The sequence below is a fragment of the Girardinichthys multiradiatus genome, chromosome Y (assembly GCF_021462225.1).
Source record: "Girardinichthys multiradiatus isolate DD_20200921_A chromosome Y, DD_fGirMul_XY1, whole genome shotgun sequence".
In the NCBI taxonomy this organism is placed as follows: Eukaryota; Metazoa; Chordata; class Actinopteri; order Cyprinodontiformes; family Goodeidae; genus Girardinichthys; species Girardinichthys multiradiatus.
Window position 1 is genome coordinate 12,389,180 of NC_061818.1, and position 72,089 is coordinate 12,461,268.

At 41.1% G+C, this 72,089-nt stretch overlaps 3 protein-coding genes and 2 pseudogenes across 4 annotated transcripts in view; 3 read left to right on the forward strand and 2 right to left on the reverse strand.

The window, feature by feature from the left end:
- Positions 1-20,450: 20,450 nt before the first annotated feature.
- LOC124864304 lies at positions 20,451-23,520 on the forward strand. 2 transcript variants are annotated; one of them, XM_047359036.1, is made up of 2 exons: positions 20,451-20,749; positions 22,460-23,520. In XM_047359036.1, exons 1-2 carry the CDS (start codon positions 20,644-20,646, stop codon positions 23,104-23,106), a joined length of 753 nt encoding a protein of 250 aa, XP_047214992.1. In that variant the 5' UTR covers positions 20,451-20,643; the 3' UTR covers positions 23,107-23,520. The 2 variants fall into 2 exon arrangements, with proteins under 2 accessions (XP_047214992.1, XP_047214993.1); XM_047359037.1 differs by having other exon boundaries at positions 20,454-20,722.
- A 3,653-nt stretch (positions 23,521-27,173) lies between these two features.
- LOC124864882 lies at positions 27,174-32,022 on the reverse strand (annotated as a pseudogene).
- Positions 32,023-32,287: 265 nt separating this feature from the next.
- On the forward strand, positions 32,288-36,149 carry LOC124864883 (annotated as a pseudogene).
- Positions 36,150-41,412: 5,263 nt separating this feature from the next.
- LOC124863858 (CCN family member 1-like) lies at positions 41,413-52,600 on the reverse strand. The gene is made up of 5 exons (XM_047358385.1): positions 52,384-52,600; positions 49,905-50,118; positions 46,715-47,155; positions 46,082-46,260; positions 41,413-43,276 (listed from the first exon to the last, which is right to left on the reverse strand). The coding sequence occupies exons 1-5, from the start codon at positions 52,432-52,434 to the stop codon at positions 42,971-42,973; spliced, it is 1,191 nt and encodes a 396-aa protein (XP_047214341.1). The 5' UTR covers positions 52,435-52,600; the 3' UTR covers positions 41,413-42,970.
- Positions 52,601-67,124: 14,524 nt separating this feature from the next.
- LOC124865066 (thioredoxin, mitochondrial-like) overlaps positions 67,125-72,089 on the forward strand; it is a 16,092-nt gene continuing 11,127 nt past the window's right edge. Inside the window, 2 exon segments of the mRNA XM_047360075.1 lie at positions 67,125-67,263; positions 69,680-69,951. Coding sequence (XP_047216031.1) covers positions 69,680-69,951 — 272 coding nt within the window. The 5' untranslated portion in view covers positions 67,125-67,263.

Consider the following 72,089-nt stretch of genomic DNA (forward strand, 5'->3'; position numbering starts at 1 on the left):
TTTATGTTGTTCTATTGTATACATTGGATGGTTGCGATGTGACAAATTTTGAGCAAGTTAAAGGGTTGTTAATATTTTCCTTAGAAATCTAGGCATATTCCCAGTAAATGGTTGATCTTTCTTAAAAGTTTGTTTAGATTTTAGCCGCCTCAGGAGTCCCACAAGCCAACCACAGCCGATAGGACTCCTTCTACAGCTAGACAGCGTCCCTTACTGCCGGTGTCCACCACCGGGTTCTGGGATTGCCGCCACGACAGGCACCGCAGACCTTACGGCCACAGCTATGGGCAGCAGCATCGACAATAGATGCAGAGAACATGGTCCACTCGGACTCTATGTCTCCAACATCCCCCGGGATCTGGTCGAAGCTCTCCCGGAGGTGGGAGTTGAATACATCCCTGGCCGAGGGCTCCGCCAGGCGTTCCCAGCAGACCCTCACTATGCGCTTGGGCCTGCCGAGTCTGTCCGGCTTTCTCCTCCTCCAGCGGATCCAACTCACCACCAGGTGATGATCAGTGGACAGCTCAGCCCCTCTCTTCACCCGAGTGTCCAAAACATGCGGCCGAAGGTCTGATGATACGACAACAAAGTCGATCATCGACCTCCTGCCTAGGGTGTCCTGGTGCCAAGTGCACTGATGGACACCCTTATGTTTGAACATGGTGTTCGTTATGGACAATCCGTGACTAGCACAGAAGTCCAATAACAAAACACCACTCGGATTCAGATCGGGGAGGCCATTCCTCCCGATCACGCCTCTCCAGGTGTCACTGTCGTTCCCCACGTGGGCGTTGAAGTCCCCCAGCAGAATAATGGAGTCCCCGGGAGGGGCACTCTCCAGCACCCCCGACAGGGACGCCAAGAAGGCAGGGTACTCTGCACTACCACTCGGCCCGTAGGCTGAAATGATAGTCAGAGACCTCTCCCCAACCCGAAGGCGCAGGGATACGACCCTCTCATCCACTGGGGTAAACCCCAACACAAGACGGCTGAGCTGGGGGGCAACAAGCAAACCCACACCAGCCCGCCGCCTCTCCCTGTGGGCCACTCCAGAGTAGAACAGAGTCCAAGCCCTCTCAAGGAGATGTGTTCCAGAGCCCACGATGTGCGTGGAGGCGAGCCCGACTATTTCTAGTCGATATCTCTCGACCTCCCGCACAAGCTCAGGCACCTTCCCCCCCAGCGAGGTGACATTCCACGTCCCTAGAGCCAGCCTAAGCATCCGGGGATCGGGCCGTTGAGGTCTCCATCTTCGTGTGAACTACAGGGGGATCACACTCCTCAGCCTCCCTGGTAAGGCCTACGCCAGGGTATTGGAGAGGAGAGTCCGACCGATAGTCGAACCCCGGCTTCAGGAGGAACAGTGTGGTTTTCGTCCCAGCCGTGGAACACTGGACCAGCTCTATACCCTCTACAGGGTGCTCGAGGGTTCATGGGAGTTTGCCCAACCGGTTCACATGTGTTTTGTGGACCTGGAGAAGGCATTCGACTGTGTCCCTCGTGATGCCCTGTGGGGGGTGCTCCAGGAGTATGGAATCGGGGGCCCTTTATTAGGGGCCATCCGGTCCCTGTACGAGCGGAGCAGGAGTTTGGTCCGCATTGCCGGCACTAAGTCGGACCTGTTCCCAGTGCATGTTGGACTCCGGCAGGGCTGCCCTTTGTCGCCGGTCCTGTTCATAACTTTTATGGACAGGATTTCTAGACGCAGCCAAGGGCCGGAGGGGGTCTGGTTTGGGGACCAGTGGATTTCGTCTCTTCTTTTTTCAGATGACGTGGTCCTGCTGGCCCCCTCTAGCCAAGACCTACAGCGGTGTGTGATATCATCCAACTGGCTGCTGTCTGCGGGGAGAGGGTCTTCAATAAATACACTTTGCCTCTCCGTGTCCCGACCCAGAGTGCCACCGCTGTCACAGGCTTCACAGTGACTCCTGACGGCCTGTTTCTTCATGGAGATCCAGTGAAAACCATCCCTCTTGACGAGCTTCTCACCTCCTTCATCACCTTTCTGCGCACCTTCTGATGCCCCATAGTGCTGGCTGCCCATAATGCAAGGCGTTTCGACAAACCTGTGCTCTCCAGAGTGCTGCGGCAATGTTCCCTGCAGCAGGAGTTCCAGCAGGTGGTGTCGGGCTTCCTGGTTACTTTCTTGCTGAGCAAGAATCTATACCAGGGCCTGGCCAGATATTCTCAGGAGTCTTTAGTCTGGCACTTTCTGGGAAGGTCCTACAATGCTCATAATGCAGTGGAGGATGCCAGGATGCTGCAAGAGCTGTACCAGGCGTGGTCCCCTAATAGAAGCTCTGTCTTGACATTTACTTATAGAGCAAACTAGCAGAATTTTTAATAAGAGAAAATTATAATAATTTAGCCTGACAAATAATTAATCTGTCAACAAAAACAAACATTTCCATGTGAGGATAATTGTTTTTTAGGTGATTTTTGTCATCATGTTCATCCTAATGAATAGAAATATTAAATCACAAAGTAAGAAGATGATGGTTAAATTGCATTTCTTTTGATCAGAGAATGATAAAGCATGTTATACCCATTCCTTAATTCATTTAGTGTTGTAGCTCTGGGCTTTGTTGAAAGCGTCAGTTTCTGTGATCAGTGGTTTAGTTTCTTTGTATGACACTAAAATGTATTTTACTGTACATTGCAAATGTGTCTTGCCCTAAATAATAGAAACCACACAGGTAAACCTTCATACTTGCTGTTATTTGCCTTACCTTGTAAAAGAAAATAACATAAAATGTTTCAAACATAAATATTGAATCTATCTGTATGTGTTTATATATGCATCATGATAAAAAAATAGCTCTTTAAACTCTGGGCTTTTACATACTTTGTAAGTATCTTGGGTCTTTTTGGGCTGTACACATTTGGCTTGACTCGCTTTAATGAAAAACCGACATGGTGGAATCTGTGGTGTTTTGATTTGAAGTTAGATTTAAATCATTTATGATGTAGATGTCATCAGCTTGGCTTTTGGGCTGATTTCCTTTCATTTTGTTTAATTTCCTTCCCTCCTCCTTTTCTCAAGATGCGTGTATTTTGTAAAACTCAGGACATATGTGGCAAGCGTTTACGATTATTCATTTGTATGCAAACAGTGCACTCCAGTGGTAATATTGGGACACTGCAAGGCATTTAAAAACGTCCAGTTAACAAATAGAATTTTAAAAAAAGTCCCACCATCATGCATAATTCAAACACGAGTGACTCTACATTTTTTGAAAATATTTGACGTAACTCGGTGCCGACGTCACATAGGCTTATCTGCCTTTGATTTTGTGACGAAAGAAGGGGCCATATAACTGTGTAGAAGGGAAGGACTTTGTCTTTCAACGTGAAACTGGTCGGATCCTCATATCTCCTCGTCTATCCAGGTAAAGAATCTCTCATTGAGATTGAACATATTTTAATATTTTGAAATCTTCTGTTGTCATCCAGTGTCCTGAGGAGGTCCAATATTTATATAATATATAAACGATCACTTGGGATTTAACTGTTAAAAGTTACAACGTGGAACCCTTGTATCTACGTCAGTGCGAGTAACCCTGAAAATACTCAATTTTATGTTAAACCAACTCAAGAAGTTGTGGAACAATTATATTGGTGCCAAAAAGAAGAAAAAAAGAAAATAGGGAGTAGAATAAGTAGTTTCTTTGGGAACACAATGCCCAAATTGTTCTGTATGGTGATACCATCATCTACGGAAGTTGAAGAAATTGTGGGACGACCCACATATAGTTCTTTTGAGTTGTTTTCAGAGAGTGATATTCCAAATAAGGAGCAGATGGATTTACCTGAGGCATTGCAGCAAGTTTTCCAGTTACCAAATGCGGTCGAGGTAGACCTTTCAGATGACCCTACTGAAGATGTTTCAAATGAGAGCAAGGTAGAAATATTTTCACCGAATCCGGGTAAAGCAGGTGACATGATTGATTTTTCTGAAGGAATAAATGTATTTGTGGATAGCATAGACTTCCAGCAGGATCATGAGTCTGAGGAATGTCCTTCAGGTTTGAGGCCGGAGGACATGCCAGAAACAGACACAGAGTCACTGGGATCATTGTTTGATACAGATTATGCAGTATTAGGAAGAGATAAAGAGGCTGTACTTCGAATGACTGAAGGTGTAATTAAGTTGGCTTTCAAAAAATCTGTGATAAAATGTCATCTGAAGACACTTGAAACCATGAAACTTTACTATTTTAAGAAACTCTGGAAGGCACTTCAGACGCAGAGTTTTTCCATCACCCCACAGAAGGAAAAGAATGTCAAGAGGATTTTTAAAAGATTAACTAAAAAAATAGGTTGCGAGCTTCCAGATTTGTTCTTTCTTTTGGCTACATGTGACCAATTTACACAGGACACCCTTGTCGAGTGTTTTCAAAACCACTTACGTCCGCATACAGAAAAACCTACCTTCTGGAAAAGATGTTGCTCGTGGTTTAAGGAAAAGTTCACCAGGTCTAAGACAGAGTCTTCAAGCAGCAGCGTGGAAGCAGGAGATTCATTATCCAAAAAAGAGACCAATGCTGCTGTGAGATTGCTTATCAGGCAAATGTTGGATGAGACCATGGAGAATTCAAAGAGCTTGCCTGAGGAGCGCATTAGGGAAAGTGTTGTCCGTCTGTTCAATAAAGTCTGGGCTGAACTCGAAGGTAAAGCTCTGGATATCACCCCAAATAAGATACCAGAGCAGTGCACTGCTATTTTAGAGGATCTTTACAAAAACATTTCCAAAAGGCAGTTGTTATCTCTGATTGATCTAGACATACCACAAGTGGACAAGGTGGTGGTATCCTGTGTGATAAAACATCTCACAAATCTAAATGGTAAATGGACTAAACTTATATAGCGCTTTTCCAGTCATACAGACCGCTCAAAGCACTTTACACTAGAGCCACATTCACCCAATCGCACTCACTAACGCTCACACATTCATACACTGATACGCAGATCGGTAGGCAACTTGAGGTTAAGTGCCTTGCCCAGGGGCACATTGACATATGGCAGGAGGAAGCTGGAATTGAACCCACAACCTTCTGATTGCAAGACGACGAGTGGCTGTAGAAAAGAAAAGAAAAGACTTAAAAATGAAGAAAATGTGTTAAATGAGATAAAACTAAAATTAGAACTTAATAAATAATTGGGAAAACAATTCCAACTACAGAGATTCCGGTTGAAAACTTTGATCATAGTAATAAATCTAGAACAAATGCATATATAACAACAACAACAATACTGTAAAGTACATGGTACTCATTACCATATGATGTATTTAGTGGCAACCAATATAGAGTAAATCTGTATATCTGTGTATCAGTCAACACCTGAATCCAAACACCTGTGAGTGTATGTGTGAGCGACCTTGTGTTTTTAAGGTTTCTCCATAGAAATATTTAATAGCGGGCATGAGGAGCCACAGACCTTCCCCCCCAGGACCCGAGGCAGACACGGAGATCTGAGCCACAGTCATCCAAAAGGCACACCCGAGCCCAGAAGCCATGGGAGGACCTCGGCCGGGATTACTGCACCTTATTTTTCTTATTTCCAAATGAAATAAGAAAACTTTAATTGAAACGTAATAAAATAATAGAGAATACAATTCCAAATACAGAGATTGCAGTTGGAGAACTTTGATCATTGTAGTAAATCTCACAAAGTTCTTCCAAGCCAATTGAAAAAGAATAAAGAAAAAAGTAATAATTTCAGCAATAACTAAATAATGATCCTAAAGAAATGAATACAATTTTTAGAAATTTTAACAAATTCTATGCTCAAATACTATCAAATAAAATTTGTTGCATAAAAATCGGTATGCAACAAATAACACGAGAAGACTCATCAACCTAATAAACTATTATAACATCCTAAATTAAAGTGATTTCATTAGATCCAGAGAAGCTTTTTGGCTAGGTTAATTGGAAATGTATTTTTGCTACCTTACATAAATTTGGATTTGGAAATACTTTTTTGTAATGGATCAAACTACTATATAGCTCACCTACTGCAATGTAAAAACAAGTGACTGGATTTCTCACAGCTTCAGTCTTGACATTTTAACAGGTCCTTCATCTCTAATATTCACCTCTCTCCACTCATTCCTTTACAGATTGGACACATCAAGTACCTGGGCATCAATATTTCTAAAAGACTGAATGAGGTGACAAAATTTTATTATAACCAATTACTCAAACTAATAAAAGGTACCCCTCCTTGAACCACCACCTTAACGTGGTGGAGGGGTTTGAGTGCTCAAATGATCCTAGAGGCTATGTTGTCTGGGGCCTAAATGCCCCTGGTAGGGTCTCCCATGGCAAACAGACTCTAGGTGATGGGTCAGACAAAGAGTGGTTCAAGAATCCCTCATGAAGAACAAAATATCGAGGCACGTGACGTCGCCCGGTACGGCGGAGCCGGGGTCCCACCCTGGAGCCAGGCCTGGGGTCGGGACTCGTCGGAGAGCGCCTGGTGGTCGGGTGGGCGCTGTGCCGGTCCGTTGTGGTGAAGAGAGAGCTGAGCCGAAAAGCAAAGCTCTCAATTTACTGGTCGGTCTACGTTCCTACCCTCACCTATGGCCATGAACTTTGGGTCATGACCGAAAGAACGAGATCCCGGATACAAGCGACTGAAATGAGCTTCCTCCGTAGGGTGGCCAGGCACTCCCTTAGAGATAGGGCGAGGAGCTCGGCCATCCGGGAGGGGCTCGGAGTAGAGCCGCTGCTCCTCCACATCGAGAGGAGCCAGTTGAGGTGGCTCGGGCATCTATACCGGATGCCTCCTGGACGCCTTCCTCGGGAGGTGTTCCAGGCACGTCCCACCGGGAGGAGGCCCAGGGGACGGCCCAGGACACGCTGGAGGGACTATGTCTCTCGGCTGGCCTGGGAACGCCTTGGGCTCCCCCTGGAGGAGCTGGAGGAGGTGTCTGGAGAGAGGGACGTCTGGGCGTCTCTGTTGAGTCTGCTGCCCCCGCGACCCGGTCCCGGAAAAGCGGAAGACGACGAGTACGAGTAATAAAAGGTAATCTCACACGGTGGAGAACTCTCCCTTTGTCACTCACGGGAAAAGTCGGTGCAATTGATGACCCTCCCTAAAATTAAACTACATATTTTCTAATGTCACAGTTAAACCACCCCAGACTTGGTTCAAAAGCTTAGATTCTATCATACCAATTTTTAATTTGTATCTAAACCTCCACACATACAGGGGTTGGACAATTAAACTGAAACACCTGTCATTTTAGTGTGGGAGGTTTCATGGCTAAATTGGACCAGCCTGGTAGCCAGTCTTCATTGATTGCACATTGCACCAGTAAGAGCAGAGTGTGAAGGTTCAATTAGCAGGGTAAGAGCACAGTTTTGCTCAAAATATTGAAATGCACACAACATTATGGGTGACATACCAGAGTTTAAAAGAGGACAAATTGTTGGTGCACGTCTTGCTGGCGCATCTGTGACCAAGACAGCAAGTCTTTGTGATGTATCAAGAGCCACGGTATCCAGGGTAATGTCAGCATACCACCAAGAAGGACGAACCACATCCAACAGGATTAACTGTGGACGCAAGAGGAAGCTGTCTGAAAGGGATGTTTTTGTATCCAAAAAACATAAAACCACGGCTGCCCAAATCACAGCAGAATTAAATGTGCACCTCAACTCTCCTGTTTCCACCAGAACTGTCCGTCAGGAGCTCCACAGAGTCAATATACACGGCCGGGCTGCTATAACCAAACCTTTGGTCACTCATGCCAATGCCAAACGTCGGTTTCAATGGTGCAAGGAGCACAAATCTTGGGCCGTGGACAATGTGAAACATGTATTGTTCTCTGATGAGTCCACCTTTACTGTTTTCCCCACATCCAGGAGAGTTACGGTGTGGAGAAGCCCCAAAGAAGCATACCACCCAGACTGTTGCATGCCCAGAGTGAAGCATGGGGGTGGATCAGTGATGGTTTGGGCTGCCATATCATGGCATTCCCTTGGTCCAATACCTGTGCTAGATGGACGTGTCACTGCCAAGGACTACCGAACCATTCTTGAGGACCATGTGCATCCAATGGTTCAAACATTGTATCCTGAAGGCGGTGCTGTGTATCAGGATGACAATGCACCAATACACACAGCAAGACTGGTGAAAGATTGGTTTGATGAACATGAAAGTGAAGTTGAACATCTTCCATGGCCTGCACAGTCACCAGATCTAAATATTATTGAGTCACTTTGGGGTGTTTTGGAGGAGCGAGTCAGGAAACGTTTTCCTCCACCAGTATCACGTAGTGACCTGGCCACTATCCTGCAAGAAGAATGGCTTAAAATCCCTCTGACCACTGTGCAGGACTTGTATATGTCATTCCCAAGACGAATTGACGCTGTATTGGCCGCAAAAGGAGGCCCTACACCATACTAATAAATTATTGTGGTCTAAAACCAGATGTTTCAGTGTCATTGTCCAACCCCTGTACGTTTAAAGACTTTTCATAAAAGTTCCTCCTAAAAGTTCAGGACGACTGGAACTCCCAAATTTGTATAAATACCTGGCACATATATTACAATATATCTTTGGAAAAATCAATCAGATTGTATGTCAGATATTCCATTTATTAGTCCTTTAATTAAGCAGTACATCTGTTTTAAAAGCATTAATATCAGTCCATATCTGACTGAATAGGTCTTCAATTCTTTCGTGCAGACGAGCAGCCATTTGGAACATCCCAAGCCTCCTGCAAAATAAAAAGGTTCTTAACTTTTCAACTTGCAATTGTAAAGGAATAAATAATTTTGAAGACATATTTGATGGATTGATGAAAGATTTAATACCCTTTACAAGAGCCGTATGGCATTGATAAAAATAAATTGTTTTATTATCACCAACTAAGATCTAATATCCAGTCCAAATTTAAGATTAAACAAATAAACATAGAACCTCTTCTTGTAATAACTTCTTTAAACTTCAACCCCCACTCTCTAAAACCTACTGAAAACTTTCAGAAGTAGATTTAACAATCTCACTTCCTTTCAGTAAATGGGGTGCTAATTTATCTACCGGTAGAGATTGAACTGTTGGAGTAAAATTTGCATAAACACTTTTAGAATGACTGAAACTGACAATATTTAGTTGAAATGATACAAAATCCTTTATAGAACGCACTACAAAGGAACAAGGATTTTTCAAATGTGTTTCTCACTTACTAACAAATGTTCAAACCGCATGGGAGATTTACCTGATGACTATCCACATGATCTCTGAAACTGTCCACCTCTCATGGCTTCTGGCTAAAAGTATGTGAAAACTTATTAACAGAGTATAAAGTTTCAATCTGTCCCTCACTTTGCCTTCTTGGTTACATCAAAACAGTAGATTTGGAAACAAATGGATGCCACATCTATCTTGCAGTTTGAAGTATTGTAAAACAACAAGAACTAGAAGAATAAAATGGGTTTCAATATAATGCTCTTTAAAAATATGTTATCATACTTTGCTTCTATGGAGAGAATGTGTGCTTGTAAGAAAAAAAGCAGAATAACTTCGAATTGGTTTGGTTCCAGTAATTGAATACATCACCTAGTAGGGTAGTGGGTATGTGCATTGTGGGGAATATGGGGAAGCTGGTGACAGGGTGGAGATGTCCCTAGGCGGACTGGGCATTTGAGTGGTCCAGCCAGGACCGCAGGCACCAAGTACGACCCAAATATAGCCTTTGGTCCCAGTTGAACCGGGAAATGTGTCGGAGCTCCTGATGACCAGTCCACCCTGGTGACAGCAGTCACATGAACCCTTTTTTAATACATCAATTTAAAAATTCAGCATCAAGGCCAGAAAGTAAGAACTGTGATACAATAATCACAATCATGCAGCTTAAGCTCTTAAAAATATTTTGTCAGCATGGCGATATGTGTAGCACAGTAGGGATAATAGTAGTAGTAGTAGTTTATTTTATTTTGTGCCATACACCATAAAGGGGCCCAGCCCTTATGGGCTTATAAGACACACAATCATATTCACAGATGCAGACAGAGGCCAACATCAACATCCTTCATCAAACAAATTGTCGTGGAATATCCCAGGCTTTTAAAACATACTGAGCTAACTGAAACACATGATACTTAAACAAATACTGTAGTTTATCTTCATCACACTTATAAAACAAATCTGGACAATTATCAAGGACTGTACCAAGTAGTTCATCCTTGAAATTGTATACAGGGGACAATAAAACAGAAAGTACATTTCATTCTCATCTTATTTAAGTCACACAGAGAACATTTCTGGTCCTCCTCTGAAACGGAGTGAAATCGTCCAACTTCTAATGCTAGAGTTAGAGTAATGAATCTGAGCTGTGCACATACTGACCTTTGGGCTTTGGTTAAGTTACATGTCACATAAGGTTCTGAGCCATAAACACTGTAAAACATTTTAATCAAAATATAAGCTCATAATTTTGGTTTACACAAACTGTCACTAGCCCATTCACACGTATAAGTTTCAAATAAAATATTTTAATGTGATAAAGTTTACACCTCAGCTTATTTCTCTAAATGTAATGAAAACCAGCCCCCTCAAATATCCTCTCCACCTGTCTAGCCCAGGTGTATCTGTTTGACAAGTCCCAGTTAAAATATACAGGTCCTTCTCAAAATATTAGCATATTGTGATAAAGTTCATTATTTTCCATAATGTCATGATGAAAATTTAACATTCATATATTTTAGATTCATTGCACACTAACTGAAATATTTCAGGTCTTTTATTGTCTTAATACGGATGATTTTGGCATACAGCTCATGAAAACCCAAAATTCCTATCTCACAAAATTAGCATATTTCATCCGACCAATAAAAGAAAAGTGTTTTTAATACAAAAAACGTCAACCTTCAAATAATCATGTACAGTTATGCACTCAATACTTGGTCGGGAATCCTTTTACAGAAATGACTGCTTCAATGCGGCGTGGCATGGAGGCAATCAGTCTGTGGCACTGCTGAGGTCTTATGGAGGCCCAGGATGCTTCGATAGCGGCCTTTAGCTCATCCAGAGTGTTGGGTCTTGAGTCTCTCAACGTTCTCTTCACAATATCCCACAGATTCTCTATGGGGTTCAGGTCAGGAGAGTTGGTAGGCCAATTGAGCACAGTGATACCATGGTCAGTAAACCATTTACCAGTGGTTTTGGTACTGTGAGCAGGTGCCAGGTCGTGCTGAAAAATGAAATCTTCATCTCCATAAAGCTTTTCAGCAGATGGAAGCATGAAGTGCTCCAAAATCTCCTGATAGCTAGCTGCATTGACCCTGCCCTTGATAAAACACAGTGGACCAACACCAGCAGCTGACACGGCACCCCAGACCATCACTGACTGTGGGTACTTGACACTGGACTTCTGGCATTTTGGCATTTCCTTCTCCCCAGTCTTCCTCCAGACTCTGGCACCTTGATTTCCGAATGACATGCAGAATTTGCTTTCATCCGAAAAAAGTACTTTGGACCACTGAGCAACAGTCCAGTGCTGCTTCTCTGTAGCCCAGGTCAGGCGCTTCTGCCGCTGTTTCTGGTTCAAAAGTGGCTTGACCTGGGGAATGCGGCACCTGTAGCCCATTTCCTGCACACGCCTGTGCACGGTGGCTCTGGATGTTTCTACTCCAGACTCAGTCCACTGCTTCCGCAGGTCCCCCAAGGTCTGGAATCGGCCCTTCTCCACAATCTTCCTCAGGGTCCGGTCACCTCTTCTCGTTGTGCAGCGTTTTCTGCCACACTTTTTCCTTCCCACAGACTTCCCACTGAGGTGCCTTGATACAGCACTCTGGGAACAGCCTATTCGTTCAGAAATTTCTTTCTGTGTCTTACCCTCTTGCTTGAGGGTGTCAATAGTGGCCTTCTGGACAGCAGTCAGGTCGGCAGTCTTACCCATGATTGGGGTTTTGAGTGATGAACCAGGCTGGGAGTTTTAAAGGCCTCAGGAATCTTTTGCAGGTGTTTAGAGTTAACTCGTTGATTCAGATGATTAGGTTCATAGCTCGTTTAGAGACCCTTTTAATGATATGCTAATTTTGTGAGATAGGAATTTTGGGTTTTCATGAGCTGTATGCTAAAATCATCCGTATTAAGACAATAAAAGACCTGAAATATTTCAGTTAGTGTGCAATGAATCTAAAATATATGAATGTTAAATTTTCATCATGACATTATGGAAAATAATGAACTTTATCACAATATGCTAATATTTTGAGAAGGACCTGTATTGAGTTAATCTAATCTCTGACATATTAATATATACCTGTTCCACAGTCGCACCATATTTCCAATGTATCTGACTTCCCTGACAAAAACATACCATTCAATCCATGAACCTTTCACTCATGTGGACCACATCATTCATCATTCATTCCTGTCACTCTTCTCAACCACACGTTTTCAACCCTCAAACACAATCTTTGGATACCTATTGTTCCTGAACCCCAGAGATCTCATGTTCTAAGTAATAATGTGTCAATGGACCCATTTGTCAGGCTGGTTCCAGCCACCTTTTCAGGCCTTCTTCACCTGGGAGAAAAATTTATGTCTAGGGTTATCACTCACATCATCAGGCAATATAGAGGGAGGACTCTTCCTCAATCTTTCAAGAGAAATCATGAGTATTGTGGCCTGAAAATAATTTGATCATACAGTCATCCCAGTACAACAAATTAACACGAACAAGAAATCACAAACTTGGGTAGAAAAATCAGCATTTTTCTTTCTTTCACCATCTTCATTTAACAACACATAATCATATTTTTACATTGTTATTTCCATTATTATTATATACAAAGAAGACAAAAATAAACGACATTGCAGTCTTGCTGTGTAACAGCTTATTAAGGAATAAAAGAAGTTAAAAGCAAATAGATTAGTTATAAACAGAATCATTTCATTCAGAAAAAGGAAAGGATAGCCCACCTTTGTAGCACCTGGTGGTCTAATACAATAACTATGGATACTTGGCCTCTTGTTACCATTTTTGCAGCATCAAGTAGTGAAAGTTGAAAATTAATTTGTACTTCTGTCTACCTCAATAAACCTATTCATGCATAAATAATGACTGTGACATCTAAACATTATTAGTTAAGTTTTCAGTCCAACTTTCCTTTCATTTTCTTCTCCATCATTCTATTCTTACCCCTGTTATTTGATTTTGCATCAGTGCAATGCTCCTCCTTATATACAGTGTCCTGAGTGCCTTGATGCTGGAAAGTGTTATATAAATAAATTTGACTTGACATAAATCGGTATGTATAATTCGCCTGGCATTTTATTGTTTTTAATTCCATCAATTAAATCAACTCTAACATTTCATGCAACTACCACTTTTGGTGAAAACCAAGTTTTAATATAGGACATTAATGTTAATTTTGTCAGAAGGCAATGGTAGGTTTATTCTTTTCAAATGATAGTTTTTCAGCTGGGATGTGTTGTCCTTCCATGGTAACCCTATCCTATCCAAAAGTGGTTTCCGCTTCCGGGAACCGGGCAGAAACACCAATTTGTCCGAGCTACCGCACCCTGTTGGCGGTCAGACGCCTCGGAGCTCCTCCGGTACTTGAACCCTGGAAGCGATCACACACTCTATCTAAAGACTCTTAAAATAAATGAATCTCAAACAGTTTCTAACTTTTAGCTCTTTTTAATCTAAATTAAGGCAGAGGAATGATTACAGAGATCAGCGCTGAGGTTCCCGTCTCGGACCGTCGCCGTCAGTTAGAGGATGACGAAGAGCCTCGATAGAAGGTCACATATAGTTTTATATCTTTTACTCCAATGCAATGGATGTTCCCTCCCTCAGTGATTATCAGTAGACTATGTGTCACCATTGTGGTGTCTATCTGGTAGGTTGTGTAGTAGTGGGTGTCCATACTTAATCTAAGTGTGCTGTAGGTTTCTAATCAAACCAGTTAATCAAACCGGTTGCTCCACTATCAAACCCAGTGCCCCAGCTTCAGGTCATTTATGACAAATCGCCATCTTATAAGTCTATTAAGACTCATTTATCCAGAAAGGTTTGGTTCTTATTTCAAATAATATTTCCTGAAATATATTTTACTAAATAAAGGCAGCTAAATAAACATCATTGAGAATTAGTCATCCAGAAGGTTGGTTTTATTCAGCAAATCATTCTTTAATGTATTATTTCATTAAAATAATGTTTTATCTGATCTTGCATTGTGAATGGTTGTTTGGAGGTATACTAATTTTTGCCTAAGTTAGCTCCAAGACTAACTCAACCTCATTCCCAGATTTCTCAAGATAATCCTTGGTTCTCAAACATAAATAACTTTGAATGGTAATGTTACATCACTTTATTGGCCATGGTTTTAACCATCTTTTATTCATTTGTTCATGATGTATATTGTTGGTCTTCATTATTCTTTCATTCTGCTTGGTAGTTTAGTTGGATTGTTCTAGTATAGTAAAGAGTTCGTTGATTGAAATATGTTTGACTTTGAGTTGACTTATTTTTGTTAATAAATTCTTGTATTTTAAGACATTGTGTGAATTTATTCCATGTGTGTTCAACGTTTTGCTGCTCAGTAATGCCAGAGCTTGGCTCACCTCTTTCACCGCCTTATTGGGCTAACTCATAGGACAACATCAGATGGAATTATTATTTAATAAAATATCAATATTAAATATTAACTAATATAATCATAATCACAACAATGTGTATGTATTGCTATTTGTCTCAATAACATCCTGCTGGGTGAACTACACCTACAGCTGACATGCTCTCCTAGAAATATGATTCTGCAGTGAGTGACCTGTTATGGATGATGTTTTTTCACTCTAAAGGTACCCTGGCAGACATAGCCACACACTGTGGTTTACCATCCCCACAAGAAGGTGATGCAGGGAGAGGAGGCAAAGTGGCAAGGCTGCTGGGACGGTGCACTGGTAAGGTTACAGAGGTGTACATACAAACCACCGCTTCCTAGTATCTTCCTCACCAACATAAGATCCCTTGCTGACAAATGGACAAGCTGAAACTACAGGTGGCAACAAATGACATGGTTAAAAACAGCTACACTCCGCTGTTCAAGGAAACCTGGCGGTACTCATCCTTCCCAGAAGAAGCTATCAAACTGGCAGGACACATTGCACATTGGCACGACAGGACAGAGGACTAGAAAGCAGAGGAGGGTGATTATGTACGTATGTAAACAACAGCTAGTGTACCAACACCAAGACTAGCAGCAGCCTCTGCTCCCCAAACCTGGAGTTTGTCACTGTGAAATGCAGCCCTATTTACCCACCTCAGAAGTTTACTGATGTTATGATTACAGCCGTGTACAATCTACCAGAGGCTAATGTTAGTCTGGTCTTTGGACACTTCCATGATATAACCAGCAGTTATATCATGGAAGTGCAAGGGACTTCAACCATGCAAATTTAAATAGAGTACCCCCTAAATTCCATCAACATGTAAAATCTGCCACCAAGGGAGCAAATACGCTGACTAAGGTGTATTCAAACATTAAGTTGGGCTTCAAGGCTAGCTCACTACTACATCTTGGCCAGTCTGACCATAAGTGTTCCCATTGTCACAAGAACTGTTAAAACCTGGCCTGATGGTGCACCTGAGCAGCTGCAGGACTGCTTTGACACAACAAACTGTGACATCTTTGAACATCAAGACCTAGAGCAGTACACAACAACTGTATGGGGATATATCAAGCATTGCATGAACACTGTTGCTGTGGACAAGTTTGGATGCCGAAAAGGTGTAGGGTCTTTTAGGGAGAGGGATACATCTTTCAGGTCAGATGATGAGGCACTAGAGGCTGGCCAGAGCCAGCCCGAAGAAAGGTATCAGGGAGGCCAAGGCTGCCTAAAGGGGGGCAACAATTCGAGGCAGGTGTGGCAGGGGGTCCAGCACATCACCACTTACAGACCCAGCAATCTCACAGCCGACAGGTGATGTATCGCTTTTAAAGGAGCTGAACCTCTTCTTGGCTCGCTTTGAGGCAGAGTCCGCGAAAGGTGATCACACTACATCTACCACCCCACAGCAGCTACTTCCTCACTGTTGAGGAACATGAGGTGCGGCGAATGCTGAGGGCTGCGAACCCAATAAAAGCTGCGGGCCCCTATGGTGTCTTTGGACAGGTGTTCACTGAGATGTTCAATCAGTCCCTGTCTAAAGTTGCTTAATTTAGCAGTCAGAAATCCAAGGTCAGGGGCAGCTTTGTCTCCAAATAAAATGTATTCTTTTTTTTTTGCACCTGGAAATACTAGATGTATTATTTGTTGTCTCTGTAAGGCATTGTAACACCTCTTGCGTAGAAGGCTTATGCTATCACCATATTGCCTTTTATATGTTGAATAAGAGTATTAGAAATGTTTTTCATCATTTCCTAAAATTATTTTCTGCATTTACAGTAACGTGCTGTGAAGAAAAGTAATGGTGGATTTACAGAGAAATGTATTTTACTGCTAATTTACAGCTAAACATAATGTTTTATCCTGAGCCTCCTGTGTTTGACTGACAGAAGTGGCACCTAATGTGGTCTTCTGCTGCTGTAGCCCATCTACTTAGGGTGGATCCCCTTAGTGTATGTAAATGTAATATTTAATCAAACTGAGATTTAATTGATTAAATCTCAGTTTGGACAGCATCTGCTGTCTTTTACTCCATATTAATATTCATCTGTAAATATATGTAATTGTAAAAAAATGTCTTTATATAACCATATACTAGTGAACTGGTTAAATTCTAATTCTAATATGGTTTATTTATCATAACCGATAGATTTTTCAACAAAGTATAAGTTTTAGTGTGTATTTACTTGTGTAAACAGGTCAGTGAAGGTTTCTTATTTATTTATTATCATTTATATCCCACAGGATGCGTCATATTACAGTTGAAAAGTTATTTTAATTTGTTCTATATCAGTTAATTTTTTTATTTGACAAAAATGCAACATTTTAGGACAAATGTGTACAGACATACGCACATTTTAAATCTGCAGGAAGTTCAAAAACAACGTTTTTGAATTAGATCAGTACTAGATTATGGAAGCATTGTTTATAATTCAGCAGCAGACACAAATTTACAAAAATTAGAACGCATTCAATACCAAGCATTGAGATTATGCACAGGAGCCATTAAAACTACTCCAACAGCATTGTTATTGAAATGGGAGAAATACCACTTAAAATTAGAAGGGAGCCATTGACATTAAATTATTGGGCTAATGTAAAAGGTTATAGACAGGATCATCAACCCAAAAAAACCCAATAAAACCTTGCTGGGAAAAATAGATAAAATATATTAGAAGTTTTGGTTGGATTGTGAATAAGAAAATAAGAGAATTGAAAATAGATCAGGTTGATATAAGTCAAACAGTTTTATTATCAGTGATACAGCCTTGGATAATTCCAGATCCCACAGTAGATTTTACTTTGATGAAAAGGAGAAATGAGGATAAGGAATTTATTTTAAATTCACATATAGTACAGGATTATATCTATAAATATTATGGTTATGTTCAAATTTATACAGATGCTTCTAAAAATATATTAAATAAAGTTGGAGTAGCTTTCATAGTACCAGAGTTCAATGGTAAAATAAGGAAAAGAATAAATGATGGACTTTCAGTATATATAGCAGAAAGTATTGCAATATTATAAGCTGGGTTGAAGAAATAAGAGCATTAAGATCAGTAATTTGTTCAGATTTTAGTTCATCATTAGTTAGCTTACAGTATAATCATTCAGAAAGCAGACCAGATATTTTAATAGAAATTCAACTGGCATTATTTAGAATAAATATGATGGGTTTAATGATTTTTAATGGATACCAGCACATTATGGTGTTAAAGGAAATGAATTGGTAGATAGGGCAGCGAAGGAAGCTGTTAGAAATGTATCAGTAGATTTAGTTATTAATGTTAGTTAAACAGAAACAAAAATGAAGGATAAATGGCAAAAGGAATGGGAGAAAGAAAAAAAAGAACGTTGGTTTTATAAAATTCAAAAGAAGACTGGAGAAATGAGAAGAACAGGAAGGGCAAGGAGGGAAGAAGAAACTATTTCTTGTCTCAGATTGGGACAGATTTGGGTTAAATAGTGCTCTTTTTATTTTAGGGAAACATTGTAATGGTAAATGTGAATACTGTGGAATAAATGAAACAATATATCATGTTATGGTGCACTGTAAAAAATATGAGGAAGAGAGACAACAATTAATTCAAAATTTAAATAGAATTAGAGTTAAATTAGAAATAGTTGATTTATTTAGAAGTAATTCAAAAAGTAACATTTATCAGATAATATTTCGTTATCTAAAAATAACACAGCTGTACAGTCCAGTAGGTGGCGGTAATACACCAATGTTGTTGTTTGCCAACCGCCATTATAAAGCAAGAAAGAAAGAAAGAAAGAAAGAAAGAAAGAAAGAAAGAAAGAAAAAGGCTTTTGAAATTTACAATGCAACAGGTAGATATGTCTTTAATGGAAAAAAAGAAAAGAACATGTATATTAGAGTTAAATATAGTACAGGGATATGTTAATAATTATTATCAATACCTTCAGATTTATACAGATGCATCGAAAATGATAAAATAGGAATAGCATTCATAGTACCGTAATTTCAAATAAGTAGGAAAACGAATCACAAATGGTGTATCAGTATACACAGGAAAAATATTAGTAATACTTTTAGCAGTACAGTGGATGGAAGACATAAAACCTTTAAAAACAATAATTTGTTCAGATTCAAGTTCAGTATTATTGAGTTTAAAATATAACCATTCAGACAGCAGGCCAGACATTCTACTAGAAATACAGCAAACTTTATTCAGACTACAAATGATGGGTTTATCAATAGTATTTTTATGGGTTCCAGCACATATTGGGGTTAAAGGAAATAAGATGGCAGATAAGATGGCTAAGAAGGCAACGCAAAATCATATTAATTTTACAGTACATTTAAGTAAATCAGAAGCAAAAAACATCATCAAACAAAAATTGAAGGAAGAATGGCAGAAAAGGTGGGATGGAGAAAGAAAAGTAAGATGGTTTTATAGGATTAAAAAGACAGTTGGTGAAAAATGAACTGGAAGAAGGAATAGAAAGGAGGAAAGGGTAATAACAAGACTAAGATTAGGACATACAGGACTTAATTATACATTGTTTAAAATACATAAACATAATACAGGACAATGTGACCACTGTGGGATGGATGAAACAATTGAACATATTTTTATAGAGTGTCAGAAATATGAGCTGGAAAGAAGAAGCATGAAGAGAGAATTTGAAAGGATTAAAGAAAAATTTAGTATAATAGATTCATTGCAATTCAATTCACTTAAAAAATACTTTATTAATCCCAAAGGGAAATTAAATGTTGTTATAGCTCATATTATGAAGGTTTCTTCAAAGAGCCGTTGTAGATGCTGATGGTTGTGGGCAGGAAGGATCTCCTGTAGCGCTCCGTCTTACAGCAGATCTGAAGAAGCCTCCGACTGAAGACACTCTGTTGTTGTAGGACAGTCTGATGAAGAGGATGCTCAGGGTTCTCCATAATGTTCTTCATTTTATGAAGAATCCGTCTTTCCACAATTATCTCCAGAGGTTCCAGAGGAGTCCCCAGAACAGAACCAGTCTTCTTTATCAGCTTGTTGAGCTTTTTTAAGTCCCTGGTTCTGATGCTGCTTCCCCAGCAGATGATGGTAGAAGAGATCAAACTCTCCACAACAGACTTATAGAAGATATGCAGCATCTTGCTGCAAACAAGGAAGGACCTAAGCTTCCTCAAGAAGTACAGTCTGCTCTGTCCCTTCTTGTAGATGGCTTCACAGTTGCATCTCCACTCTAGTCTGTTGTCCAGGTGAACACCGAGGTATTTATACTCCTCCACCACCTCCACTTCTTCTCCCATGATAGAAATAGTTTTTGACTTATTCCTGTTTCTCTTAAAATCTACAATCATCTCCTTTGTTTTAGTCACGTTCAAAATGAGATGATTGTTTCCACACCATGCCACAAAGTGGTCCACCACCTTCCTGTACTCAGCTTCTTCTCCATCTCTGATCCACCCCACAACTGCAGAATCATCGGAGTATTTCTGCAGATGACAGGAGTCTGTCTTGTACTGGAAGTCTGAGGTGTACAGAGTGAAGAGGAATGGTGAGAGTACAGTCCCCTGTGGTGCTCCTGTGCTGCTGACTACCTGGTTAGACTCACAACCCTTTAGTTAAAAGAACATAGGGAGCAAACATATACAAATTATTTTAAGATTCCTAAAAAGAACAACATGATTTAATAGAATTTGATTATATAAGAAAGATATTAGTCCATGATGAACCACACTCCATACCAGTGGTGGCGGTAATGCACACCTACAGATTCTTGCCAACCGCCATTAACACCAGAAGAAGAAGAAGAACGACGCTTTTGTTTTGACAACCTTTTCGTTTCCGGTGTACGTCATTTTTTTTAAAACATGGAGGGAGAACACCGGGGTCATCGGTCAAAGTAAATGTCGCTTTTTCCTGCAAGAACTGCTATTCATAAATTGATCCATTTTTTTTAGCTAAATTAAATGAAGGGGCAGCGGTAGGATTTAGATTCAGCAATGAATGTGTTTGTTTTGATCGCCTCGTGATGCAACCAGAAACAGACGAAGAAGAAACCTCCAAACAACATCCGCTAGTGTTCTTCGACATGGAGACTACTGGACTGGGTACGAATACATATAACGTGATAAATGGTAAAGTTTGTTGTCATCGTTTAAAAGTGACTAAGTGTTACTGAGAGGAGCTCGTTGGTTAGAAATGATCAAGGAGATTAGAAAATGCCTTCTGCAAAGGAACATTTCTCTGGGATCATCAGCACCGAACCACTTCATGAAGTAGGACTACGCGACTCTTTCAGTCTACTGGTCAATTCTGAGGGGGGATTTATGGAAGAAGTCAGTGTGTGAATTGTGTGGATGACTGAATGTAGTGTGAAGCGCTTTGGGGTCTCTGGAGACTTGATAAAGCATAAAAGTACAGGCCATTTACCAAGAATACCCCTATCAAAACACAGAAACAGACGGTAGATTTTTAACTGTACTGCAATATGAAGGATAAAAAACCTCAATTTAGCTGTAATCTAGTCAGCCTTCATGTTATCTACTAAATGTTTTGCTCTCTCCTGCCCTCTTGCAGCTGGAATGAACCCCTGACAAATATTGACATGGACTATATCCTTTTAAAATCGCTTCTCCTATTAGATTTTTGAACCCCTCATGGGAACTGAAAGTAGTTAGCTTTAAATCACCTTAGTACCAGTATCTACCCAGAAGATTACAACGTTTGGCGTAATTAAGTAAGGGGACGGTACTCTCACCATTCCTCTTCACTCTGAACACCTCAGACTTCCAGTACAGACTCCTGTCATCTGCAGAAATACTCGGATGATTCTACAGTCGTTGGATGGATCAGAGATGGACAAGAAGATGAGTACAGGAAGGTGGTGGACCACTTTGTGGCATGGTGTGGAAACAATCATCTCATTTTGAACGTGAATAAAACAAAGGAGATGATTGTAGATTTTAAGAGAAACAGGAATAAGTCAAAAACTATTTCTATCATGGGAGAAGAAGTGGAGGTGGTGGAGGAGTATAAATACCTCGGTGTTCACCTGGACAACAGACTAGAGTGGAGATGCAACTGTGAAGCCATCTACAAGAAGGGACAGAGCAGACTGTACTTCTTGAGGAAGCTTAGGTCCTTTGGTGTTTGCAGCAAGATGCTGCATATCTTCTATAAGTCTGTTGTGGAGAGTGTGATTTCTTCTACCATCATCTGCTGGGGAAGCAGCATCAGAGGCAGGGACTTAAAAAAGCTCAACAAGCTGATAAAGAAGGTTGGCTCTGTTCTGGGGACTCCTCTGGAACCTCTGGAGATCATTGTGGAAAGACAGATTCTTCATAAAATGAAGAACATTATGGAGAACCCTGATCATCCTCTTCATGAGACTGTCCTACAACAACAGAGTGTCTTCAGTCAGAGGCTTCTTCAGATCTGCTGTAAGACGGAGCGCTACAGGAGATCCTTCCTGCCCACAGCCATCAGCATCTACAACGTCTCTTTGAAGAAACCTTCATAATATGAGCTATAACAACATTTAATTTGTCTTTGGGATTAATAAAGTATTTTTGAATTGAATTGTAATCTGGTAGGGTTTAGGTATAGTGCGTTCTCCTATTTCTGAGTTTACGGTGGCCAGTCAGCAATCAGGATTAATGAAGTAGAAAATCTCCAGATTTCCTGTCACCAGCAAATTTCTCGGAGCATACCTAGCTCAAAGTATTTGGTGTTTCAGGGTGTGGTTTTCTATTTATTTTACTGTACCACCCAAGATCCATCTGTGATCACTTAGACCAGAGCAAATTATGCAATGTCCTGATCTCTGCATGGTTTCTTCTTTCCAGGTCAGGACTGTGAGATCATCCAACTGGCTGCGGTGAGCGGAGGCCACTCGCTCAACCTGTACATCATTCCCCGGTGTCGTATACAGCAAGGAGCAGCTAGAGTCACGGGCTTTAAGGTTCGCGGACAGAGGCTCTATCTGCATCGCCAGCTGGTCTTCACCAACTCCCTCAAAGAGGTTGTGGTCTCCTTCCTCACTTTCCTCCAAATGCTCGGTCGCCCCCTCCTCATTGGCCATAACATCCGAAGCTTTGACTGTCCCCTGCTGGCTCGGGCTCTTGATGAGCTGGACCTAAGAGCTGAGTTTCAGGCTTCGGTCTCGGGCTGTGTCGATACCCTGCCGCTGGCTCGGGAGCTGCTGAGGGACCGTAGGCTCCAGAGCTTTCGCCAGGAGAACCTCGTCAGGGAGCTGCTAGGGATCAACTACAAGGCCCATGATGCTTTGGAGGACGTGAGAACATTACAGACGCTCTATGGTTTCCTTCAGCCAACACAAGACGTGGTCTGCCGGCACAAGTTTACTTTGGACACCATGGAGAGCAAACCAGCTGTGCCAAGAAGCAAAAGTAAAATCCCACTTAAGCTGCCAGGACAGCGTCCCCTGTTGGAGCATTTCAGACAGACGGAAAGAAACAAAACGACACGATGAAGTTGATCCACTTCAACATGAACACATATAAACTGAGACAGAAATAGGCTAACTAGCTCCTTTAGCTGCTTTTCACACTGTTTCACTGGAGCCACATCAGCAGCGTTCTGCACAAATAAAGACAAGTGGCAAAATCTTCACTAATTGTGTAACTGTTGGATGGATTCCACCGGAGGAAGGAAGGAAACAGACTCGCTCTTCGCCAGTTTCTTAAACATCTGACTGCTTTGCTAGAAGGCTCACTGTTGAACACCGTCAAACTGTGAATTAATTGCTCAAAGATGTCTGTTCCTCTGTATGTGCAGTTATTTACTGCGATTTGTAACGCAGAAGCAGCTTTATGTGGCCGGTGTTTGATTATTTTACTCGTGACAAAAGGCTTTTCTTAAACTTGAATAAAAATTGTAAGCAGCAGGATTTGTGAGCAGAGGATTCATTCAAACCTCTGACAGGTACAAGTCTTTAATTCTAGACACTGATGAGTTCAATAATATTTTAACCTTAATCCATCATTATCATCCAATTATAATACAAAGTTAAGGGACATAACTATTTTATGAACCTTTTCTAAGAATCACATGAACAAGAATTAGTCTTAAATTATAATTCCAACAAAGGCCAACACAAAGCAGTGCATACCTGTGAAGTGGAAGGACAAATGACACATGGTTCTCAAAATCTTTCACAACTAAAAATAAAAATGGGAAAAGCAATTTGTGTTCCATTTGTATTCAGCACCACCCTGAATCAGAACTTTGAAGCACATTTCACTGAAATTGCAGCTGCAGTTTTAGTGTATTTCTTCCATCCAGAGCCTGACATGCTTGCTCGTTCTTTTTTGCACAACAGCTCAGATTAATCCAGATTGGATGGAGAGCATCTTTGAACATACTTTCTTTTAATTCTTGCCATAAATACTTCATAGAATTTAGATGTGGACTTTGACTAGGCCATTCTAACCAGTAGATATGCTTTGTTCCAAACCATTGCATGCCAACTCTGGCTGTATGTTTAAAGTCGTTCTCCTGCTGACAGGTGAACCTACACGACTTCCAGGAAACCACAAACAGGACTTGTTTTTGGCTCTCTATATGAACCTCCACACTGAATATGGGCCTCTTGGTTGTTTCTCTGATTAATGCCCGTCAATTCAGGTGGACCGCCATGACTTGGTAGGTTTGTGGTTTTTCAAAACTCTATTTTCAGATTGGATAGTGTTTTATCACCTAACCTTGCTTTAAACTTCTTCAGAACCTTTTCCCTGTTGTGGTCCTTGATGCTGTATGTTGACCAGTGTTTTCTAACAAACATCTGAGGTCATACACAGAGTAAGTGGACTCTATTAATTTGGTGACTTCTGAAGGCATTTGGTTGCACTGGATTTTTATTTGGGAGTGTTAGAGTAAAGGGGGCAAATTTGTGGTTGTGACACATCAGTGGGCGTAAAAAACACAAATATGGAGCCTAATTTTCTGTAGCATTCCAAGACTTTATTAAACCACTTTTCACATTCATATTTTCTGCATTCTCATACAATAAAGCAACAAAACCCCCAAAATTCTAAACTGTATCTGGATTTGAGACATTTTTCCACACAGCTAGCTCAAACAGAAACATTGCACAGTCCTCGATCTACAGTGTTCAAAACAGAGAGGCGTCGTCAGACAAGATCAGTAACAAGTGGTGTTTAAACTCAAAAACACAGCAACATTAAACGCTGATGAAACAATGATGTCACAACTGCAGAACGTGACAAGATGGTAGGAGACAAATAAAAACACTGTGAGGTACTTCCATCCTTTTGTCCAATTTCAGCAGCAACAAAGACCAGACACACGAGAGCAGCTAAGTAGAGATACGCTTAAAGAGAAACCTGCAGGAAAACACAGCAGGTAGGCTTTATTCACTCATCAGGTAGGCAGAGTGACAACACTAATGTTTAAATGTTGGTTTACAAGGGTGAAATTGGCCTTCATAATGAGCTGAATTCACTGTGACCCTGTCCTGAAGCAGTAGTAGAGGGACGTTGGACCGTCCAGTAACAACCCAGGAATCACAGGCCAACATGTTGAAAAGTCACCACGAATGAGCGTACGATGGAGACATTCCCCTCATTCGTAGAAACATCCGGATCTTATAAACAGCATTACTTCATTGTCTTGAAGGAAATTCATCTAAGGATTTTCCAAGTATGGAAAACCATTTGAATTTGCAGAATCGTCTACATTTCCCATGACCTGAAAATGAGACTCTCTCATAACAACTTGGTCAGAGTGATCTTACATGTAGAAGCTCAGGTTGTTCCTACCTCCCCTGGTTTTTCTTCAGCTTACAAGTTGGCTGCCTTCCTATGCTTGAGACAAAATTTACTTTCTTGAGATAACATTAATATTATTAGGTATAAATGGGTGATAATTGTGTGTTATCAAGTGCAGTCCTTCAATACTGCTGATTATAATAGTGGTGCATTGATCAGCGAGGGAGAACCCAACCTGAATAGCTCAAAATACTAAGATTATAAACTGTTATTTCAAGATAAAAAGCTCAGGAGCTTTTTATCTTGAAATAATGAGTGAATTAAACTGTTATAAGATTAAAAGCTCAAGGTTTCATTGTCGAGATAAACGTATAACAAGGGAAGATGAGATAAAAGTAACCAAGGGTATTCTTACAATTAGAAAAAAAAATGTAAAGTGTTATAGCAACAAAAAAGGTCTCCTAATAATAATAATAGGTTGCATCCTTGTTATATGGAGCTAATAATTAAACTGTTATAATAAAGAATATTAAACTAGTTTTTCAAGATAAATGATACCATTATGCTTAGGATCTCGTTATCTGGACATAATGAGACGAATGAACCGTTATAAGAAAGGGTCAACATGTTATGACGATGAAAGTGTCAAAACAAGCCGAAGCTCTTATCCTTGTATAACCAGAAAACCAAAGTGTGACTCCTTTAAAACGAGCCAGACATTTTCACGACGCTCCAACATACTGAACCTATGATGAAACAAGATGAAGATGTTATCTCCAGATGAGATGAAAATCATGTCCTGAAAATGCGTTTAAGTGCGTGACATTCTGGTTTTACAAAAAGACTTGAGCACAACTTTGGAGCTTCTAAGGCTTGGAACATAATGACACTAAATCCCAAACACATTAGACTTAGACAGAAGAGTCTGGAAAAATCTGGACTTTTGAAAACATGAAGCAACTCAGAATGGGAGGTATTCAAAGACTGATCAACATGTAAAAGCTGCCCCCCCGCCCCATGCATGCGGCACTTTGTTTTACAAGAAGGGTAGTTATGAATGTAACAAGCATTTATACTGCGTATTTTGCTAAACAAGACGTTAAAATTCTCCAGCATGCCTGATTTCATACCCTCATGCTTTATTGGACGGAGACAGCTGGGCCCCGTCTTGTCAACTGCTCTTTGCCATTTGTCATATTCATCTCCGTTCAAATGTTAGGAAATGTCCAAAATGTACGTATGCAGTGTTAATGATCAAAAACAACTCAGCAGGCTGTCACTGGCAGGTTGAAAACAGAAGATGTGACGGTTCTAAATTCAGCCTAAACAGGAATCTCATTGTTATTTAACTACATCATTTAGACTGTCACCACGGTAATAAAATAGGACCAGATTTGAAGGCTTATAGATAAGGTTAAAATGACCTCCACCAGTGATCCCAGGGGAAGACAGATGCTGGCTTTTAAAGCAGATGTGCTTTCTCCTCAACATGGTGATTGTAGTGCTACACAGGACCAGTAGGTGGTGCACTGCATGAGTGTTAATCTTCCCTAACGCAGCAAAGATCTTAATAAAACACCTGATGATAAATTGCTGCTTTTCTCTCACTGGTTCGGCACTTTATTTAGTTTAACCTTTGTTGGAGAAAATTATGCTAAAACATATTTAGAAAGGGAGGTTGTTCTGGAGCTTTTAATCTCAGCACACCAAGAAGTAGATGCTGTGCCCTGATTTAATATCAAGGTTTTTTTTATATATATAGTTTGCATTAAGTTCAAAAATGGGAACTAAAAGGATTTGGAAACATTTAAAAACCTCACAATGACTACTTTATTAGAAATCTTTAAATGGTTAAAGTCATTTAGGTGATTTTACCTAAGGGGTTAAATGTCCAGCACCAATACAGAACCTGGATGTACATAGTTTCCTATTTATAAGTTATACTGTAACTACTAGAGTTAAAGAAAGGGTTAAAACTGATTATTACCTTGTAGGATGAGCCCGGATTTGTAAGAAAGACTGTTATAATCCAAGCAGTCTGCTGGGTGTTTAGGGTTAAAAAAGAGCAACAGACACTGTGTCAAAAACTGGATCAGAAAACCTTTCAATTTTAACACCACCTACCAAGTAGTGCACATCAGTAGTCAGGCCCAATTCATAATGAGGAACTTCCTACGTCAAACCACAGAAACACAGGTAGCTTTGGGTGCTTGGTAACAGCTACAGGAGGCTGCAGGCTCGAAACAGGGTCATGCCTGACTGTGAGGTGACGTGCAGAGAGATGCTCTCATTGGCCGAGACAAACAGGACGCTCCCCCGTCTCATTGTGACGTCGGAGAAAGCAGCGGCAGAGGTTGCTGTGGCGTCACCTTCGATGACCAGCAGGATGCTGGCACTGTCAACTGAAGCTACGGTGTACTCCTTCACCGAGGCCGGGACCTGCAGATGGACAGAAACGCTACTATGAAGGGATAGTTATTGTGTCTTGTGAAAAGGATACATGCCGTTATTTTTCATTAATAAAAACCTGAAAGATGCTGTGCAGTTGTCTGAGTAAGGAGAATTGGGGCTCTACTACTGTGGCCAAAAAACAAGGCAAGCCAAATCAGCCTCGCTGTCCATGGGTCCTGCACAGTTTTCCCCCTGCTGCCCTGAGACAGTGTCCCTACGCCTCCTCCAAGCTGCTCAACGTGTTGGTAATGCATAATGCTCACCTCCACAGGTCAAAACACCAACGTTAATGAACTTGTATTAAACCAAACAACGCTAAGCAGGGCATCAAGAGCAAAGAAAACTAAATCTATTTGTTTCAACTGTGTAACTACAAAGAAATATGGTAACTCAAATTCATATTTCACCCCTGGTTTAGAGTAAAACCTATTGATTTGTAATAGTGGTCCAGTCAAAGTCTGGACCAAAATCCAACTGAGAATCTCTGCCAAAACCTATGTTCAAGTTAACAACTGTTAAAATCTTTCCTTTCACTTCGAAATGAACTCAAGTCAAGTCTATTTATATAGCGCTTTTCAGCAACAAGGCACTCAAAGTACCAATTTGTTCAGATCTACCTCATGAAATCCAAATAAATTGCATTGGGCTTTGTTGTTGTAACGTCACAAAATGTCTGAACGTTGGCAGGGCCTGCACTCGGTGATACGGAAGAAGATGAGCAAACTTTTGTTTTCCAGACCTATGTTTGTTGGGTGACCTATTCCATAGGACGTGTTTCAGCAAACCGGGCCTGGTAATCCTCCCAGTATTCACAACAGTCATTTTTTCATGTGCTTCTGAATCAGAACATTTGGAAAGATGGAGGGTTTCAGCTTCATGTAGGATCATCAAAGACATAAACCCAGGTAGTAACCCTGAGACAACAGGAATAATAACACAAGCTTCCTACCTGTATCTTCATGACTGTGAAGTCTGGCACTGGGGGGTCGTACAGGGTTACACAGGGGTCTGCGGGGTCCTGGACACACAGGAAGATTTTGGAGGAAGCAGACGCAGGCTTGTAGTTCAACATCTCACACAGTGTGTTTACGTCGATGTATTTACGTGTCAGGCCAGCTCTGACCGTGTTGTCTGAGCAGGCCATGCACTCGATGCAGTCTAGAGGTAGAGAGAAACAGGAAACAGAGCAAGTTACCAATTATTGTAGGCAGTCAAACTTCCCTTCAGCTGAAACAACAATTCCAAATAGCCCTACATGAACTCCTAACATTTAGCCTGACGCTAAGAGCACATCTGTGATGAACAAGTAGATGCCGAACAATAAAGCTGACATAAACGCATCATCAACATGTCTAATAGCTGCACTCTGTTGTGATTCACTTAGGCAGCTGTAAACAAAAGCAAACTGAGCTCACATCCATTAGCATTAAGGGGTTTGCATCCAAGAAATCATGCAGGAAAGATTTTCAAAAAAAATTGTTTTAATAAGTGCTTGGACAGCTAACCCGAATGTTTTTTTATGCAATGCCTCACAAAAGTATTCACACCCCTGTTAGACATTTTGTGACGTTGCAACCACAAACTTCTGTGTTAGTTCACTGGAACGTTGACCAACACACGATAGCATAAGCTTGTGAAGTAGGAGGAAAAAGATGCATAGGTTTCAATGTTTTCTTACAAAAACTATGGTCTACATTTGTATTCAACCGCCTTTTGTTGCTCTGAGGGAGCTGCAGGGATCCACAGCTCAGGTAAGACAATTAGTTTTTAATGGTCTACATGTAAGCCTAGGTATGGCAGAAAACTAACACTGACACCTCACCCTGAGTATGCTCTGTACCGTTAAAGGCTGCTAAAGATTTGAGAGTGGGGTGGGGGTTCACCGTCCAGCAGGACACAATAGAATGGTTTAGAGCAAACCCAACACAGGCCTTACAATGGCCTAGTCAAAGTCCAGACCAAAATCTATTTGATAATGTGTGGCAAGACATACTGATGTAAACAGGTTGTTTTGCAAATAGGCACAAATTCCAGCCTGTAGATGTGCAAAGCAGGAAGAGACTTAACCCAAGAGACTTTCAGGTGTAACTGAAGCAAAAGGTTGTTCTACAAAGTTATGATTCAGGCTGACAACAAATGCGTGACGCAGTTTTCAGACTTATCTGTAAAACAAATGTTGAAAACTCCATATCATTTTCCTTCCACTTCACAATTTTGAGCAACTGTGTGTTGGTCCACAGAAAGTCCCAATAAAATACCAGAAAAGATCCTCCTGACCTCCGTAGATGTAAGCGTGAGGCTCATTGGCTCCCAGGAACATGGCCTGGCCTGGCTCCAGGACCATATAATTCAGGAAGTATATGGAGAAGCAGCCGATGTCTCCGGGGTACTGGGAGTGGAGGCGGAGCAGCAGATCACCATTGCTGCTTGATGTGTCCTTCCCTGCTGCGCCTGTGGACACACAGACATGTTCATAAGGTTTCTGCTTCTACGTGCAATTAATAGCACTGCTACACTCAACAGGTTAGTTAGTGATTCCCTGATCATTGCCAACTTGTCTGAAATGATTTCTTTTGACAAATCTTTCTATGCCCTTCAGTGCAGAACCTTCCTGAGGGACATTCACCATGTGTAAAGAGTAAACAGTGCTCAACGCTACACCTCCAGAATCATGTAGTGTTTTGACACTGAAACAGAGAGCCATTCATTATTACAAATGACTTTTAAACGGCTTGCAGGTTCATTAATTTTATCTGGAGTTCTGCTGATTACTGTGTTCGTTTAGCCTCCTCACCTTCCTGTGTGACCCTTTTTACCAGCTCGTTCAGTTAATCCACAAACACCTTCTTTTCACAGCTCATCATCTTTGAAAAGCACTTCTTCAGAGCCTGGCTGGTCCGAACCTCGTCTCCGATGCTGCTCCGTAGGTCTTCTGCTGCATCGCGACCAACAAGAGCGTGGAACTCTGGAACAGCTGAAAGATAAACAGACATTCACCACACGTGCAACATTTACATCATCTGTTGACCCTGCAGTGTTTTTGGGGGCGTACCTTGAAGGAAGCCCAGGATCTCCTCCACTGGTCTAAAGCCGCAAAGTCTCTGGAAGCGTGTGAGAGCAATTGCCATTTCTGGCTTGTGGTTGTTGTCTGGATAGTGCTCTGGAAACTTAGCATTTAGAGTGGCAGCTAGCTCCTAAATAAAAAAATTAGAAAAGGAAGAAGTGTAAAAAGCACATAGATGTCCCTCAGTTCAATTCACACAGGGATGAAATGAAGATCATGTTTAAACAAAGAGCAGGAACACCATCCAGTACTGTGAGGCATGAGCATGCCATCCTGAAAGCTGAAGTGGAAGAACGTGACAAAAACGTGAAGAACATCTGAAAAGCGGTCGGTTTTCAGCCTCTCTGAGTCGATGCACAACCATCTTTTGCTGCAATGACAGCTGCAAGTCTTGTGAGGTTTGTCTCTACCAGCTCTGCACTTATAAAGACTGAATGTTGTGGTCCCTTCTTTTTGCAAAACAGCTTAAACTCGATCAGATTGGAAGGAGAGCAATTGTGAACAGAAATGTTCCAGTCTTGCTACAGATTCTTAATCAGATGTGGACTGATGCCTCCACCACAATGTTTCCCAGTGGGGATGGTTTATCCAGGGTGTTTGTGTTGCACCACATTTTGTGTTTTTGGAGCTAGCTAGATAAACTAAATTGAACTGAATTGTGTCCTCATACTATGATGGCACAATCTGCTTTCTTTCAACAGTTCCTCCATCCTCCGTTCCTCTATAAATGGCAGAAAAGTGGCGTTCAGAACTAATAGTTGTTCTAGGAACAGATTTTCCTGCTGGAGCGCCCTAACCCTAACCCTCCACAGCTCTTCCAAAGTAACCATGGGCCTCTTGGCTGCTTCTCTGATTAATGTTCTCCTTGCCAGGATTGTCAGGCAAGCAGACACCTATTTATTGTGGGTTTGCAGATTTAATTATGGCTTCCTAAACATTTTGTTTTTCCCATGGCTAAATTTTCTTGGACCTTTTAAACTACCTAGACCAGGCATGCCCAAAGTCCGGCCCGTAGCATCCTGTCATACAATCAATAATATGTGGCCCGCCAGCACAGTTTCCCAGAATCAATAATACGCACATACGAAAAAGCAATTTTATATTTCACCATAGGCCGGCAGTAGACCTGTGGCTGCACTCTCATAACTAGTTGACCTTGAAAAACAGAATCGTCCTGTATTTAGAAACAAAAGCACCCGTTCTCTATTGAGCTGACAAGGGACACACTATGTCCCGTATTACTGTGAGAGTAAAGAAATTGTCAGAAAATTGCCACTGGAAAATCAATAACAGGGCACTTTTTAATGAAACTTTACGGTAAACTTCCTATCCCCTGTCCTGCTCTGTGACCAATGAGCTAACAGCATATTCGCGCTTGAGTATGAGAATATTTTTAACCCATTTCGAAAATGGCAACTAGTACGAAAAAGAGGACAGTTGACAAAGAGGGCCACCGTTTCAAGGAAAAGTGGAAATCAGAGTACTTTTTGCTGACATTCGAAACAACTGTGTCTGCCTAATTTGCCTGAAGACTGTGGCTGTTTTCAAATAATTTAATATCAAGAGGCACTACCAGACGAAACACGTTAACTACGACAAGCTAATTGCGAAAGAACGCAGCGAAAAACTGAAGCAACTGGAAGCTGCTTTGATAGCACAGCAGAGTTTTTTCACAAGAGCCCATGAATCAAAAGAAAATTCTACAAAGGAGAGTTACGAGGTGGCAATGCTAATTGCCAAGCACGGCAAACCTTTCACTGACGGTGAATTTATTAAAGACTGCGTGATGCAAATGGTGGAGAGAATTTGTCCTGAGAAAAAGTAAGACTTTGCCAATGTTAGCCTGGGTCGTAGCACTGTGGCGCGGAGGATTGAAGAAATTTCATCTGATATCAAGAGACAGTTAGAGGCTAAAGCAGAGGAGCTTGTCTTCTTTTCGTTAGCCTGCGGCGAGAGCACGGATGTGTCTGACACAGCTCAGTTACTGATTTTTTTGAGAGGAGTGGACAATGAAATGAACGTGAGTGAAGAGCTTCTTGACCTTCAGAGGCTTAAGGACCAAACGAGAGGAATAGATTTCTTCGCTTCTGTTTGTTCCATTGTAAATGACATGAAACTACAATGGAATAAAATCACTGGGATTATTACGGATGGTGCACCTGCCATGGTTGGTGAGCAAAGCGAGAGCTGGCCTTCCAGATCAGCAAAGAGTACGAGCGTTTCTCAAAGTACATGCCCACCGTGAAGTGTGCCGTGTTCTTTGGTGGCCTGAACATCAAGAAGGATGAGGAGACCTTAAAGAAGAACTGCCCTCACATCGTAGTGGGAACACCCGGTCGGATCTTCGCTCTGATCCGCAACAAGAGCTTAAGCCTGAAAAATGTAAAACATTTCGTCCTAGATGAGTGTGACAAAATGTTGGAGGCGCTAGGTATGTCTTTCAGTTCGATATTTGTGAGCTAATGGCAAGTCGTTTTTTCTTCTTATTAATAATTTTAACCACTCTGTGTGCAGACATGAGGCGTGACGTGCAGGACATTTTCAGGATCACACCCCACGAGAAGCAGGTCATGATGTTCAGTGCAACGCTGAGTAAGGAGATCCGACCGGTCTGCCGCAAATTCATGCAGGATGTAAGTGAAAACTCAAGTCTGTTGGTTTTCTATATCTGTCTGTAAGAAGCCGGACCTAAAGACATGCAGCACAGGTTATCGGGGTCGAGACTCGAACCAGGAACAGCCGTGTCTATTACTAAAGCCTGTACATGGATGCTCGCTTTACCGCTACACCACGTGTAGCACCCATGCTGTACCCCTTAAATCTTAACTATTGACATATTTTGTCAAGTTTGGGATGTGTTGGGTTTACTTTGAATTGCCCAAATTAAATCCAGTGCAACAAATTGCCTTCAGGAGTCATGTAATTATTAACCAGGGACTACCAGTGTTGAATTTAAACCTAAAATCCAGCTGTTCTGTGAAGGCCCAAGCAAATTCAGTGTCTCAGAAAATTAGAATGTTGTGAAAATTTTGCAAGCTCATGGCTTTACACATTAATCAGCTGATTGACTCAAAACACCTGTAAGGCTTCCTGAGCCTCTAAATCACAGGTGTCAAACTCTAGTCCTCAAGGGCCAGTGTCCTGCAACTTTTAGATGCATCTCTGCTCCAACACACCTGAATCAAATAATTAGGTCCATTAGCAGGACTCTGGGGAATGTGACTGCATACTGAGGAGGAAATTCAGCCATTTGATTTTAGTGTGTTGGACCATGGGCACATCTAAATGTTGCAGGATATCGGCCCTTCGAGGACTAGAGTTAAGTGCAAGGAAAAAGTGTAGGGAAAGCTGCAACGGGGATAACCACAGCCTTGAGAGGATTTGTAAGTAAATCCAATCGGTGGCTTCGGGGAACTTCACAAGGAGTGGACTGAGACTAGAGTCAGCGCATCAAGAGCCGCCACACATAAACGAACCCTAGACATTGGCCACAAATGTCTCATTCCTTGTATCAAGCCACTTCTGATCAAGAGACGTCTGAAGCATCTTACCTGGACTATGGAGAAAAAGAACTGGACTGTTGCTCAGTGGTCCAGTCCTCTTTTCAGATGATAGTAAAGGTTGCATTTCATCTGGAAATCAAGGTCCCAGAGTCTGGAGGAAGAGTGGAGAGGCACAGAATCTACGTTGTTTAAAGTCCAGTGAGAAATCTCTGTGGTCAGTGATGATTCGGAGTGCCATGTCCATAGTTGGTGTTGGTCCGCTGTGTTCTCTGACGTTCACCTGCAGCCATCTACCAGGATTTTTTAGAGCACTTCATGTTTCCTTCTGCTGATAAACTTAAGGAAGATAATTTCATTTTCCAGCACGACTTGACTCCGGCCCACGCTACCAAAGGTACTCAAAGCTGGTTCAAAGGCATAATCATCAAGCAATAAAGGCTTGAAATATTTCTCTCTGTGTAATAAATCTGTATAATACATGAGTTCCACTTTCTAAAATGAGTGACCAAAAAAGCCCCAACATTTTTTCACAATATTTTAGCTATTTTTTGGATATACGTGCATATAGGCTGGTGGCATGCCTCTAAGTTCCAGTGCTCTACCTCTAGGTGGTGATCTTTGTCAAGTCTGTGCAGCGATGCGTCGCTCTCTCTCAGCTTCTGGTGGAGCAGAATTTCCCTGCTATTGCCATTCACAGGGGAATGGGTCAGGAGGAAAGGTGAGACTCCCCTACACCTCATCACTTTACTTGCATGCGCTAATGAACACGTGCTCTGCCAACCTTGACTTGCTAAATGTGTTTATGGGAGCCGAAGGCATCTTAATTTAACTCAACACATTATTGCCTTCAAAGCAGGATGGTGTCCAGTAATGCTTTCAGCAGCGGTGTTATTGATCCCTGCTCCTCGTCACCCCTCTTTGCAGGCTCTCTCGCTATCAGCAATTCAAGGACTTCCAGAGGCGGATCTTGGTAGCGACCAACCTCTTTGGCAGAGGGATGGATATTGAGAGAGTGAACATAGTCTTCAACTATGACATGCCTGAAGACTCGGACACCTATTTGCACAGGGTGAGAAACTAAAGAAGGAAATCTTTAACCAGGTTTCCTTCTTCTTCCCTCACCAGTTTGAAATATTTCAAGAATTGATTTTAGTTTAGTTAGTAAGGTCTTACATTTAAATTGTTGAACCGATTAGGTTGCCCGTGCTGGTCGGTTCGGAACCAAAGGCCTGGCTGTAACCTTTCTGTCTGATGAGACCGACGCCAAGACTCTGAACGATGTGCAGGACCGCTTTGAAGTCAACATGGCCGAGCTGCCAGATGAGATTGACATCTCATCTTACAGTAAGTGTTTATTTCACGATGAATGGCTTCCAAGACCACAGCTTTGACTAAAAGTGTTTAAAGTAATCCATGTCAGAGCCTTAAAAAAAGATTCAGATAGTAATCATGGCAACAATTGGGAGCTGTCGTGTAGCTTTGGATCTCCCGTTAAAGCTCATACAAGTTAAACCTGCTGGTGAAGAGTTGGCATCCTCAGCTGTTGTTCTGTAGATCTTTGCTCCTCCTAACGTCTCTCCTTTGTCTCCCACCCAGTCGAGCAGTCCAGATGAGTCCCCCAGCCAGACAGAAGTCTCCTCATCGTGGATCCCGTCTTTTCTTTGGAAGCAGATGTACTTCACTGTTGATTTGAAAGCTCTGCACGTTTGTTCACAAAACATTTATTTTTTATCGTCTGTTTATGGGGAAGGGTGGGGGGGGTGATTTTAATTTGTCTTTTATGGTTTGTTTTTTTGCCCAATTAAAACTTTTTATAAAATGCCACTTTTATCATTGTGGTCTCTGGTGAGACGGTCTCTGTGTTGTCTTATTGCAGTGTGTTGTCTTATTTTTTTTGTTTGCTATATCCCAAGCTAACCTTTTATTGTAGGGTTTTATAGTTTTTCTCAAATGCTAAACGGCATTGATTTGGCTCATGTGGCAGCTCTTTTTATGAGTTTCTTATGAAATGCCTTCTATATATTTAGTTGAGTCGTAGAGATGAAATGGCAGATTTTGGTTAGAGGTACTGCACCAAAAAAACTGATTTTCACTATGTTTGTCCTTGTATTTTGGTGTTAAACTGAAAATAAATTGGAACCAAACAAATTAGATACAGTGACTGCCTGACACTAACTTATAAACCACACTAGCAACTAGGCATGAGCTGGTGAAAAACTTGCCTTATACAGGTCCTTCTCAAAATATTAGCATATTGTGATAAAGTTCATTATTTTCCATAATGTCATGATGAAAATTTAACATTCATATATTTTAGATTCATTGCACACTAACTGAAATATTTCAGGTCTTTTATTGTCTTAATACGGATGATTTTGGCATACAGCTCAGAAAACCCAAAATTCCTATCTCACAAAATTAGCATATCATTAAAAGGGTCTCTAAACGAGCTATGAACCTAATCATCTGAATCAACGAGTTAACTCTAAACACCTGCAAAAGATTCCTGAGGCCTTTAAAACTCCCAGCCTGGTTCATCACTCAAAACCCCAATCATGGGTAAGACTGCCGACCTGACTGCTGTCCAGAAGGCCACTATTGACACCCTCAAGCAAGAGGGTAAGACACAGAAAGAAATTTCTGAACAAATAGGCTGTTCCCAGAGTGCTGTATCAAGGCACCTCAGTGGGAAGTCTGTGGGAAGGAAAAAGTGTGGCAGAAAACGCTGCACAACGAGAAGAGGTGACCGGACCCTGAGGAAGATTGTGGAGAAGGGCCGATTCCAGACCTTGGGGGACCTGCGGAAGCAGTGGACTGAGTCTGGAGTAGAAACATCCAGAGCCACCGTGCACAGGCGTGTGCAGGAAATGGGCTACAGGTGCCGCATTCCCCAGGTCAAGCCACTTTTGAACCAGAAACAGCGGCAGAAGCGCCTGACCTGGGCTACAGAGAAGCAGCACTGGACTGTTGCTCAGTGGTCCAAAGTACTTTTTTCGGATGAAAGCAAATTCTGCATGTCATTCGGAAATCAAGGTGCCAGAGTCTGGAGGAAGACTGGGGAGAAGGAAATGCCAAAATGCCAGAAGTCCAGTGTCAAGTACCCACAGTCAGTGATGGTATGGGGTGCCGTGTCAGCTGCTGGTGTTGGTCCACTGTGTTTTATCAAGGGCAGGGTCAATGCAGCTAGCTATCAGGAGATTTTGGAGCACTTCATGCTTCCATCTGCTGAAAAGCTTTATGGAGATGAAGATTTCATTTTTCAGCACGACCTGGCACCTGCTCACAGTGCCAAAACCACTGGTAAATGGTTTACTGACCATGGTATCACTGTGCTCAATTGGCCTGCCAACTCTCCTGACCTGAACCCCATAGAGAATCTGTGGGATATTGTGAAGAGAACGTTGAGAGACTCAAGACCCAACACTCTGGATGAGCTAAAGGCCGCTATCGAAGCATCCTGGGCCTCCATAAGACCTCAGCAGTGCCACAGGCTGATTGCCTCCATGCCACGCCGCATTGAAGCAGTCATTTCTGCAAAAGGATTCCCGACCAAGTATTGAGTGCATAACTGTACATGATTATTTGAAGGTTGACGTTTTTTGTATTAAAAACACTTTTCTTTTATTGGTCGGATGAAATATGCTAATTTTGTGAGATAGGAATGTTGGGTTTTCATGAGCTGTATGCCTAAATCATCCGTATTAAGACAATAAAAGACCTGAAATATTTCAGTTAGTGTGCAATGAATCTAAAATATATGCATGTTAAATTTTCATCATGACATTATGGAAAACAATGAACTGGGTTCAATTCCGGGCCGGGGGTCTTTCTGCATGGAGTTTGCATGTTCTCCCCGTGCATGTGTGGGTTCTCACCGGGTACTCCGGCTTCCTCCCACAGTCCAAAGACATGCCAGTTAGGTTAATTGGTCACTCCAAATTGCCCTTAGGTGTATGAATGAGTGTGTGCATGGTTGTGTGTTGCCCTGCGATGGACTGGCGACCTGTCCGGGGTGTGCCCCGCCTCTCGCCCGTGGACTGCTGGAGATGGGCACCAGCTGCCCCGTGACCCACTATGGAATAAGCGGTAGAGAATGACTGACTGACTGACTGACAAATTTCTACTGCAAATACACTGCTCAAAAAAATAAAGGGAACATTCAAATAACATCCTAGATCTGAATGAATGAAATATTCTCATTGAATACTTTGTTCTGTACAAAGTTGAATGTGCTGACAACAAAATCACACAAAAATCATCAATGGAAATCAAATTTATTAACCAATGGAGGCCTGGATTTGGAGTCACACACAAAATTAAAGTGGAAAAACACACTACAGGCTGATCCAACTTTGATGTAATGTCCTTAAAACAAGTCAAAATGAGGCTCAGTATTGTGTGTGGCCTCCATGTGTCTGTATGACCTCTTGGTCATGCGGCCCTCCAAAGAAATGCCACCCCACAACATTACTGACCCACTGCCAAACTGGTCATGCTGAAGGATGTTGCAGGCAGCAGATCGCTCTCCACGGTGTCTCCAGACTCTGTCACGTCTGTCACATGTGCTCAGTGTGAACCTGCTTTCATCTGTGAAGAGCACAGGGCACCAGTGGCGAATTTGCCAATCCTGGTGTTCTCTGGCAAATGCCAAGCATCCTGCACGTTGTTGGGCTGTGAGCACAACACCCATTTGTGGACATCGGGCCCTCATACCATCCTCATGGAGTCGGTTTCTAACCGTTTGTGCAGACACATGTACATTTGTGGCCTGCTGGAGGTCATTTTGCAGGGCTCTGGCAGTGCTCCTCCTGTTCCTCCTTGCACAAAGGCGGAGGTAGCGGTCCTGCTGCTGGGTTGTTGCCCTCCTACGGCCTCCTCCACATCTCCTGGTGTACTGGCCTGTCTCCTGGTAGTGTTCCCTTTATTGTTTTGAGCAGTGTATATTGCAACAGGTTGCACCTTTTTAAAATATAAATCAGTTTGCTACAAAAAGACACCCACTAAATTTAGGTTCATTTATGATCTGAAATAATCTTTTCAGCCATCTAGCAGTGCCGTGCAACAGATAGGGGAGGTTCAGCTCTGTGTGGACTTGGTATACCTTGATACCCATAACCAGCCCACGCTTGCTAGCGGCACAGTAAAATAGATGACCTGATGTGAGAATCGAAAACCACTTTAATGTTTACTGATATTTAATGGAAGTTAACATTAAAAAAACAAGTTTTAATGCTGGTATACTAACCAGATAAATGTGAATGAAAATGCTAAAGTTATGGGCTGCTTTCATCCTGTAGCTAGTATTTAACTTACAAGTCCGGCTCAAAAAAGTTCAATCATTTTTGTCATAACTTTCAGCAGGTGAAACTGATCCAAATAGTGAAATATTTCAAACCTTTATTTCAAGTAACTGGATATAGCTTAGAAATGATGAAAACCTGAAATTCAGTGTGTCAGAAAACACAATAGAAATAGAATACTGTAAATGGACTGAACTTATATAGCGCTTTTCCAGTCATACAGACCACTCAAAGCACTTTACACTAGAGCCACATTCACCCAATCGCACTCACTAATGCTCACACACCAATACGCAGACCGGTAGGCAACTTGAGGTTAAGTGCCTTGCCCAGGGGCACATCAACATATGGCAGGAGGAAGCTGGAATCAAACCCACAACCTTCTGATTGCAAGACCCTACTGAGCCACAGTCGCCTCATTGTAAACAAATTAAATACCAGAAATGAGTGTTGCACACTAGCTGATAAACTCAAAACACCTGAAAAGGTTTCTTGGGCCTCTAGATGGTCTCCCAGCCTGGGTCAGTAGGCTACACAGTCAAGACTGCTGACTGGACAGATGTCCGAATAACTTTCATTGCCAACCTCCACGAGGAGGGTATGCCACAAAAGGTTATTACTAAGAAAGCTGGTTCAGAGTACTATAACCAAGCATATTTATAGAAAGTTGAGCAGTAGGAAAAGGTTCACCAGTAACAATAACTGTAGCCTTGTGCGGGTTGTTAAGCAATGTCCATTTAAGAATATTTTACGGAGCTTCACAAGGAGTTGACTGAGGCAGTAGTCAGTGCATCAAGAACCACTAAACAGATGAATCCTACACATGGGCTACAAATGTGATATTCCTTGTGCCAACCATCAACCAGAAACAACACCAGAAGCCTCTTACCTGGACTAAGGAGAAAAATGACTGGATTGTTGCTCTGTGATCCAAAATCTTTTCAGATAAAACCACAAGTTTACATTTCATTTGGAAATCAAGGTCCCAGAGTCTGGAGGAAGAGTGGAGAGACAGGATCCATGATGTTGAAATACCCGGCCATTTACCGGGTAATTTTAGAGTTCTTCATGTTTCCTTCAACTGACAAGCCTATACCGGCCCACACTGCCCAAGGTACCAACAGCTGGTTCTGTGACCATGTGCTTGATTGGCCAGTAAACTGGCCCGACATGAACCTGGTAGAGAACCTATGGAATATTGTCAAGAAGATGAGACACCAGAACCAACAATAGAGATGAAGGCTGCTTTCAAAGCAACCTGGGCTTCCGTTACACTTCAGCAGAACCACAGGCTGATCTCCATGCCACGTCGCATTAATGCAGTAATTCATGCAAAAAGGAGGCCCAACCAAATATTTAGTTCATAGAAATGAACATACTTTCCAGAGGTCTGACATTTCAACTTAAAATATTCTTTTTTTTATAATCTTATGATATAATTTTGTTTTATGAGACACTGAATTTTGTGTTTCCATTATCTGTAAGCTATATTCAGCAAAATCACAGGGAAATAAAGGCTTGAAATGTTCTTTTTAATGAATCTATATAATATATAGAGTTTCACTTTATGAAATGAGTGAATAAAGTATAAATGTTTTTTTACAATGTTCTAATTCCTGAGCTATACTGTATTTGTAGCCATGTAATGCTGCTATGGCAGATTGGACGATTGACATTGGATAATCATTCCAGTGACTGACAGTGACATTTTCATTTAAAACTTCCACACAGTAAGGGTAAACGTTTATTTACTTAAAAAAGTTACTACTTCAAAACCATTCGCGTAACCTTCCTTGAAGACACGAAGAACAATATTCCTTTAAACTGTTTTTCCTTTTAAATGTTCTTAAACTGGTACATTAAGAACCTGAACCAAGGTTCAGTGTTCAGTGTTTAAACTACACATGAACCAATTCAACAGAATGATGGGCCCTTATACAGCAGATAGAACTAAAAAGTTACAAATTCATCTGTACATAGCTGCTCTACAGAGTCCCTTAGAACTAGACCAAATGACAAAACCACAGCATCTATGAGCAAGAGGAAAAGATTACAATACCTGCAGTGTTATAAGAGAATGACTTGGACATGTCTGCCTAGTGTTCACCCTTGACACTTAGATATTGTATTAAAGTTGACATAAGGTGCACAAACTAATCCAAGCAAAAGTTAAGGAGAATGCTTTTGTTTTCCAGTCGTAATATATGATCTACGCTCCAGAAATCACAGAATACATGTCTGCCTCGACTGTTAAGTCAGCAGTTTTCAGAAACGTACACCTCCTTAACATGAAAAGACACGAGTTCTTGTTCTGTTTCAGTGACATGCCATGCTGCTCAATTACAGGCCAGATTAGGCAGTAGTACGGTTCCACCCACGACTCACAAATTGTATGTTTACCTCATCACACAGGCAGCTTTCAGATTTTATTTTTATAGCAAAACCAAAGAGGGGCTGATTTTCCCCTTGGAGATTGTAATTTGCACAGAATTAGGTGGTCGACTGCTCGACGCCAGAATCCCAGACTTGTTCTTCTGGTGCTTGCTAAATGTCTCAGTTTCTTGTGAAGGCAAGGCAGGAGATGAGTCCAGCTGTATAAACAAGCTTTGACATATTTCCTCTGAGTGTGTACAAATCCTAAACCCATCAGGTTCAGCTGTCTGTAGCCCTTCTTCCCTTGCATTCTTTGTCATCCATCTTTGGACACCAGTTTCTGACTGTCCTGGGTTGGTCTCTGTCTGCCGCTTGTGACTGACAGCTGATCATTGATTTGTCCCCTTTAAGATCCTTGTTCAGCCACACAGAGGCTCCAAGAAACATCTGCTGTCCCAGTGGCATGCCAATGTGTCAGCGTATCTGTCTCTAGAATAAATATCAAGGAATAAATATCAATGCAAGACAAACCACAACCTTTTGCAAACACCGTTAAAGTCTTTGTAAATCTTCTACCTAAGTCATTTTTCAGATTTTGTTTCAAATCAAACATAAACCGGTTTTGTACCAGCCAGTAACATCTATCCCGCTGCAAGAGAATAAGTCTAGCATAATGCAAGAAATAGTCATCTTTAAGAGTTTCCACTTGCACTCCTTTTTCCTTGGCTGTAGTGCCACAGTTCAGGGAACATTTGGAGCAGGGCAAATAATCTTCCAGAAAAGATCTCTTGATCTGTGAACATTGCCTGCGTCTATTCATAGCTACACTAGAAACAGCTGCTCTATAAAAAGTATCTCTAATGGGTGGCAATTAATGCTTTTATGGAGGAATGCTGGAGGGACGGGGGTAACATAACTAGTCCTTGAATTTGTGTACGTCTCCATAAAGCCACAGTTGTGGGGGCATCACAGCCTCGTTTAGATGGTTGCACTCATCGCTGCACTTGCAGGACTGGATGAACATCACGGATCTACTGAAAAGATCTCCATCAGGGCAGGCAAAGGTCACGTTGGCTGTACGCGTGCGACGAGGGGAGCAGCAACGGCCGTCCCTGCACACCCCGCAGTAGTTGGGCCTGTACAGCCGAGTGCTCCTGCAGCTGGCGTATGACAAACGGTGCGGCTCTGGGGCCTTGTGTGTACGAGAGCACTTCCTTCCTTTCTGTGGATTGGAAAAGAGGACAAAATTAAGTAACCTGCAAGACACAAGATCTGCAATACTAAGCTTCTGCAGCAATGAAAAAGGTTATTTGAGGTTCAATTAAAGCACAATGCCCTGACATGGAACAACAAAGGGTAAAATAGATATAAACATGAATACTCCAATGTGTGCCAGTCCAATGCAACACTAGCCTTAACAAACTAAAATTAGCATCAATGCAGTGGTTGACAAAAATTCAGAAAATATCCAGTCGTTTCACATTGACCTTAATAGTAAATGGACTGAATCTATACAGCACTACTGTAGTCATACTGACCTCTTAAACCCCTTTTAAACTAAGAGTTATTGAGCTAGCCGCACTCACAAAGGCTCACATATTTACACACAATGCACAGATCAGTAGGCAACTTGGAATACCTAAGCCTGGTGGATACAAACCGGCAACCTCCTGATTAACAAAATGCTACGTCCTACTGATCCAAAGCCATTTTATTTTAATTTGCCATTGGTCTAATTCTTGTTGAGAAATGTGATATTCTTGACAGATTGAGTGATCTCAGGAGTCCTACGAAAGGATGCTGTCTTTTAATGTTAGCATGGGCTTTTTACCAAAAAAAGAAGATAAGACATTTGTATTTGTTTTGAATTATATGCGTCATACCATCACATAACTCATTAGTCATCACTGCAGGCATAAAAAACAAGGTTAAGGCAGTTAACTACAGAGATGTGCAAAATCAAGGTCAGAACAACAGATTATTGCCAAAAGATATTAGGATGCCAGCAATAGCTAGGGTAGACACCGGTAAACATTAACTCCCTCGGCAACTCGACAAAAGCAGGGAGAGCTAGGTGAAAACAGGTGCCCAGCAACCCATCAGGCTCAGAAATGGTTCATTGCTGGAAACCGAATGGTTCAGATAGTGCTGTGCATGAAGCTCTAGAGAGCAACAGAGTGGGCAAGATGTACGATCTACATTATGAGTGCAACTGTCAGACAGTCAGAGCTCAAGGATTTCCTAACATTCAAAAGATGTGGTTGTTATGTCTATGTGATGGACTAGCAACCTATCTAGGGTTTACTCCTCCTCCCACCGATTAGGAACTGGAAATAGGCATTAGTCTCTTAAAAGAAGGAAAGAGTTTTGGAAAGAGGAAGCATCTAGACTAAAGGGCACTAATAGGCTCCTGCCAGTGATATTATTATTAAATGATTAAATGCTTCTCTCTGGATATTTAACCCACACAGCAACTGGACTGTAAATAACCAAAATGGATCAGGCTGGTGCTTCAGCTATTGAAATTTGTAAAGTAGTGGACAGTACATGAGCAGTAATACTAACACCAGTGACACCACAAGGTAAGGTAAGGTAAGTTTATTTATATAGCGCTTTTCAGTAACAAGACATTCAAAGCGCTGTACATGAGGAAGAACAATTACAATACAATCACAAAGAAAATAAACACAGAAAAACAAATCAAATGACACTTACAATCCTTGGGAGTAATAATAATTAATAATCCTTCCAAGTTTACTGGTAGAAATTGGTTCCAAGCCACTCTTAATAATAAAGCATCTTATGCTAAAAGAAGATGATAATATTGATAGTCTCATCATTCCACTGAATTCTAACTAGGGAAGCTGAGTCACTGGTACAAAACAGCTTTAATCCACATTTTCAGGTGCTAATAATATATTGCTTTTACTGGTACTGAAGTTGTACTAAGTAATAACAGTCCATTATAGTCTAATTAAGAAAGCTGGGTCATTGATGTAAGAGCAGCTAAACTCCAAATTACTAATAATATTTGGTTTTCACTGGTAATCCTTCTGATAAAACTGAAAATCAATGAAGAAGTAATTAAATACTAATAATAATTGGCTTTTGCTGGTAATCCTTCTGAGAAATCTGAAAATCAATGAAAAGTAATGAAATCACACATTTAGGTAAAGTAAGATAGGAGGAAAAAAAATCATATTTCAGACTCTATTCTTAGCAGAACAGTCTGAAATAGTACAAAAAACCTTATCAGGGGTAAGCAACACACACATAAGTAAAGATTTAGCAAGGGTACAGTGGAATCTTGAGGGTGTGAATATATATAAGTCTGAGTGTGTTTGCAAAAATTAGACTGTCAACACTGATAGAAGCGCCATTGTCCTTGAGAAGAGAGCTGGAAGTTTTATCAATCGGCCGCATAGTCCTATCAGGTAGGGGAGTGCTGGGGAAGAGTGTCGTGTTTATATAACATCCAGGAGATATTTTGTCGATAGCCAGTTAGCAGAAGTTGCCAAGACAACATTGGGGCGCCAGATTTAGAAAAACAATAAATGTTGTGGTTCAGGCTGTTGTGAATTTCCAACTAAATTAAGAGTTTTACTGGTATGTCTCAATTGCGAATCCAAATTGCCAAATTTCTGGTACTTTCCGCAGATCTCGAGCGTACAACTTCTCCAAGATTATATCCTTTAACCTCTGAGTCCAACCGCTGCCAGGCGAATCCAATTCACTGAATTCAGTTCAAGAATTGTGTCCAGCTTGCAATTCTGCTCTCTTAACATTTCAGTCAGTGTTGATAGCTCTACAGACTCCATCTAAATTTAAAAGTTTGGAGGATATGCAAAGTGAGGCTCTGAGAAAAATACAGACAAAAAACAGAAGCAGGGATCAGCAGGGAGGGAGGGAGAGAAAATGCATGTCTTCCACCGAGAGCAAGAGAAAAGAAAGACTAATGCAAGTATTTCTTCAATCTAGACAATACCTTTGTAAACTTTTAAAAGGAGGCTCCGAAAACATTCCTCACCTTCACAGGGATGGACATAGAGCTGCAAGGCCGAATGTTACACAGGCGAGTTTCTTTGACCAGCTTACACAGAGCATTGTCGTTGGTAACACGAGAGGAAACGCCCATCCCACAGGTCCGGGAACACTGGGACCAGGAGGTGGTCTGTACCACACACTGATCCCCAAACTTACTCCAGACTAGAGAAGATGAAAGAGAAGACAAGTGAGTACAAATAACAATGGATGCTGCAACATTTAGACAGTGAAAGAGCAGTAGAATCAGCAAAAATTATACTGGTAGAAAAGTTGCCAAGTAGCAGGGAAAAGCAGAAGTACGTGGATGAAGGGCACACTAGTCTTATTCACTGAACAGGCAACACTGACACATAGAGAAGGTGATTACAGAGAGGGGAGAGCTGCGTGACAGAGGTATGTGCTGTATGAGAGGGGGAGAGCACCTCTGGTGTGCAAGGAGCCAGTGGAAAACAACTCTCACATAAATACTAACACCAGCACAGATGCAGAGGAAAAGGTCCACATTGAGGCCACTTGTGTGTCAACAGGCAAAAATGATTAAAACATAAACATGATGCACGACTGAGTAGAGAAAACAGACGCCACTCTGAGGTGACGCGGCAACGCAATTTCTTACCCGTCAGGTCCTTATTTCCATGTGGTTTGTCCCATTTGCGCCGCACTTCCAACAGTTCATTGCCCAAAGTGCCTTTCTCCTTTTTGGCTTTGTAAGGGTACAGCTTCCGGTAAGGTTTTGGATAAGACTTGGAATACGGATAGGCCGGGTAGGGAATGAAGAGGTAAGGTCGGTAGGCAGGAGGTGGGGGCCGGCGGTGTGCTGGGGGCACAACAGTGGTTCCCTTATGGCAGTCAATGCTGAGGCAGCACTGGCCTGGCACCTTCACTAGCTTGGGGGCAGGACAGGAAGGAGAAGCCAGAGGCACATGGGTGGGGCAAAGGGACATGCAGCCTACAGCTCCATCAATGCAGGTACACTGGTGTTTGCAGCCAGCACGGAAGTTCTCGCCATTTTGATAAATCTGTCCGTTGTATTCACAGGAGCGGCCATCTGCTTTTGCTGGAAAGATACATCAAGACACATAGGTTTGTATGTTGGTAGAACTACCACTGTTCCCAGAAGATCCAATGCTCAAATCTAAGCCAACCACACATTGATTGCCCTATATTTAGAACCTTTGTGCCGCTTGCATGTTATCCCTTCTTTTCTTCAGGTACTCTGGTTACCTCTCACTGTCCTAAAAATGTTCATGTTATGTTTTTCAGCAGTTTAGCAGCTCTTAAATCACTCTTAGGTGTGAGTGTCTGCTTTCATTACTCTGCCTCTTTTTCTTTGAGCGTTTGCTGAGGATTCATCCCTCTGTTACCCAGAACAGGATTAAGCACGTACACTACAAGAAAACGTTTGTTAAAAAAGACGTTGTGTATGGTGAAACACTGTCCACACAACGGCGTCCATCGATGTCTAAATGTGGTTGAAAGTTTGTTAGATCAGATGGGCCAAACAAGCCAGACTTTCAACCTCTATGATTAGAAAATGACCTATTGGCTAAAAAATCTAAATTAAAAAATTTAAGGACTTGCTGAACTCGCTATAAAATAGATGGCCTTAGATACCCAGAGTTTAGAGATTTAGAGGGTATGGAAAATGTATGCATACTTAAAGTTGGTATGATGACATCAAATATTTTTGATGCATATATGCAATTGTTGCAAGATAATGAATTCCAGGTCTAGAACATGAGGGATTAGGCCTTTCTTTACATAAATCCAACATCTCCTTGTTGGGAACTTTAGTCATTTTACCTTACCTTACTATACCTTGTATTTTCCTTCAATATAGCATAGTCTGCAATGTTGGACACAAAATGTTAGTTGTGCAACAAGGTTTTTCTACTTTGTACCGCTGCCTACTCCAATAAAGGAGAGTTACGTCCTGTTCAAAAAATTATTGCACGCTGTAGCCCATGACTGGACAGTCTTTGCTATGTCTTAAATAATTATTTCATTTGCAACAACAAGACCCAAAGCAGTGAATGTGTTTTGTCACAACACTTCTTGACAGTGGTTTGAATAACCTTCCGCCCTGCATGACCTACCTTGTATGCACACTTGTTTTTTTCTTTCCTACATCATAACACTTGTATTTAGTACTTTTATAGAAACTAGCTCTGTTCATTTTAGAAAGTAAACAACTGTTGTTTATGTTAATGTTTTGACCAGTCAGCATAGAAGCTTTCTTCTAGAGGTGGTGGTAAAGGTTGCAATGTTCAATGTGTGCAAAATATAAATGTATTCACCCAAGCATATGAACATATCCTAGTGCTTCCCAATATATAATTATGAACTCACATACTTAAAAAAAGGCTTTTTAACATGCATAAGTACAGTGCCTTGCAGACGCACTCATAATACTCAAACGTATTCACTTTCTTTCAGTTTGCAAACCTTAATGTGTTTTATTGGGATGTTATATGATGGACCAGCTAGAAACAGCATATAATTGTGAAACAGAGCACATCGGATGCCTTGTTCTTAATTTTTCACAAAGAAAATGCAATTAGAAGGTTTTTTTTTCGACTATGTCTGAACCAGCTTTGCATGTCTAAAGATAGAGGTTGTTTTCCATCCTTCTTTGCAAAGTTGCTCAAGCTCAGTCAGATTGGATGGAAAGAGGCAGTTTTCACAAATTATCAATTGGACATAGGTCTGGATTTTGACTTGGCCATTCTAACTCATGAAAACGCTTTCCATTGTAGCTCTTTCTGTATGTTTATGGTTGCTAAACCTCTGCCCAAGCCTCAGGTCTTTTTGCCTTATCTAACAGGTTTTCTTCCATGATTGACCCATATTTATACCCATCCACCCTGCAATCAATTTGGGCCATCAGCATTCATTTGCTGCTTTAAGCTACAACTTTCTCCCTGGCCTGTTGGCTTTGCTCCTTGGTGGTTCATGATGCTCTTTGTTCTATAATGTTCTCCAACAAGTCCCTGAGGCCTTCACGGAATAGCTGGATTTATACTGAGATTACAAAACACTCAGGTGGACTCTATTTATATTTTAGGTGACTTCTGAAGCTAGTTGGGTGCACTGGATTTCATTTAGGGTTATTAGAGTACAGGGGACTGAATACAAAGTGCCCCACCTTTTTCAGATTTTGTTTTGGAAAAAAATTGAAAACCATCTATAATTTCTCTTTGTTTTTCTTTCAATTTACAATTATGCACTGCTTTGTGTTGGTCCATTGCATAAGATTCCAATAAAATACATTGAAGTTTGTAGTTGTAACAAGAGAAAATGTAAAAGAGTTCAAGGAGTCTGAATACTTTTGTGAGGCAGTGTAGAGACATGAGGAGGAAATTGAGAGACACTCTTTCCAAATTTGTGAAGCAAGCACTATATTTAGACCAGAAGGCTTTTTATCTTGTTTACAATATCCTGTCCTGGCTGGTAACCCCCCCCCTACACACATCAACACACACATACATAAATACTAGTGTGTGTTTGTGTGTGTGTGTGTGCTTGTTTTTGTGTTTCATGGGGGTGTTTGTGTACACACTGAAGTACTTATATAAATCCCAGAGTTGGCCAGATGTCAGTCACAGCTCATGAAACATGGCACAGTCTTCAAACGTCCATTCCCTCTCAAAAACAGACCCTAGCGGCCTGGCTCGAAAGTCAGATTCTCCTCCCTGAAGATACACATTGGCTCACTCAACCCCTAGTTATGTCCGATCAAGACCAAAAAGCTACCCAGAGCTGGTGCTCATCTGATTTAGCCTTCCTGCCGCCTCAGTGGTACATACCCCTGCAGATGCCATGGGTGCGACCCACATCGTTGCCGTAGTTGCACTCCAGTCCTTTATGGTGATCACACGGCTGTCCCTCATTGCAGTCTTGGTTCAGCTGCGCGGCACACATCTTGCAGCAGCCACAACCATCAGGGACTGAACTTATTCCAGGGGGACAGGATAGGGGCACCGCTGGGCATTCGCACAATACCGGACAGTCAGCCGTCACCTACAGGAGGGGGACACATTTTATTTTGCGCACATAGTGATGGACCAACTAACCACAGGAGAAAAACTTGACTCATGTTACTCAGATCACAGAAATTCCTGAGAGTGTGTGTGGCTTAAACACCGCCTGAATAGTCAGCACTGTCGTGAGCCCAACAGGGGTATCTGTGACCCTCTGTCGCCTTCCGCTTGGCATTCACCCGGCCTGCAAGGATGAAAGAGATGTTCTCCACTCCTCCACCTCCCTCCCCCTTCATCTTTTGTTTCCAAACCTATCAGTGTCCATGCACAAAAAAAACCCCACACATGCACAAACCAGACAAACAACTCCCAGTTGGTGCTGCAGTCACAGGAGGGCTGTCAGTCAAGACCAGCCAGAGGGATCCTTTCCCACTCTTACTCACGGTTCAGATTTTTTCAGTAACAGTGCAGTGAAGACAGCCTTCTGCTTTTAGCATAACATTTACAACTTAAAACTTTCCTAGGGAACAGCTACACAATATTCCTGAGGATATATATGCAGTGCAACAAGCTCATATTAGCATGAGGTTTATTTTCATCTCCGTTGGTACAACTGTTGGATAATATTACGGTTGTATAATTACAGATATACAGTAGGATGGAAGCCAGTGTGGAAATAGTTTGTTTTTTAAATCGTATATACTCTCACAGAAACTCAGAGCTGACCCATAATATAAGCAAAGTAAACCACAGCTTAGGGTCTTTGAACCAGCAGGGGGCTTTCAAGAGCTCTTGAATTTTTGTCATAAAGTTTTGTTCTCGTGATTTTGTTTGTTTGTCCAAATTTTTTTTTTTTTACTTCTCTTCAGCCATTTTAAAAACGTGAGTTTATACAATTTATATATTTTTTTAAACATTCCAGCAAATTGACTGATCTACTAGTTTTAAATACATATCTTCATGGTTTAGTAGTTATGTTTACAGTTAGAATTTAAGGTAAATACTAAAATAATTTGTGTTGCTGGGTCACATTTCATGCACAGTGTATCCCAAAATAAACTCATCCCCTCCTTCTCGACTCTATCAACACTGATTGCATTGAAATGTTGAACACAGGACACCACAGCAAAAACGAAATAAATAAGTCAGACAAAATAACAATCTCTGCAGTTAATATACAGCTGTCATATTCTAAAAAAACTTAATTCCATATCTTTTTCATTTATTAAAATGGGAAATGGAAAAAAACATTCCGTTATTCATACAATTTAAGGAATTCCTTCAGAACAAGTAGTGTTGAATGCACTTTGGGCAGATGATAAGAAGATATTAGTGTTTCTTTGGTGACTTGTAGGTGGTGAGCTTAATTGAAATTGGCCTCCGAATCAAATTCTACTTAAACGCAGCAGCATACCCCTCCACGTCTGTGAACCCGGCCACTTGGACCACACCGATACTGATGCGCCACATTCATACTATTTTGAGCCTTACTGAACTGCAGCGTTTCACTCAGATTGTTTTATGTGTGTGTTTCGCTCCACCCTTTACATGGAAGTATAATTATTGCTTTCAGTAACCATAGTCACCAAGTTGACAAAAATCTGGACTGCACGCAAGATGTCCACAGAGAGTCCAAGTGGAACAAAGTTGGCAGGTATAGATAACGAGATTTATGGCACACGACTTCAAGGTCGACTGTGAGGTGTGAATTAAGCCCAGGGCCCCATCAAATTTTGAGCTGGCCCTACACAGACCCATGACAAATAAAGCTTTGTCCCAAACAGCAACACTGAGGGATATTTTGAAGTTTGATTAGATCATTCACGTTTAGATGTCTCAAATAAAACACAAATAAAAAACATCTTGCTAATATCACCTAAGCTAGAGGGTTATTAACATGGGATATTACCACCATGAAAGGTCGTTATGTGTCTTTAAGAGGTTTCGGGGATCAAGACAAGGACTGGCCGACCTTATGAATAATAAATTATTATTAATAAATAAACCATATATGTTGAAAGGGCTTTATTGTTTCTCCTTTTGTTAACTCTTTGTTTTATATTTTTGTTTTCTCACATCCTGGTCCACAAGCCGCACATGAAACAGCGTTTAGGACATTTAAACAGTCGGCGAGACGTCATTAAATCTTTATTTTTGCCATGACGCGCTGACTGTAACGGGCTGTCTGGAAGCCGAGGTTCTAAGGTAACAGAGCAGCTTTGCCAGCGCAGACATGTCCTGAGCGCTAAGCGTTTTCATGAAGCAACGCAGCAGCAGAAATGAAGACAAAGCTACAAGTACTCACCACCCCGACTGTCGCCACTCCCAAGGCGGCAAACAGCAACTGTATCCCCATGCTGTCAGTCAGGTGATGCTCATACAAGACAAGTGGATCCTTAAAACAGTTTATGTCACAAAGATTTTAATCCCACATCCAACTTCTGCCCACATGGATTATATCCAAATTCCAGGTTCATCCTCAGGTATCCTCCATCATTTGTAAATTTTGCTTGGTTTACGTTTGAGCCTTGTTTTTATATCATCCCCGTGCTCGCCTGGGTAACCACGCCCACCCACCTCCTTTAACCAATCAGCACGCAACCGCTCTCCTTAAAAGGCAAAGGAGTGGAGCCTGCGAAGGTTTTCGCACTGAAAGCTGTGTTTTTTTTTCACGTGTGGGCGTGGCCAGCCATGAATGCAGCCATTCATAAAAATTCTGAATTACTACATTCCAAAGCAGCCCCGGGTTTGGGGCGTTAGTTTATTTAGTGCTAGCGAAAATCATATTTTTGGTGCTTTAAAGTTCCTTCCAAAGACTTACCTCTGTCGGGATGCTGCTTTGTGAAAAGTAAAATAAATATGCTCAGCTGCTAGTCCATTAATGCTTGAAGGGGAAGTGGGGTGATGAAAAACAGCAAGGAATTTCCCCTCAGTCCACTTTGTAAAAATGCTTCTAGACACGAACGAGACATGGAAAACAAAACACGAAAGGCAGACAGAGTGTTCCAAGGAAGGAAATATTCCATGATTTTATCATAGTGATGTTGAGAATGATATAGCAATATCAAGAACCTGTTTTGTAGCTGCAGTTGGCTTTCCTATACAGAGAGAAAAGCCCAAACAATGCAAGACTGCTGACATCCAAAATCAAGGTCGAAATATCTGCTGCACCTGACCTATGCTTAAATTACTCATTTACACGGGAGAGTCCCGAATTTCGAAGCCAAAGTTTAATTGGGAGGTTATAAGCAGTTAATATCTTACCTTAGTTTCAAAAACCTCCTCTGAATTTATGCATGGGTTATTTAAAGGAAATTTCAAACCATCATCATCAAGCTTGCTTTAGACATTTATTTACAGAGAAGGAGTTGATTATTTTCATTGAAATTGGAGATATGAGACGATGCACCACCAATGATCTTTAAGTCAGAAACGCAGATAACGATTCATTCAGTCCAGAACAACTAACTGATCGAAAATAAAGGAACCACAAGCCTAACGTTTTCACACTTTATCGCATCACCACAGCAACACTTATTTATCTTTACTTTATTAGGATTTTCTGTGATGGACTAAAAGAAATTCATCCATAATTGTGAACTGAAAGGAAAATTATGCATGTTTTACATTTCTTTTACAAATATAATCTGAAAAGTGTGGAGTGCATTTGTATTTAGCCCTGAAGAGCCAATCCTTTGTGGAAGCATAGCATAGCAATTATAGCTCCAAGGCCTTTGGGATATTTGTCTCTACAAGTTTCACACATTCACAGACATTTAGCTCCCTGTTCTTTGCGAAACAACTCAAGCTCAGTCAGATTGGAGAAGTAAGAATACTATTGCAAGTACTGAAGGTACAGAAGCAGCAGCTGGAGAGACACTGTTTCCAAATTTATGAAGCAAACTATGTTTTTCAACCAGAAAATAGAAAAGGTATGGCAGCATAAGAAACAATACAATATCATTAATTTAAACTAGTATAATATTTAATGACAAGCAGCTACGTTGACCGGAAATACTCTCCGTGTTCCGTTCTGAGTAGATGTTTCACGCAGAAAGATCATGGGTGGCGCACAGCCTTCTATCTCCATTTCCTCTATAAATAATCATCAGCCTCTCAGTAAATAATCATCCATTGTGAACATGGCAGTTTAAAGGTACATAAATAGTGTTAAGCCGCAATGTGTTAACTGCTATGAAGTTTTTAAAACTGGAGTAGCTTTTAAACAGTAGAAGTCAGCTTTGGTCTTGGCCCCTCTCTGACCAGCCATTACATTTTTAACCCTCTAGGACCAACTATTCTGGATGTCTAGTAAATGAATTACACCAATCGAGTTATCTTCTACAGATAAGATATTTCTGCTTGTAGCCTGTTAAAAGAATCCCACTTCAAATTTTCTGAACTTACTTTAAAGCACATTCTCAACCATTATAGTAATCCCTTAATCCCTACCATAAGTACAAAGGGCGCATGATCTTACATCTTTCAGTAAGGAGGAATTTAAGGTGGCTAAATTGTTGTTTATCCAAATTGGGAAACTAAACAGAGTAATTTCTGCTGTCACTTCTGCTGGCAGGGAATGCTTTATCCCCCCGTGATCCTTAAAAATTACCCTGCAAGCCAACAAATCAGTCATGTAGAACCACATGTTCAAATGGCGCAGATATAGTTCGACCAATCCACAATCTGATGGATAATTACAGAAGGTAGAGCTGTTTTGTGGAAAAGAATTTAAAGTGCTGACTCACAGCAAGAAATAACACAATTTGTAGATATAGTAAATTCTAGGGTTTTACATTTCAGAATAAAATAACATCTCCTCATGATTTCCTCATGATTTAAATATAACCTCAAGTTTTCGAAAAAACGACAGATTTCATCATTTCGTGACTTGCTAAACAAAGATATAGCTAATTACGGTACTACAAGATACGAAGTTTTGTCTGTCTGCAAGACAATCCCAAATTACCCTCCAACCTCCCACACTCCACTACCACAATTGCAAGTTTGTGTTGATAAATTGTGTTTGGGTTTTTCCAGATGAGGTACTGTGAATTATGACTAAACTGCCCTACTTTGTTTAATCTGTGCAAAGAACCTTACTACAGATGCCTTGTGGATAATTCAACAGGAACCTTTTTTTTAAAGATTTTTTTTGCTGCACCAGTGGCCATTATTTATCAGTATTTTCTGAAAGTAGTTAGACAGGAAATGGGAGCAGAGAGAGGGGGAATACATGTGGCAAATGTCGCCAGGGCTGGGACTCAAACCCGGGACGGGCCACGACTGAAGCCTCTGTGAATGGGTCGCGTGCTGAACCTCCTATGGCACCGGCGCGCACCCAATGGCATCTTTTTAAACCTATGTTGTATTGAGATATTTATTTTAGAGATAAGAGACTTTCTGTTGGCATCACTTCCAATACAAACTTACTCGTTCAGTATTTTAATGGTTGTACTTTCTGATAACTATCATTTACCATACTAATCAAGGCCTGTACACAAAATACCAGTGTTGCACGGTGTGACTTTTAAGGATTACTTTTATGGGCCATTGTTGTGAAATTTAAGTAGTACTTGTGTGAATTTCCGAGAAGTGGCACATATGTGCAGTGTATATATTTCAACTCTAAATCACGATTTCTGACACATTCAAAAAATGTATAACAGCCTGGCTTAGCTAGTGATCAAACAAGATTTACTACAGTATCAAAGGAAGCCCATGATGGATCATGATTTACTTGAACCTGCTTATCTTCATAAGATTGAAATGCCAAGCAGATTAATAATAGCATTTCTTAATGTGTTTAGCATGTTATGCAAACTGATGAAGTTCTCCAACAGGAGGACAGCCTGACCTATTATCTGAATAATAATAATAAGCTGTGTGAGTGCAGTTCAGGTAATTAGTAATTCCCTCCTATACATATAGTTTTTTTGTGTATTGACCTGCTTTTGGCCCTCAATTGTTAGAATAGTTAACACTTCCCGTAACAAGTACCGACTAGATTATTATCAGAGGATGCTTAAGGTCTGTTTTCTATAAAAACTATTTAGGGTTTATAAAATAAAAGCTAGGGTCTTATGCCAATAACTTGAGTAAATGTACTTGGTTGTCAATCATCACTCTGTAGTACAAGTATATTTGCAGAAACCCATTCTACAAGGAAGTAAAACAGACACAGGAAAGAGCAAGCATGCCATCATAAATAGATACAGTGTGCTCACAAACAGTGACCTACACAGAGAGCCAGCTTATGCCTTCGGCACACTAGCAACGTTTACCCAACAAATCCATCTCTCTGTCACTGCATGGAGGTGATGCAACAGCCCCATGCAAACAAAGCAAACATGTGTCAAGTATGGTCTTACAAAAGGAACTTTTGTTTTTGAGAACTTTCCCATCCATTCACTTATAAAATAATACGTCTGTTCGGCTTTGGTGTCTGGATCATCCACGTCATGAACCACCATGCAGAATTTCCAACACGCACCAAAGAGGTGGTATTCATGCACTCTCAGAAATAACAGACACTGCCTCTTGCCCTGCGCTTTGACCTGTGTATCCAGAGCTGACAGCACACAGCTCATAACAGTTAAAGTGACAGAAGTCTGCTTTAAGAGCTCACTGGGAAAGCGCCCTGTCATGAAATAGAAACAGCTTGAAGGGACAGGCAGCGGCAGGTAAGAAACACACCGAAGCTTCAGAAGCAAGTCCATGGAGATAAATGTCAGACAGAGTGAGGGTGTGACTGGAGGGGAAGTAAAAGAACCATGTAAGGAGCTGCGGGGACATAAACACTGTTCACATCTATTATTTACTGCAGAAGGCACAGCATTGTGTTTCAAGCCGGCAGTTTAACAGAAGCCTTGTGTTTCTGTGAGAAAAAAACTGTGTTTATACTGAGAAAGGAGCGGAAGACAGGTGTGGACTGTTTGTTCAGGGGATCCTCAGCCAAACCTGTTGCAACACTCCTCTGACTCTTTACAACCTCCACATAAATAGGACAGACTATTCACATACTCACAAGGTATATTTACTGCAGCTTAAGCTGTTTTGCTCAGAGTATAACTGAGTGGTATATCTATTTAATGCACAAAGATTTATGTTATTTGTGAAAATCCAAGTGCTTAAGGCAGACTTACATTTTGACATCTGTGATGAAGGTGCAGAGCAGTGCATGCATGAGATAAATCTTGTTCCATAACAAGGATTTACTCATTTATTCACAGAGAGGTGTACAAATGTTTAAAACCAGCCTTCATTTTTTGTGTCTAGCTTCAAATGAGACAGACATTCTTGTGCTTTTCAGTTTGTTTTAATAGTCTGTTAAGCTGAGTCAACTTTAGTCCATTTGTTGTGCACAGTGCAATATGTGTTGACTGATGTGACAGATGAAATAATGCGAAGCTTATAGAAAAACCACCCTCAAAACAATATTATTACTACGACTGCTACTGCTAATGATAATGTAATATAATATAAAAATTATTGTGTAGTTTTATATATATATATATATATATATATATATATTTGTGCGGCTATACAGCCATTAATTAGGCCATGATTAGGTGACATTTTTCACCTAATCATGCAAACATAACTGAGGGGCTGAAGCAACGCTCTTTCTGCAGACAACCAACTACACTTTCCGCTTTGAGTTTTTCTTAGATCTTTAGCCTCTATCTTGAAAAAAACACTTCCTGGTGTTGTTAATCAGCTCTAGATCCTTTCTATGCCTCCAACTTCTGATTATGTACAGGGGTTGGACAATGAAACTGAAACACCTGTCATTTTAGTGTGGGAGGTTTCATGGCTAAATTGGACCAGCCTGGTAGCCAGTCTTCATCTAGGGGGAGTGGTGGCCTAGTGGTTAGAACAGGAGGTTTGTGTTCCAAAGGGGACACAAGGGGCCAGGTTCTTATCCCACAGATTGCCACTCTGGGCAAGACCCTTAGCCCCAGAATGCTCCCCGGGCTGCTGCACAATGTCAGCCCACTGCTCCCTATAAGGGATGGGTTAAATGCAGAGGGCAAATTTGGTTGTAATGTACATGTGCAATGACCGATGATTATGATTGCACATTGCACCTGTAAGAGCAGAGTGTGAAGGTTCAATTAGCAGGGTAAGAGCACAGTTTTGCTCAAAATATTGAAATGCACACAACATTATGGGTGACATACCAGAGTTCAAAAGAGGACAAATTGTTGGTGCATGTCTTGCTGGCACATCTGTGACCAAGACAGCAAGTCTTTGTGATGTATCAAGAGCCATGGTATCCAGGGTAATGTCAGCATACCACCAAGAAGGACGAACCACATCCAACAGGATTAACTGTGGACCCAAGAGGAAGCTGTCTGAAAGGGATGTTTGGTGCTAACCCGGATTGTATCCAAAATAAAACCACAGCTGCCCAAATCACGGCAGAATTAAATGTGCACCTCAACTCTCCTGTTTCCACCAGAACTGTCCATCAGGAGCTCCACAGGGTCAATATACACGGCCGGACTGCTATAGCCAAACCTTTGGTCACTCATGCCAATGCCAAACGTCGGTTTCAATGGTGCAAAGAGCACAAATCTTGGGCTGTGGACAATGTGAAACATGTATTGTTCTCTGATGAGTCCACCTTTACTGTTTTCCCCACATCCAGGAGAGTTACGGTGTGGAGAAGCCCCAAAGAAGCGTACCACCCAGACTGTTGCATGCCCAGAGTGAAGCATGGGGGTGGATCAGTGATGGTTTGGGCTGCCATATCATGGCATTCCCTTGGCCCAATACTTGTGCTAGATGGACTGCCAAGGACTACCGAACCATTCTTGAGGACCATGTGCATCCAATGGTTCAAACATTGTATCCTGAAGGTGGTGCCGTGTATCAGAATGACAATGCACCAATACACACAGCAAGACTGGTGAAAGATTGGTTTGATGAACATGAAAGTGAAGTTGAACATCTCCCATGGCCTGCACAGTCACCAGATCTAAATATTATTGAGCCACTTTGGGGTGTTTTGGAGGAGCGAGTCAGGAAACGTTTTCCTCCACCAGTATCACGTAGTGACCTGGCCACTATCCTGCAAGAAGAATGGCTTAAAATCCCTCTGACCACTGTGCAGGACTTGTATATGTCATTCCCAAGACGAATTGACGCTGTATTGGCCGCGAAAGGAGGCCCTACACCATACTAATAAATTATTTTGGTCTAAAACCAGGTGTTTCAGTTTCATTGTCCAACCCCTGTACTTCACTTGTCAAGTTTCATCTCATTGCTTTCAATGATTAACTGCACATAAAACATCACACAGAACTGTGTCTCTGTTTGGTAGAGACATATCTGTCTCTATCAGATATGCACATCTACAGACTGACATTTTTGCTACTTCCGCTTTGCAAAACAGCTCAAGCCCACTCAGAATGAATGGAGAGACTTTGGAGAGAGTCTTTTTGCTGCTTTCAGCTTTTAGCTCCAACCATCTTTCCATCAACTCTGACCACTTTCCCTGTCCTTGCTGAGGAAAAACATGATGCTGCCACCACCATGTTTCACCATGGGATGTTGTGTTCAGGGTGATGACTGATAACTTAACTCTCCTCTACTCATAGCATTTTGCATGTTGGACAAAAGCTTCAATTTTGATCTGATTTGAAGAAGCACTTTCTTCCTCATGTTTGCTGTTGTCTTTGCATTGAATTTTAATGTGAAAAAGTTAATGGGGTATCAAAACTTTTACAAGACATGCAACCTGAGCTGCTTAGGATTATAATATCACAATTCATTGGGCTCCGTGATAGGGTCAAAAATGATTAATAGATCACAGACGCCAACTCTCAACCCTTAAGCACTAATATTAAACCAGATTTTGCACTAGTGTTCTGCCACACCAACTGTTCGGTTGGTATGGAGACTTTTTTAATGGCGTGTGTTTGGTGTTAATGTTGCAAGGATTAAATGGTGGTATGGATGAATATTTCAAAATAATAGTAACAAGAAAACAACTGAAAAATCTTGGTGTTCCACTGTTTACAATGAAAGAAAGAAAACCCTAGATAAAATACAGGAATTATTGCATTTTTACTGCTTTTTCCTCATGGTTGTGTCCAATTTTTTCTGTCTTGAAATGTTTTCGAAATGCTAACACTTTCAGAATATGTCAGATATTAGCATTCCAATCTGTATATGGATGTGTAAACAATTTGGAAAGATAGAGAATATAGAACACACAAGCTGTTCCAAAGCAGAAAAAACAAGCAAGAACAAAGGGGGATTGAGGAATTTAGGTTCAACTTTATTTTTAGACTAAAAACAGGAGCTCTCCTGATTCCATAAACACTAAAACATGGTTTCGAAAAGGGAAGAGGAGAGAGGGGTTATACAGCACTGTATAAACACTAAAACATGGTTACAGTGCTGTGAAAAATATTTACTCCTTGCAGATTTTATTTTCTCTTTCAGATCATTGAATAAGCTTTAATTTCAGACAGAAAGACAACCTACGTAAATACAAAATGTTCTTTCCTGCAGAATTGTTTTAATTCCGACTCATTGGGAGGACTAAGATTATAATCGGACTGTTTAAAGCAATGACAAAGCATTTCAGTTTAAGTGTAGACTTTGACTACACCTCTCCAAAACCATATATATATTTTTTTCTCTTGAGTTAAAGTCACAAACCAGTGGTTGGAAATTCCCCTTTGGGGAACTGGTAAAGAGCAGGAGTCTTGGTTTGATCAAGTATGGCATGCCATCCTGGTCATTAAGCAGCAAAGCAGACCCCGATTCTCATACTACCACCACCATTTTTAACTGTTGTCATGTTTTGTATCTCAGTGCCGTTAGTTTTTATTGCTATATATATCATGGGACGCACACCTTCCAAAGAGTTCTTCTGTTGTCTCATCAGTCCACAGAATATTTTCCCAAAAGTTCTTGGGGATCATCAGGATGTTTTTTAGTCAATGTGAGACAGGCCTTTGTTCTTTTTGGTCAGCAGTGTTTTTGCCCAGTTTCTTATTGTTGAGTCATGAACACTGACTTTAATTAAAGTGAGGTCTGCAGGGATTTAGATGTCATTCTGGGTTCTTTTGTGAGCTCTTGGATGAGTCTTCGATATGTTCTTGGAGTGATTTTGGTAGGCTGTCCACTCCTGGGAAGGTTCACCACTGTTTCATGTTTTCTCCATTTGTTTGGTAATGGCTTTCATTGTGAATCACTGGGGTCCCAAAACCCTCAGAAATAGGTCTGTAACTGTTTACAGATTGATAGATGTCAGGGACTGTGTTTCTCATCTTCTTAAAGGGTTTTTACACTGGACATGATGTGTCAGACAGGTTCTATTTAAGTAATTTCCTAATTTTACAGATTTGACAGCAATCAGCTTTGAGTGTGGGTAGTGAACTTGAGAGTAATATCAGGTTAATCAACTCCATATTTAAAAAGGAATGTCATATTGTTTTCACATAAGGTCAGATTGTTTTGGATAGTTTTTTTCCCTTCTTAAATCATTAGATGAAAACAGCTTTTCATATTTGCTCAAGTTCATCTTTGTCTGATATTAAAAGCTGTTTGATGATCTGAAAAGTTTAAGTAGGGATAAAAAAGGAAAACACAAATCTGTACAAGGTCAAATATGTTTCACAACACTGTACATGCACACCCAAACCCATCATAGACTGGTCAGGTGTGTGATCCCATTTTACACACACACATTCATGAAAAGCCTCATTTTGTGCTCTCCAAACCACACTGCCATCTGGATCTGCATCTGCATATCCATCTTCTTGTAAACACAGAATATTACTCTGTTTATAGATGGTTTTTCCAAAAAACATCAGTAAAAAATGTGAAAGTGAACTCTTGTTGGTATAGACTTTTTTTCCCCCAAGCTCTGTGTGCATGAAGTTGACCTAACCAGCTGTAGTCAAGATGTGGTGTTTATAAGGAATAGGCAGAAAATGTAGATTACAAGCCAGTGAAAAGCCTAGAAAGAAAAAGAGGAGCCACAACGTTTAAAACAAGGCACAGTGGGAACGTGTGAACAACTTAGAAGGAGATGATCATTACATGAAATATTCTTTTTAATACAATCTTTTCAACAGTAGGCTTTATGCTTTACCTGAAGGTTGCTATTATCAACTAAACATGCGGTGGCTGATAGGGGTGTGAGCTGCGACAAAACAAACATACAAAGTCACTAGGGAGAGCTCATTGTTAGTAAAGTGCACAAACCTTCCCACTCAACTAAGAAACATGTAAGCTTGACAAGGGCAGAGCCAGGAAATGAGACTAATCAGGCATTAGAGCCATGCTTATAAAGTTGTTAGGTGTGTCAAAGATGAGGTCTTGGTCCTTGTTTGATCATACTTTGCAGAAGTATTCATAGCTTTCAACATTTTCACATCTCACATTGCAGCCACAAACATTCATGTATTTCATTGGGATTTTTTATTTGACAGACCAACACAAAGTAGTGCATGATTGTGAAGTAGAAGGAAATTGACACATTGTTTTAAGATTCTTAAAAAGTGTGACTCTGCATGTGCCTGGCCCCGTTTTATCTGCTACTCTACGGACTCCATTGGGAAACATGGTGGTGGTGGCATCATGCTAGGGGGATGCTTTTCTTCAGCAGAAATGATATGAAGGTAAATACAGATAGATACAGGGTACTGGAGGATGAAAATCAGCAATAGGCAGCAAAAGTACAGGTGACCTTTCAGCAGGATGACAATAAATCTACTGCCTGAGCTACAATGGAATGGTTTAGATCAAAGAACATTCATGTTAGAATGGCCCAGACAAAGTCTATACCTAAATTCAACTGAGAATGTGTTTTGGCACCTGAAAACAGATCTTCACAGATGATATCCATCCAGTCTGACTGAGCTTGAGCTAATTAGCAAAGAAAAATAGGCAGAAAATAAAATCCTGCTGAAATTACAGCCTAGTTTCTACAGACTAGTGCCTATAAATGGAGCACCAGGCAAGCTCCTCCTTCTACTACAGCCCCTACCCACCCCTCCACGCCCAACCAATTAAAATGCTGGCAAAAATCTAATATTCTGGGGCTGGAATAAATGTGTTAGCTAGCCTCCCCATTCCCAGCAGGCAAGCAGGTGACACCTACTCAACTCACAGGGATGCCAGCATCCCATTGACTGCAAATAAATGAAAACAATAAAAAACTTGTTCAGAACAGAACTAGCAGATAATTTCTGGGGTTTTTTATTTAGTGTTTGTGTGATCCCCTTATTAATGCTGCCCTGGGCAACTGCCCATATGGGCCCATATCAAAAACCATCACTGCTCAGGAGGGCTAAATATAAACGCATACCACACTTTTTAGATTTTTACTTGTCAAAAAATGTTCCTTGCAATACATACATTCACTATTTGTGTTGTTCTGTCACACAAAATAACAATGAAATACTTTAACAAAACATGATGTAAAAAAAAGTTTAAGGGGTGCCAATATTTTTGCAAGACTTTTGCAAGACACTTTAGGCCTTCTGGACAGGGTCAAGGGAAACTAGGTCACCTATAGAAGTTTGTCAATGGGCATGCATCTCGATCATCTTGCCCAACAACCAACCAAGCCAGGGTCGTGCACTCCCCATCTGGATCCCCCTCATACCTGCGACTTCTCCCTTGCCTCACCTCCAAGGTGTGACAGAGAGCAGCCTTGTTCCAGGGCCCTCTCCTCCTTTCCACTGGGAACCCTCAAAAATCCCAGATATCCCTGCAATTTCCGGTGCAATGTTTATTTGGCGGAAAGGAAGGGGGTTGCGAGAAAAAAGGCCTCAGTCATAAACAGTCTGAGAGTAAACATGTGTAGGAGGGGGTTTGTGCATTGAGGACTGAGGCCCATGTGTTCTCGTCCTGAAACACAGATCCCACCTCAGAAAGGACACACAGCGGTTCTCTGTACAGGCCACAACCGCCACAGTTTGATTACGATGTATCCCTCTACTCTGCTCTGTGGACAACATCCTCTGCTGGAGAAACAGGCATATTACATAAGACAAACACATTCAAGCAAACAAACATGGAGAATTAACCTTACAGCCTGATATGAATGTTAGGCGAATGTAAAGGGAGAATTTCTTTCTGATTTACCCATTGTCTTTCATCTCTGTTTCTCACTTAGATTATGAATAAAAACAATCCAGTCATTGTGATTGTCTCAAGCAGAGAAGTTCAAGAATCCTGGAGTGTTGTTCATGTTTGATTGTTCAATGGAACAAGAGATTAATAGATGACTTGGGGCCTCGTCTGCAGAACTGCTGGTGTGGCTCTGGTCTGCAGTGATGAAAGAAGAGCTGGACCAAAAAGCAAAACTCTTGATTCATGTTCCATCGACTTTCCAACCCTCACATGTGGTCATGAGATATGGATCGGAACTGTAAGAATGAAATCACAGATATATGCAGGTAAAATTAGTTTCTTTTGTGAGATGGCTGGACTCAAGCGTAGAGGTAGCGTGAGCTATTTCATCCTGGGGGAGTAGAGCCACTGCTTCTCAATACTTAAAGGAGTCAGTTGAAGTGGTTTGGTCATCTGATTAGGATGTCTCCTGGTTATCTTTGAAGATTTTTTCAGGAGCATCCTACTAGGAGGAAACCCAAAAGCAGACCAATAACCTGCTGGGGGAACTATATATCTCTTCTGAACTTTTAATTTCTTTTGGATTCCCCAGAATGAGCTGGAGAGAATCCAGTATCGGATCAGCATAAGGCAATAGATGAGGGGATTCATGGATGTATTGACAACTGCAAGAAAATAAAATTTTGCTAAATAGGTTTTTCTTTGATTCTCTTCACTTTTTCTTCCAAGAAAGGGGCTACATCAGAGATACAGGTAGAGCATGAATTGGGGTATCTGGTTAGGAACAGGGTGAGGGGGGAGGAGAATTTTCAGGAATTAGGAGGGGTACATGTAGGTAGGGTTCCACCTGAACGATGGGGGGTAGAAAGTGGGGCCGCCGGTCCCTCCTGTCGCCCGCTACTCTTTCTGGCTCCACTTGACCTATCATTTCACTGCATCTGGCCACAGATGGCTGCTGTAGGTTGTTTGAGATGATGGAGTTTCTTGCATTGCCGTCTGCAATCCCCAGACTTTGTAACCAGGCATAAAGTTTGACAATGTCTTCCCTCTCATTTTGCATGGGAGCTACATATTTCTGTCTACGTACAGAGCCCACCTTGTATCTCTTCTTTTTCTTTCTTTGCTGCTTATCTTTGACAGCTGGATTTTCTGACAACTGAAAAGGAGCAACCAGCCAGGCTTCCCTTTCTGTGCTTTTCCCGTCAGCTGTCACAGATACACAAAGACATTAAACTTTCTGTTCTATGGGTTAGAGGACATTTTGACACCAAGGACCATACGTCTGACCTGAACACAGCTCTCTTCTGTAGATCAGAGCTCTCCTCGGGTTTGATAGCATCCTCTGAAAGCACATTAATGCAATTGAGAGCGAGCTCCTCTTTCTGAGCAAAGTTTTTCATTTTTAAATCTGTAAAGGTGTGCTTCTGAGGCTTCTGAAGCATGCACTTGGGGTGTATTTGCAGGAAGCAAAGCTTTGGATCTGTTGAGAATGTAACGGAGTCGTTGGTGTGGGGGGAGGCTGGCCCAGAGCCCAGGCAGCCCAATGCTGCGAAACAGTGGAGGAGGTCTTAGAGGGGAAGGAGTTCTTGATTCTCCAAGTCTTTTGTCCGCAGTATTGTCCATCTTGAATCCTACATCCATTAGCAACGAGTTAAAATCCATAAAAAGGGATTTTTTTTTTTTATATACTAATAACGATATTAGTATGCACAAAGAACCATGTTTTTCCATCATCTGGTCCCAACCAGTTTACCTTTTAATAATCGAGTCTGTGTCTGACAGATTTTCTGAGTTCTTCTCTCCTCAGAGTCTGTTTCAGTCTGTCTGAACCTGACTCTTCCCCCCTTTGCTTCGGATGGCACCCATATAACTCCAAACAGCCCTCCCACCTCTTCTCTCTTTCATCCTGTTTGTGTCCTGGACATGAAAGACACAGCATTCTGTTCTCCTTGCCATTCAGTCAGTCAGTCATTTTCTAACACTTATTCCATAGTGGGTTGCAGGGGAGCTGGTGCCTATCTCCAGCAGTCTATGGGCAAGAGGCAGGGTACACCCTGGACAGGTCACCAGTCCATCGCAGGGCAACACACAAACAACCATGCACACACTCATTCATACACCAATTAACCTAACAGGCATGTCTTTGGACTGTGGGAGGAAGCAGAGTACCCAGTGAGAACCCACACATGCACAGGGAGAACATTCAAACTCCATGCAGAAAGACCCCCAGCTGGGAATCGAACCCAGGACCTTCTTGCTGCAAGGCAACAGTGCTACCGACTGCGCCACCGTGCAGCCCAACTCAATAATTAATGAATCAACTGTATAAAACATCACAGGTGAATCTACAGATTTCTAAAAGAATTTCATCCACCAGGCAATTCAACTGATGTGTATTTTTTGTTACCACTCACTGCCCAAGAGATGGGTTTAACTTTTGAACAAACCACGTTATTACTTTCTATATACTGTACCTTAAACCTGAACTGTTCAGTGTATGGTATTAGAAGTACAACTGAAATTCAGTGGAAGATTTATGTTCATACCATGAATAAATGTGACCAAACAAAACCTGCTCAAACTGGATCCTAATTCACAGGTTGGCACAACAACAAAAGAATGAATTGAGATCTGTGCAAATTTTTTTGGGTTGATATTAAATATATGGTTGAGCTTCTTATGAAGAACCTAATTAACCTCATATTTTGAAATAGCTTTTTGCCTTGTGGCACCCTCGCAGGCCTTGCCACCCTGGGCAGGAAGTGTTCTCACCCTTATCAAAATCGCTACCGCGGTTGCCATACGTATATTACTCTGTTATTATTAAGTTTATTACTTTTAATTATTTATTTCTTATGGCTGTTCAATGTATACCGTTTACTTTGATATAATCTGCTTAATGTTTCAATATTTTCCTTCGCGGGTCCTCTGCTCTGTACTGCTCAACGTGTCCAGAGGATGGCGCTACTCACGGAGCAGAGGCCGAGAGACAGGAGAAAAAGCTCCGCTGTCTCTTTTTCGTCTGCTGCACCAAAACGGAAGCACTTCATTGGTCCGTGAGGCCAAGTTACCAAACAGCAAGGTAAGAGTAACTGAATGCGTTAAATGTCCTTAATGTTCTGGACTGACGTGTGGGACATTTAGGACAGGGCTGTCAAAGTGTTCGGTTCGGGGAACTCTGTGTAGTTCACAAGGAGAGGAGACGTTCAGCCTGTGAGGGGAGGAGGACGAAGAGGGCAAAGTCATACGTAACGTGGATTAATGGAGGAGAGAGAGCAGCCGGTAGATTTACAGCGAGAATAAGAGTCTGAGCAGAAACTCGGACAAAGTTGTTGTGAAGAGATCGGCTATTACTGAGGGCGAGGAGGTTGTTCTCATTTAAAACGTATGGGCTGGTTTCCTTTACTCTGACTCTATGAATTTCATAATAGCAGACCAACATGGCTTTGTGTTAAGATTTGACTTAAAACACAGTTTTTTAAATAAATAAATCCCTTTCAACAGATGGAAACAGGTCAGTCGTCCATGTATTTATATGTATTTTATTATCATTATTATCTTTGGTAAATCGTTAATATTTGAAGTGTGTACGATTGATTATACTTTGCAGTCAGTCAATCAATTGGTGGATGCAGAAATGGTTATTTAGCGTTTTAAGTATGGGGTACCAGATGGGCCACAAACACTTGGACAGGTGACTGAAGAAAATTTATTCCTAAGGTTCTTCAATACCAGCAGCAAAAAGGGTTAAAAGCTTCGAATTTTAGTAATATATTTTAAAATGTATTAAAATTTTATACAGATTATTCAAGTTTTAAAAATGTTATCAACACCACATGTTCATTACTTTGATATAGATTTAAGCAAAAACCCTAGCTTAAACCGCTTTTTCTAATAAATGGATATAAACTGATAAATTATTGGTAATATCTGCTCAGGTCGAGCCTACAGTCAGCTGCTCAACAGATGTGCTATATGTAATTTGCCAGCTTGAATTTTTTTTAAAGTGTTGCCTCGATTAGATTTGTATGGCACTGCTTTAGTTGAGATGATAACTCTGAACTATTTCCAGTTGAATTTGTGGGTTTTTATTTTGGGCGGCGTTGTGGAAAAGTGCAGTTGCCTTCTTTAAGCCAGTTGCACAGCAATGTGCAGCAACAAGTTGCAAAAAAGTAGAACTCCAATCACTCTGGCAGTGTTTAATGTATATCTCAAGAAAGCTGTAGGAACTGTATGACAGAGAATTGCACTGGTTCTGAAACAGTAACATTTTAGAACCTTGGGGTACCTTAATACCAGTAACGGACCTACATACCCTACTAATGAAGTTTATAGAACAACTTACCTGTTTATTTGGACCATGTAACTTTTCAGCCCTTTTAGGAGCCCAAAAAGCTGTGCCATAAAACTTTTCAAATGGGTTTAGAGCAGAAATGGTTTAACGGACACCTTTGAAACATTTCAGAACGCTGCTGCGGGTAACCTGGAAGCCAAATATACCCAAGCGACACTTATAATGTGTTCTACATGTGGGAAATGGGGCTTTCATTACTATTTGTATTTTAAAATGGAGAGAGCACACCATGTAGATATTATTATAACAAAATATACTTACATACACGTAGAATCACGGCTTATGCGGCTCATTTGGAGGGAAGTATTGTTATATTATCACACATGTGGAAGATGGAACATTTTCTGCATGGATTAAATCTGACACGTCATTTATTTGGAGTCCTAATTTTTTTTCTGAAGATTTGTTCTTGCTCCGTTTTATTGTTGTGAATAGGTTGTCAAAATAGGTACCAAACGTGCCTCTGGCAGGTGTGATGAATTCACATGGTTGATACGAAATATCCTATAGAAACAGCTCCTTTTCATAGCCCAATAAGTCATGTATGAAATGAGCAACTGTGCAAAATGATAAAATAGCCACACCTCACTGAAGTAGACAATAGGGATAACTGTACCTTGGGTTATCTGAACTCTTTCAAAAAACTTGATGCTATTTATCCATTCCAACATTGAAAGGGTGAGTTTATTTAATCTTTTCTGTTAAAGGTTACATCTGCTGTTTTTACATTTATTTCACTAATGTTCTCCTAAAAGACTAAAGTCCATGACTTCTAATGCTTCTCATTTTTCTGAATGGGTTCGAATAACTTCCTAATCTTTTCCGTTTATATCAGATAAAACATGTTGCTGTTTTTGCTTTATTTGTCTAGTCTGACCTTTTATCTCTTCATCTGCCACCACAGACGGCCTTTCTTGAGCAATTCTTGCTCAACCTTATTTAGACTTCAGTAGAAAACTAAATCACAGAAAGAGGGAGGCCCATCCAGTCCTGCGAGTACAGCATGGCAGTAAACATGCCCACCTTGCACAAGTGTCCTCCTGTTTAGCACAGCAAAGGCACAGCAGCCACTTAGATTTTGCCCTTTAATAACAATGATAATCAGCATATATTCTGTGCTTTGTGTGTTTTGCGTTAACTTCAGATGGCACACCGGTTCCTAGTTCGCAGAATCTGGACCCTCTCTGTGAAAAACGCTCGCTGCCTCCCATCATCCACTGCCACCGTCGCCTCCGCTTCATTTTCCACCTCCCTTCATCCTGTCCCGAGCCGGGTGTCCTTCCTCACCCCGTCACGAAGTCTTGCTGTTTCTCACACCCTCCACCGAGCAGTCTCCTTCAATGTTCAGGACAATGAGGACTTCACAGACAGGGTTATTAACAACGATCTGCCTGTGTTGGTCGACTTCCATGCGCAGTGAGTATTGCAGGGGTTGCAGCTCCTCTGTTCCTGTAATCACCTGCAGCCGTTAAACAACTGCATGTAAATATTACTGTTAATGATGTACGGCGCCGTGCAGAAGATTTTGTCTTTTTTTCCCTCACATTTTCTCATGCTACAACCACAAACTTCAGTGTCATTTAAGTGATAGACTGACAGAAAGTAGAAGGAAAAAGGATGCAGGGTAGTTAGCAATGATCACGAATAAAAATCTAGAAAGTGTACCATGACTTTTTATATCACAAGATTTTATTTTGGATTATTTATTTTAAGTAAAAAGAAACAAAAACAAGACAATCCAAAGACACTACAACTACTTCTACGGACATTTGCTACAGGGAAAAAAGAACTTTTCTGAATAGGAAACTAACGGGCAAAATATTAACTAAGCTCATTAGATAGCTAACATGTTTTTCTGAATAAAGTTTGCTGGTCTGTGTTGACATTATTAAAAGACAAAAAATAGTTTTGAGTTCTTTCTTTGGAGGTGGGGGTGCTCTCAGCTGCATCTCTCCAGAGGAGGAGACATCAGCAGAACTGGTCAGCCAATCAGAGGTGGAGTTTGGGAAACGTGGCCACGTCATGTTGAACAGCCAATCAAAAAAAAAGAATGTAATATTTTAGGGAAGAATACCATGTAAATAAGCTGTGCTTGTTGATTAAACCATCTCCGTAGGTGAAGCGGTCTCTCACATTCAAGGTTTTCAACATGTAACCATCATAATGAAAGAGGTCTTTAAAAAATATGTAGAGAGAGATGGAGAGAACAATCCTGTGGTGAATTCACAAATAAATGTTCTTATCAGTATTGCAACCATGGTTAATTTGTGACATTAAACATTCTTTTAATAATTATACAAATGATCTGAGTGTGAAGATACATGTACAGACACAGTAAGCAGCAGTTTAAAGAATTCATGATAATCATGAGGGGATGTTTTGAGTGAGACATTTTACTTAAGGATCCACCTATTGGCAGTATTTTTCACTTTTTAGGTATATAATCAATTCTACAATGATATTCTCTGATGAACTAAAACATAACGGTGTTACAGAGCATTGCTTCCTTTCTTTGTCTTGATCTTTGAAAGCTAACCTGCAGAGCAGTTTTTGGCTCCCAGCATAAGATACCATGATGACAGATGCAGGTAAGAGGTGGGACTGTTTTGTAAGACTGAAAATCCCAAAAAACAGCACCTGAAGTAAGGCTTGATAACCCACAGATCCTGCTTCAAAGAAAGGTCCCAGGACTGTTTCATAGAAGATATTTTTTACGTGTCACATTTTCAGGTTGTGCTAAATTTATCAAACGGAGAGGCTCCCGGTTCCCTCAGCAATTATTCCAGACACATTTTAAGCTTACAAAATGCCCTTGAGAGTCAAAGTGCTTTTTCATTTTGTTCTTAAATGTTTGTGTTTGAATGTACCAGTATCTATAAGGAGAATGTGATGAATTATTTTACACATTGGTAATATTATTGTTAAAAGTCTTCAGTACACCTATATGTTGCCGAAGCAGGTGGGACGCTTTATCATAGACAAATGTGAAATAAAACTGGATTTACATGACTGTGGACACTTTTTTAAACTTTTTGTTCATACTTGAAGGATCAAAGTTTTGCTGTCTTGTTTCTCTCCTCTCCTCAGTCCTGGGATCAGTTCTGTTTATGCTGCTTTTGGGACATACTATATGTACTTTCAACATCTCGTATCACTTCTCTGCAGATAATAAGTAGCTTAATCTTTCGTTTAAGTTAAGTGAGTTGTCTAAACTAGCTAGATTTCTTAAATGTGGCTGAATGGATGACAGTTTTCCCCATTGAAATCATACCTCCAGATGGCTTAGTTCCTGAAATAAAGCAGATCTTGGACCCTTAACATTTGCTGTTTGCTCAAGGCCGAGTAACCTCGGAGTGGTTTAAAAGAGCTGTAGCTTCCTCTGCAAATATGGAGATGCTTATTCATGCTTTCCTTCCATGACTCAAAAGAACTATCCTACACCACCTACAGTACGTCCAGAAAGCTGCAGCTAGGTTACTCGCAGGGTGAAATAGGTATTCTCATGTCCCTCCATTGCTCTGTTCCCTGCCTTGGCCTCTGGTGACCAACAGAAT

What these genes read in the sequence shown, in the direction of transcription:
- LOC124863858 (XM_047358385.1), bottom strand. Translation starts at nt 52,434, where the DNA reads ATGGGGATACAGTTGCTGTTTGCCGCCTTGGGAGTGGCGACAGTCGGG. An exon ending in GAGTGGCGACAGTCGGGGTG is followed by an intron (nt 50,119 to 52,383) that starts GTGAGTACTTGT and finishes CCCCTCCTGTAG; the next exon opens with GTGACGGCTGACTGTCCGGT. An exon ending in CACCCATGGCATCTGCAGGG is followed by an intron (nt 47,156 to 49,904) that starts GTATGTACCACT and finishes GTATCTTTCCAG; the next exon opens with CAAAAGCAGATGGCCGCTCC.
- LOC124864304 (XM_047359036.1), top strand. Translation starts at nt 20,644, where the DNA reads ATGCAACCAGAAACAGACGAAGAAGAAACCTCCAAACAACATCCGCTA. An exon ending in TACATATAACGTGATAAATG is followed by an intron (nt 20,750 to 22,459) that starts GTAAAGTTTGTT and finishes TCTTCTTTCCAG; the next exon opens with GTCAGGACTGTGAGATCATC.